Below are 72,089 nucleotides of genomic sequence, written 5' to 3'. Positions count from 1 at the left end.
CAGTGAGCTGTGATTTTTTTTGTTTATATTCTTTTACAGCTTAACTATTTCTTGTCCATTTACATTTCCTACCTAAAGTATCAGTTGAAGTCACCAGCATATTACTTTCTTGTAGATCTTTCTAAAATTTTCTACCATAGTTTTCTGTTTAAGGAAAATAATCAATAATGTGTCTGCTTCCATGGAAGGAAAGGAAGCGAGGGTATTGATATTGGTAAATTGCTCCAGGCAAACCAGTATGGAAATCTGAAGACTGGAAAAATCACATGAAGGAAGACCTTTAGAAAAGGGATTCAACACTTATTACTAATTCCTTGAAGTTTTTAACTCACAGGATAAAACTGAAAACAGATTAATGTAAAAGAAAAAAATATAAAAATAAATTATCTAACAAAACCACTTCAGAAGAAAACTATAGAGTGAGTAAAAAGGTGACAACCCCTTCCAAGTGACAATGAGGATGGGGCGGTGGGAAGTTTGGGGACAGAAAGTGGCAACTATAGAAAGGGAAGAGTGACAGCTATGAAGTCACAATCGCTTGTGCATCCGCCTTCAAGTGTTATTGACTAAACAGGGATAACTGTACAGAATATGCTCTCTGGGAAAAGCAGGAGCTTCACTGATAGCCAGCTTTCTCTTGCCTCTTGTGATGTCCCTGTTAGGTAGATTTCAGAACCAGCACATTCCCCGTGCAGCCCAGGCCCTACTGAAGCTCAGAGGAAAGCCCAAGTTACACTAAGACTCCTGCGGTTCTCAAGTCTAGATGCCAAAGTAGGTCATTCAGCAGCCAGCCGTGCCCAGTGACTAATTTATCAGTGCTCGGAGGATTATTTTTGAAGGTATAAATGAATGTCACTCTTTGAGCCCCAGGAACACAGCTCCCCAAATATGAATCATGGTGCTAATCCAGCACAGGATTCCGTATGGTGTGGGCTCTATTATTTGTCCTGGCCCCAAAGGAGAAAGAAGTGATATATTTAAGGCAGGGTGATTTCAGAGAGAGCATTAACACAGTGAATTATAGGGAGAATGTAAATGAAAGAATGGTGAAAGTGACCTTGAGTTCTGCAGTTCAGACTAGTTCCCTGTTAGCTAATAGCCAAGCTGATTAAGAACATCAGGAGCAGAGGTTACAGATGTTCTGTTTATTAAACAGAAAACATTAACAACTTGGTTGTACATTGAAACACACTAAGACATGAAAATAAGCACAGGGTAAAGGGGAAAAGTTCAGTGAATTTTCCCTGACCATTTTTTTTAGTGCCATCTCAGCCCTGGTATTTTTTTTCAAATACAAGTCAGGAAGAAAATCATAAAAGAATTTTTTTTTTTTTTTTTTTGCAGAGCTGTTTTTGGTCCGACAAGGTTGACAATTTTAATGCAATCCACTCGAGAAACTGCCTATTGAAATACAAAGTTGTAGGGACTTCTCTGGTGGTCCAGTGATAGAGAATGCGCCTTGCAATGCAGGGGACGAGGGTTCGATCCCTGGTCAGGGAACTAAGATCCCACATGCCGCGGGGCAACTAAGCTCGCGCACCACAACTACTGAGCTCCCAGCCCTCAACTAGAGAGCCTGCATGCTGCAAACTACAGAGCCCACGTGCTCTGGAACCCATGCACCACAACTAGAGAGCCCTCATGCCCTGGAGCCTGCATGCCCCAACTAGAGAAGAGAAAACCCACATGCCACAACTAGAGAGAAGCCCACGTGCCACAACGAAAGATCCTCCATGCCTGCCACAACTAAGACCTGACGCAACCAAAAATAAATTAAATAAATAAATAATAAATAAATCTTTTTTAAAAAAAGATACAAAGTTGTAGGTCATATCTTGGAGTAAGACAGTAGCACGTTTCATCCTTTGGGGAATAGCAGAGATGGAGACTATTAGCGCCCCAAGGGACATTTCCATTTTACAGAAAAGGAAATGGAGAACCAAGAAATTCTAATGACTTGTCCAAGACAGTGATGGAGATGAATCTTGAACTTAGACTCCTGTCCATGCACAGCCCACCTGCTTAAAGCCATGAGTCGTCACTCATCAACCTTATAAGTCTTGGGCTAGGGGTAGAGAAAATGGAAGAACACACCTGCAGAGTCAACCCTGAGTACCTGTAAGCATGCTATACTAATTAAATCCCAACTTCTTTACGAAGTCTGTACTGTGTATAGGACTGAAGTGTTATGTATACATGTGACAAAAGCTCCACACGCCACCTGCAATGGTCCACAGCTGCAGGCTGAAGTTGCTCTACCTTCACCCAGACCTCTAAATTCCACCTATGAAGTTTCTTTCTGCTTTGAGAATGGGCTCAGTGAAGTGCCAGCACCAGGTTCAATGTGGTTCCCCAAGATCTTTGTCCTCTGGCGAGAATCCACTTCCCCTCTCTCCATTGGGTGAAGCCCACTGCATCCACGGAGTGCCTCCGGCAGGGTGGCAGCCTGTAGCCAGGCAGAGTCAAAGGATTAAAACATGAACTCGGTCCATAGGAGTCCACACTCAGTTGTTTTGCCTTTCAGTGACAGATACAAATCAGGCTGTCTGGTCAGCTTGGAGTTACGTGTCGGCAGCTGGGGAAGCAAAAGGTATTTTCCTTAATGGTCATACTTCCACCAAAGGGACCGAAGAGATTCAGAGGCACGGATGACATTTTGTGAAATTCACCATTTGACTTAGAAAAGGTCAGCAGAGAAATCTGAGTTTGAGTCCGCGTTTCCGTCTATGTAAAACCCATGCTAGAGTTAAGCCAATGAAGAAATTCTAAAAAATACCCAGCAGCTACCTGGAGAAGGTGAACTGCAGAAATTGATGCCAGGGATGCTAATATCTAGAAAAGGGGCAGTCTCCAGAGCAGCAAGCATTAATGGTCTGGAGGGGGTTTTCAGAGTGTTGTGCGCCTTCCACTTAAGCCCAGCCAGCACTTTGAGAATGCAAACATGTCAGACACTTGGTTGCCATCAGATTGCTCCTAGGAAAGTAAGGCTACTAAACCCAGAATAGGACGGGCCTACGAGCTTGTCTCACACAGGTTTCAAACCGTTATGCCTTTCTGGTCACAGACAAAAGGGATTTTATTCCTGGCACCTTAGGGAAGGAAATTTGATAGCATCCCATATTGGTACCACTGGTTAATAATCCTCCGTAGCCAACAGAGAGAGAAAAATTTAGGAAGGGATCCCCCAACAGACTTAGGCAACTTGCCAGACCTCCAATAGGTAGAAACTAAGAACCAAGGGACTGGATTATACTCCCAGTTCTGCTTCTAAGAAGCAACATGAGTTCAGGCAAGTCCTTAAGCCTCAGTTTTCTCATCTATGAAATGGGACTATTACTTTCCCTACTTACCTGACAGGACTAGAGTGAAGCTCACAAGATACCTTGATATATAAGGATCTTGAAAAGTTCCCTTTAAACATGAGAAAGACTTATTTTAATTAAAGAGAGACAATTTTCCCCTTCCTCTCACAGTAGGTGAGTCTGTGGATTCAGGCAGCTCCTGTTGTCAGCATAGTTATTATTCATCTTTCCAGGACCTGCCAGCTCCCAGAAGTTCAGGGATCTAGGCAAACCAAGCAGCTGCTGAACCACGAAAAAGTAGCTGTAGAAAGGGCATCTCCTTAGGATGTTAACACTCAGAAAGCCCTGGGGCAGAAGTCCTCTCTCTAAGCTGGTGAGGAATTGAGGAGCAGGCAAGCATTTTCTTTAACTAAAAAGGTAAAACTCTTACTCTGACCTGAAAACCTTAACATAGCTCAAAATAGGACCCTGCTGTTTTCCTTTTGTAATTGCTGACTCAGCCTCCAGGTTTACACGTTGATCAGATGGGTCAGATGTTGGAAACAGATCTGTGGTTCATGCAAAAATCAGGTCAACAATTAGCAACTAGAGCCATTCATTAAGGGCTTCACCAAGCCTGCATTGCGCTGTGTAATGAGACTGAGTAAAACCTGATTCCTACCTGGACTTAATCAGACTCACTCTACCCTCTTACAGGGAGTTAGTTCCCAGCTCTGAGTATTTTTCTTCTGTTTATTTATTCTACTGCTGTCCGCTGTAGTGAGAACCTGAGCTGTAGAGTTGGGAGCTGGGTACTGGAAATCTCCCTTTCCCAAAACACTTCTTTGAATTGCTTGGTTAGTGAAAGACTAAAAGAAATTTGGAGAGGAGGAGTTCTTTTGAAAAGGATGAAGAATCCCTGCTTGGATTGGCTAGAGCGACCTAGTGGGACACAAATAGAAGACGTGTCAGGGTCTTTGAATCTTACCCAGCTGCAGCCCAAGTTCCTGAAGGGCATAAACAGAAGAGACATGCCAACAGTTGCACACTATTATTGGCCAAGGTTTTGGCCATAAATCTACAGCTGGCTCCCAATCTGATGAGCTGCTTGGGACCATGAGTGAGAAAGAAGGCTCTTTCCGCTTAGATAATATGAAGGCTTAAGCACCATTCATCCTTCACATATCCTTTTCCTGGACACCTCCATGAGGATTTTTAGGGCAGAAGTCTCCTCCCAAGTAGAGGGAGTCCCAGGCCCAGCATAGAATTAGGAAAAAGAAATGGATAGAGACAGAGATATAACATATTGTGTTCAGTTGTATATATAGAAGGGACATAGAATTACGAAAAATAAGGAAGATACATGTATGTATATATTCCAGAGTTATATATAGATATTCCAAAGAGTCTGATACCCAAAAGATGACATTCCACAATGACGCAAGAGCCTAAACTTCTGCTCTTTTCCTTTGCTGCTTCACATGGTCTAATCGTGTCCTTAGTCAGAGCTTCTCAATGGAGAAATTCAAGGAGGTGGACGGGTGGTACGGTTCACACTGCTTGAGAAACCCTAAGAACTTGGCCTGATTTCTAAGAATAGAGGAGCCCTGAGCAGGGAAAGGAATATGAGAGTGATTAGTAACCAGAGGAGGAAGAAAAAAATGACCAGCTGTCACAGGCAGTACCAGACGAAAGAGACCCGACGGAAGAGGCAGATGAGAACTTCAGCAGAACAGGAACTAGAGTCCTCAAAGAGATCTACTTAGGCAAGAAAAACCTTTGTAAAACCCAAATATATAATATGAATTTAAATTTAAAAACTAAAAAATTTCACTTAATTTTATACTCAGTCATTTAATAGATAATTTGTAAAAGTGAACGGTCCCAATCAAGAATAACTTCAGAGGCCCAGAAGAAATATGTTGTCACACAGATAAAATACAGAAAGATAGAAATCACAGGACAAAAGAAGATCCAGAAGACCCTGCATGTGAAGAAGAGGAGGTCTAGACTGAAAAGAAGGAACAGAGAGACGGGAATTAATAATTAAATAAGTTGTAGAGAAAAAAACTTCCGGTCTGAAGAAAGACTTGAGTCAGCAGATTGAAAGGACTCACTGAGTTCCAGATAATGGAAACATGACACAGCTCCTGGTGAAATTCCTAAATCCCAAGAACAAAGCTAGGGAATGCTCATTTACTTCTCCCAAGGTCATTGTTTTTCAAGGCGCAGTGTGTGAACTTGCTACCTCAGAACCAGGAAACTTGTTAAAAATTCAGATTCCAGATCTTCTGAATCACATCCTTTGGTAGGTTTTGAGGAACTGCAAACAGTTCACTGGGAGGAGCCCAGGGTGGAGGGTATTGAAGTAGCAGGAAGGGTCCTCTTGGGAAATTTCTAAGTATCGAATGATAGGTCACCTTACCCAGCAGAGTCTAAGTGCTCTTCCTCAGTGAAGTGTTGCAAATTCTCAGACATGTACACACACACACACACACACACACACACACACACACACACACAGTAAGACAATTGCACTAAACAGTGTTGTTCTATTTGGGGAAACTAGCGGAACTGATATGAATTACTTCACAGCTCTTTTTTCTTTATTTAAAAAAATGTTCCAACCTTGACTTTGAACTTTGAAAAGTTAAAGAAAAACATAAAACTGAATAATCTAACAAAACCACTTCCCTTTTTTTTCTTTCCTGTCTTTTTTTTTTTTTGGCCGCAACATGCGGCTTGTGGGATCTTAGTTCCCCCCCCACCAGGGATTGAACCCACGCCCCTGCAATGGAAGTGCGGAATCCTAACCACTGGACCCCCAGGGAATTCCCTCAAACCACTTTCCTTACTGTCACTTACTTAACATCCTTACATAATATGAAGCCCAGGCAGCTAGCATGCTGACAGTCTGACTCTCAAACTGGCAATGACACCATTACGTTTCTCTAGGGAGAGGGTTGATCGAGGAAAACTTGAACCCACAGGTAGTCTCACAGCCATCTTCTCTACTTCCAGAGATCATCTGGGTTTAGGAAATAACCACTGCTTTAAAAAAAAGAAAAAAAGAGATATAATTTATGTGCAATAAAATGCACCCATTTTAAAATGTACATTTTGACGTATGGATACCAAGAGGGAAAGGGGGGAGTGGGATGAATTGGGAGATTGGGATTGACATATATACACTATTGATACTATGTATAAAATGATAACTAATGAGAACCTACTGTATAGCACAGGGAATTCTATGTAATGCACTGTGGTGACCTAAATGGGAAGGAAATCCAAAAAAGAGGGGATATATGTATATATATAGCTGATTCACTTTGCTGTATAGTAGAAACTAACACAACATTGTAAAGCAACTATAGTCCAATAAAAATTAATTAAAATAAAGTGTACAATTTGATGAGTGTATTCACCTGTGAAACCATTACCGCAAAGTGAATACAGAACACCTCCATCATCCTGAAAAGTTTCCTTGGCCCCTTTTCAGTCCATCCCTCCCTCCATCCCTAGGCCCAGGCAATCACTGATCTGCTTTCTATCTCTACAGAGTAGTTTGCATTTTCTTTATATAAATGGAATCATATAGCCTATTGGCTTTCTAGGTCTGCAGCAACAAATTCCCACAAACTGGTTGGCTTTAAACAACAGAAATTTCTTCTCTCACAGACCAGAAGTCCGAAATCAAGGTGTCACTGAGACCTCAATCCCTCTGAAGGTTCAAGGGGAAAATCTTCCCTTGCCGTGTCCAGCATCTGGAGGCTCCTAGAATTCCTTGGCTTGTGGGAGCATTACTCCAATTTCTGCCTCCGTCTTCACATGGCCTTCTTCCCTGTGCACCTCTGTCTCTCTGTCTCTTCTGTTATAAGGACACACTAAATCCAGGGTGATGTCATCCTGAGATCCTTAACTTAATTACATCTGCAAAGACCCTGTATCCAAATAAGGTCACTGAAGAGAGGAAGACCCAGTTCTCCTCCTGTTTCTCCTTTCTGACACCAGAAGTATGGGGGCTTTTCCTCACAACAAGCAATCCTCCACAACACCAGCTGAGTGTCCAATTCTGACACTTCTACCTGGATCCCACAGGTTAAGGGTCAGTCCTACAAGACCACGCTCCCCCGCCCACTTCAGATGCCAATCACAGGTCCAGACTACCACCTGTGCTCTGACCAAAGGGCTATAAATCAAAGGCTTCTATGGGGCTTCCCTGGTGGCGCAGTGGATAGGAGTCCGCCTGCCAGTGCAGGGGACATGGGTTCGATCCCTGGTCCAGGAAGATCCCACATGCCACGGAGCAGCTAGGCCCATGTGCCACAACTACTGAGCCTGCGCTCTAGGGTCCGAGTGCCACAACTACTGAAGCCCGTGTGCCTAGAGCCCATGCTCTGCAATAAGACAGGAGAAGCCCCCGCTCGCCGCAACTAGAGAAAGCCCACATGCAGCAACGAAGACCCAACACAGCCAAAAATAAATAAACAAAAAAAGAAGGCTCCTATGGCCGTCTCTTCTGTTTTGATTAAGTTGCTAGAGTGGCTCACAGAACTCAGGGAGACAGTTTACTTACTCTTTATCAGTTTATTATAAAAGGATATGGTAAAGGATACAGATGAACATCCAGATGGAAGAGATGCATAGGGCAAGGTATATGGGAGGGGGTGTGGAGCTTTCATGCCTTCTCCAAGCCCACCACCCTCCCAGCACCTCCACATGTTCACCAACCTGGAAGCTCTGTGAACCTCATACACTGAGGATGTTTACGGAGGCTTCATTGTGTGGGTATGACTGACCATTCACTCCATTTCCAGCCCCTCTCCCCTCTCTGGAGGCTGAGAGGTGGGGCTAAAAATTCCAAGCTTCTGATCATGGCTTGCTTTTTCTGGTGACCAACCCCCAACCAGGAGCCCACCCAGGGTCACCTCATTAGAACAAAAAATATTTCTATCACCCAGGAAATTCCAAGGGATTTCAGAACTCTGTGTCAAGAATAGGGTCAAAGACCAAATATTAGACAAAACATCCTCCTTTTTTTATTTTTATTTTTTTCTTTTCCTTTTTTGTGTAGAGCAAAATGATTCAGGCATATATATATTATATTCTTTTTCAGTTTCTTCCATTATAGGTTATTACAAGACATTGAATATAGTTCCCTGTGCAATACAATAGGTCCTTGTTGCTTATTTTATATATAGTAGTATGTATCTGTTAATCCCAAACTCCGAATTTATCCCTTTCCCCCCCTCACCCCTGTCCCCAGTGCTCTTATCAGTTAGGAAATTATGAAGTTTTTAGGAGCTTTGTGCCAGGAGCCAGGGCAGAGACCAATATATATTTTCTATTATCTCGGTCACATTCACAGGTCCTAGGGTTTAGAACTTGGACAGAATTGCCTGGATATAGCACAATCTAGTATCTACTTACCTGCAGATGGACATCTGGATTCTTTTCAGTTTTTAACTATTTCAAATAAAATAGCTATGATCATTTGTGTACAAGCCTTTATGTACATATGCTTCCATTCTTTTTGGTTAAATGTGCTTTACCCAAGTGTGTATCTAACTTTATACAAAACTGCCAAGAACTTTCCCAAATCGATTGTACTAATTTTACTGCCCATCAACAGGGTATGAGAATTCTACTTGTTCCACATCCTCGCCAAAAGTTGGTGCTTGTATTGTCAGTTTTTTTCAATTTAAACCATTTGAGTGGGTGTGTAGTAATGTCTCATTGTAGTTTTTATTTGCATTTCCCTGATGACTAATGATGATGAATATTTTTTCATGAGCTTGTTAACTATTCACATATTTTGTGCAATGTCTGTCTAAATCTTTTGCCTATTTTTAATCAGGTTGTATTGTCTTCTTAGTATTGTAAACATTACTTTTGAAAGTTTCTTTTCTACAAGTATGAACAAAACTATTTTTAATTTGGGGGCTTAGAAAACTCTGCCAAATGATTAACAACTCAGCAGAGACATTTTCCAAATCAGGACAGAAATTGTCTTGAACAGCATTGGTGGTATAGTGAAGAGAAAAACTGCCCATCTGTGATAGTACCTGAGCTGGTACCCTTTATTCCCTCAATCCAAAACAAGTCACATACATCCTTGGACCTCCATCTCTTCATTTATAAAATAAGGAGTTTGCACTAAAGCAATCAAGCTTTCTTCAAGTTCCAACATGTAAGTGTCAATAGTTCCTTCTGATAAATGGTTAAAACAGCCACAAAGATCCTTCAAAATGTGCTGTATTTGAATGCTAAACCATTTTTTAAAATTCATTGTGGCTCCTGAAGTCTGAGAAAACAAATTCAAAAAGGATGAAAGTGTTATCCGTGTGGAATGGCAGATATCAACACGTTCAGACGATCCTTGTGAAGTTATTCTCTAATGGATAGGTTCCATATCAGTGAAAACATCAAACCAGTGTCTCTTGCAGCCCTGTGATTATAGCAAGCAATGATGCTGATTGCCAAGTCACATTACATATAATATCCCCAAGAGTAGCAGCGGCATCTTCCAACATAAGAATAGATGAATATATACAACACATGAACACAGAAGTTCAACATTTCTATTTGTATAGAGTCTTTCCTCTGGCAATATTTCTGAATTCTTTCAAAAACACTGTCATCTTTTAAAACGTTTTTATTAAAATATTCTCCTTCTAAAAGGAATGATGTTTACCACCCAGATGAGCTCATATAAACCTGGTAGGTTAATCCTATCAAACATCTCCTGTGGCCATAAGTGAACTGTTTTTTCCAAAAGTGGTGATAAGCATGTTTTAGATAGATTTGTTCTCAGCTCCCCTTTGTCACAAAGGGCACAGCTGCAAATGATAACTCTAGGATCAGTGTTGTATTTTTGGCCATTGGATAATGGTTCATATGATGCAACTGATCTGTTTGATGATTGGACCCATAATTCTGATATCAAGTCAGAATTATACCACTTTATGCTAAAGGCCATTTGGCCAACACTCCTTGGATTTCATTAGCAAGGCACTCTAGTCACAGAACTTGCCAACTGAAATTACAAAGTTTGATATTATATGATGATAAAGTGGACAATTTAAAACACATCTTCAGGGACTTCCCTGGTGGCACAGTGGTTAAGAATCTGCCTGCCAATGCAGGGGACACGGGTTTGAGCCCTGGTCCGGGAAGATCCCACATGCTGTGGAGCAACTAAGCCTGTGTGCCACAACTACTGAGCCCACGTGCCACAACTACTGAAGCCAGTGCACCTAGAGCCCGTGCTCTGCAACAAGAGAAGCCACCGCAATGAGAAGCCCGCGCACTGCAACAAAAAGGAGGCTCCACTCGCCGCAATTAGAGAAAGTCCCCGCGCAGCAACAAAGACCCAATGCAGCCAAAAATAAATAAATTAATAAAATTAAAACAAAACAAACAAACAAAAAAACACATCTTCCTTGATCAGCATATCAGGAATTTGACCTTCTACTACAGCAATAAGAATCAATATCACTTCCTCCTTATTGAATGCCCAGGCCATGGTTTGGGAGCATCTAGTTTTTTGTGCATTTAAAAAAAAATGTATTTATTTATTTGGTTGCATTGGGTCGTTCCAAGACCAGGGACGGAACCAGGTCCCCCTGCATTGGGAGCGCAGAGTCTTAACCACTGCGCCACCAGGGAAGTCCCTGGGACCATCTAGTTTTGAGCTGAATTTAGCCCTTGTCTTAATTTTAGGTTTGAAGGGCAAGTGCCAGAAAGAGGCAACACCATGTGTACCCATAGCTGTCAGGATGTAGCATCAACTTCAGAGTCTTTAGCAGTAAAATTCTAAAAGCTCACACAAAGATGTTTCTCCAAGAAAATGTGAGTGACAGTGTCTTCTCTGGGCTTGTTTTGCTGGTCAATTTATGTCTAGAAATATTGTTTTCTTTATCTCTGTCTTTATCACCACAATCTTCATTTTTTCCAACACTGTACTATGAAGAATTTCAACCTCACTGTAAAGTTGAAAGAATTTTAGTGAACACTCACCATCTAGATTATACTATTAATATTTTACTGCACTGGCTTTATCACATCTATCTACCTAAACATTCCTCTATGCGTTCTTCTTATTTTTTGATATATTTCAACATAAACTGCAGACTTAAGTCCATATCCTCATTTTTAAGTCTTCTTTTTCTCTTCCCTGTCAAGTTTTGGTCACTTTTCATTGAAGAGGCTTTTTCCCCCCTCTATGAATAATTTTTAAAATGAATTTACACTGAATTCCAGAAGTAGAAAGTTCTGCCTAAACCAATCCAGGTGCCCCAATTCTGAGTATGTGTTTGTTACTACATATTTTCTCCTCTTTTCCTCCCATCCAAGTGAGTTAGGTTTCCCCCCACATTGACACGATTACTTAGTATCCAAAATCTAGAAAGCTGAATAAACTTCCAAAGGAAAAAAAAAGTCCCCCATCTGTCCCCGCTATTAAAGATCTATTTATACATCTAAGAACATTCCTGGTCAAACAATAGCATTCTGTTTCTGTCTTTATTGTTTTCTCCACTTTTGGATACTCTCCATACCACTTCACTGCCCGCATCAATTTTGACACAGAGTGTTAGAAAGACTTCCAGAGGCTAGTTAAGAATTCTATTTAAAGGTGGTAGACTGAAAAAAATGTATCTCTGTCTCCTCCTGAAACACCATCAATATATAAGAAAAGGTATTAAAGAAAGGGTAAAGTCAGAAGGACAAAATGTGCAGGAGCAGGGATGAAAGCCAATAATACACGTGGCACCAAGTTCGGGAGGATGAAAAATGAACAGAAACTCATTTAGCCAAACAGAGAAAGCATAAATCCGCCTGCCATCAGAGCAGGCAATGATGAGAAACAAAACAGTTTGCTTTGTAAAACTCAGGGAAGATCAGGGCTTGGGTCCACAGGGCATCACAGAAAGCTGGGAAGTGACTTGGGGCTAAGGACCCAGGGGTTAGTGAAAAGACTACACTTGGGTCTCCCCAGCCTATCCCCTCACCACAGAAGATTATAGATTTACTCGCCGAAGAAAGTGAATCAGAGTGTCATCTCTGCAGTGGGGAACACCAAGCACAATGGAGAGAAGGTGTGAGGCATGATTTTGAAAATAGGGACATTCAATATAAGTCTACTTACTGAATATTGAGAGACCATTCCTCTCTTTCCCTGTCTGCTCTCAATGCCTATCGTTAGCGATATTTTAGGATTTGTTCTCTGGAGAAATCAGGAAGCAGAGGAAAAAGGACTTATGGATACTGACATTTGGGGTTGCCTCAAAGAAAAGACCAAGTCTGTCTCAAATCACTTTATGTATAGTCTACCAGTCAACAGAAACAACAACGACAGCACACACACACATGCATGCACACGCGTGCGCATACACACACACACACACACACACACACACACACACACATACTCCAGTCAGCTTTTTATTATTTCTCTTCAATACAAACTGAGTCAAGGATCAGGAGATATTTGGAGAAAGTCTATAACAGGAAACACAAAAACCAAAAGGAACAAAGATAAACACAGAGGAAGCATAAAATACAGGCAACAGAGAAGGCTTCCAAAAAATCCATTATTAATATAATCAGAAAAAGAAGAGAAAATGGTACACTCATAATAAAGGAACAGGAAGCCACAAAAAAAGGAATAGTCAGAGACTGGAGGGACTCTTGATCATTTAAAATATGACAGCTGAAATAATAAATTTAATAGAAGCATTGGAAAATAAAGTCAGGAAAAGATGCAGAAAGTAGAATGAAGACAAGCCACTAGATAACAAGAAAAAAAGATTTTAAAAGTTAAAGGATCAATCCAGAAAGTCCAGTATCCAAATAATGAGTTCTGTAAAACCATGGAAAAAAGAAAGAAGAAAATTATCAAAGCAATAATATAGAAAATTTTCTCTATATTCAGGTACAGAAGGCTGAAGATTAAAAGAGCCCACCAGGTGTACAAGGCAATAAATGAAAAAAAAGATCCAGTCCAAGGCACATCAGCTTAAAATTTCAGTTCGCTGGAAAGAAAGAGAGGCTAGTGCAGAATCAAATGTAATAGAAAGGGAACCAGAATGTTACTTCTCAATCGTAATATTGGAAACAAGAAGAGAGTGGAGCAATGGCAGCAAAATTATGAGGAAAAATTATTTCAATCTTGGTTTCTGTATCTAGCCAACAGGACCCTCAGCACATTTGTGAGACACAGTGAAAAATAAAAATGTGAAGCCTCTTGTTCAAAAATTAAGAATTTCAAAACGGCAGCAACAGAGCATTAAATCAAGTGTGGGGCTTTTCTTAGTGGGAGGTCCTGCATGACCACACAGGTCTTACACCTGTGAAGCCAGCCCTGTGTGATGTACTAATCACACATACGTGTAACAATATGTAAAAATAAAGACACTTGCCATCCATTCACCCTTTTTTTGGAAGATGTGTTCCAGCAGGATAAGGGAATAAATCAAGAAAGAGGAGCACAGGACTCAGGAAACAGGAGAGAATGGCAAAAAGCACTGTCAGAAAACAAACATGTGTAGTCTAAAGAGTAATCGGTCCAGATTAGAATAGGGAGTTGGAGAGGTTTAAACCGAGGTTTTAGGAAGGTGGGAGGGGTGGGTAGTCATGGATTCATATACTAGTTGGGATTGCACTTAAATACTGAAAAATGTTTCAATAGTTGCGTGTTATCTGTTGGAGCATTTGGAAAAAACATGGCAATGTGCACATAGAAAACTTGGCAAATAAAAACAAAAAAGAAAAGTTAACTCCAGGAAAAAACCAAACGTTATACGAGAAAGGAAAGGTACTCATAGTATATAACTTCCAGCAGTAAAAAAAGTCTATGTAGTTTGATAATAAGTTCTTCCTATTGATGTTATCTAAATTTTTGATATAAAATTATATCAAAAGGAAGAGAGAGGAAATGAATAGAACTGTGCAAGAAACAAAATCCTTAATTAATAAAATGTAGATAATATGTACAGCTGATCTCAATAAATGGATTATAAGCATGTTATTTATTAATAAGCATGTTATTTATTCTTGTGAATTGGAACTTGTTGCCTCAGGGGAAAGGATGAGTTTGGGGAGGATAAGGGTGGCAAGAATAAAGCAATGTCCTGATGCATTTCCTTATGTCTTTTAGCGTCATAGTTTTGGGTTTTTTTATCTACATGGATGTACTCAAACATTTTAGAACCATCATCATCACAAAAAAGAAGACCTCAACTAGTTCCTCTTCCCTTCTTTCTCTTCTCATTCTGCTTTAGACTGGGACCCTCTCATTAGCGACAGAACATTTGCTTAAATCATATGACCTTCACAACTGATCAATGTCAGCACCTAACTTTGGCTTCTTTAAATTAAATTAAAAGCACAGTCTGCTCATTGGAGGAAGAGTCGTCTGCAAGACGTGGATACCATTGAAAGACCCTTGACCACCTTGCCTTTCCCTTGGAAGGCTCACAGCAGGACCCTTTAGGAGTTGCCTTTTCAATTAGGAAACTAGATCCCTCCCACCCCCTTACCATAAAGGGTTTCCTCTGTTAAAAGCAAGTACATATTAGATTCCCTTTGTTTTCTTTGAGCAGAAGAACATAAATAACAGGTTTCAAAGGAGGTAGAGGTTTTTTTCTTAAAGGAAAAATCAAAATACTACCCATTCAATTTTGTTTTGTGTTTAGTAAAAGAAACAAAAGCCCTATTACGAACGACTGAAGTTTAAAAACAAAACAAAACAAAAATTCGATTGCTGCTTATGTCAATTAGAAGTACGTGAAATAAGACTTTTTACAAATGAGAAAATAAGCAATCCTTATGACTTCTGTCCGTCCTCTGGATTATGTGTGTCTCCATGTCAGTGAAGAAAAGATAGGCTTAAGCCACTGGAGGTTTATTCCTGGTTTCCACAGGTGTTCACCGCAAGTCAGCTAACAGCTCCCATCTCCTCACTCAGGATGCAGGCTCGTGGAAAAGCCATGAACTCTTCAACTTTGCCAGGTGGAAAGGAAGAGAGCTCTAAAGTGTCTTACAGTAGCAATCCATAAGACAACTCTTCCAGAAGACAAGGAGAGAGGCTGAAGTCCCCCCCCATGGACCACATGGCCAGGGAAATCAAGGTTCTCCCTTAGCATGAATGTTGGAGATATTTCATAACGATGTTTTAAAATTCTGTATGTAAATAATGGCAGTTGGAAATGATGTGTTTTTTGTGTGTAACTAGTGCAATCAAACATATATTGAACATCCACTGAGTGTAAAGGAACATGCCCACCACTGTAGGGGGAGAAGGATAAACAGCTACTACTAAGATGAGCATATGATGCCCTACAAAAGATCAGCTGGTATCTGACATGAATTTTCAAAAATCCACTGTAAGATAATGAAGTGATTAAAATATCAGGAGATAGTTTTATAAAGTTGGGTTAAAAAGCATGTTTTCCTGTTCCCATTCCAGGGTGGAGTTTTTGCCCATAACTCTCTAGAGACATGTCCTACTTACATCTGTGTTCAAGACCACCAAGCTGAATGAACTTAACAAAGTTGGAAAAAGACAGTATGGTCTGTCCTAAATTGATTCTACTTTTTTATTTAGTCATGTCTCTGGATTAACTTTTTAAAAGTAAAACAATACCAACCTAGCAGATGTCCATCTCAATTGACCCATTGTTTTCCCTACTTTGTAATGCATTCCGTTTTAGTTTGCCTGGTGAAGCTTACATCAAAATGTGTGAAAATAACAACGTTGTCCTATTGGGAGAAACAAAGGAAAGAAATAAAAGTAACATTGAAGGGATATAGAAGAAAATGACTTTTCTTTTCTGCTTCAAACTGGGGGGAAAAAAAGTGTGCTCAGACTTGAAATAGTGTTTCCATTTCCAGCCCTGGTGGCTTATTTAACTTGGGTAGATTAATTTACTGGGAGTGGTATCCTGGTTTATCATCCATGGAGAGGTAATTTAAAAAATCTTTGACCTTGTTAGTTTGGGGGTCACTCAATTTGGAAGTGTTGTATCTGCTATGTCACCTCCAGTTTTCAGGATTCTTTCTTGCCTCGAGATGTTGCCCTTGTAGGTTTTCAGTATTTATTGCAGGTAGTTTTCTTCCAGCTACAATTCTTCCATCCCTTTGAATCTTTCATCCATTTCCCCGCTTGTGAAATACATCATATTTTTCAATAAAGGGGCTCTACCATTTAGATAATAGTGTAGAGAGAAGAGGAAGGAAACTAACATCTATTACACTTAGTGTGCATTCAACAATACCTTAGGCACTTCATATAGGATCTCACTTAACACTTACAACAATCAAACATGCAGTATTATTATTCCCTCTTACAAACCAGCTAGGTTAACATATCTAAAGATACACAGAACCGGGATTTAAGCCCAGGTCCAATTTCAAAGACTTTCATTAGAAAAGAAATTTTTAAAAACCTATACCACACTTGACATATGAATATTTCTAAATTTAAAATCCTTGTGAGAATATATAGCTGTACTGAAAATATTTTACATTCACAGCAAGGTATTTTCCCTTTATAGATTATTTTTCCAGCACCATTTGTTAAAAAGCTATCCTTTTCCCATTGACTTGTTTTTGCTCCTTCGTCAAAAATCCGTTGATTATATGTGTGTGTGTATTTCTGGGTTATCTATTGTGTTCCATTGATCTAAATGTTTATTCCCTCACCAATACCACACAATCTTGATGCCTGTCAGTGTATAAGTCTTGAAATTGGATAAAGTGATTCCTCCAACTTTATTCTTCTCTTTCAAAATTGTTTTACATATTCTAGTTCCTTTGCCTTTCCATTTATATTTTAAAATATTCTTGTCTACATATCTGTAAAAAAATCTTGCTGGATTTTTGACAAGAAAAGTATTAAAACTGTATGGCAATTTGGGAAGAATTGACATCTTTGTTATATTGAATCTTCCAATCCATAAACACAGGTATGTCTCTTTAATTGGTGTTTTGTAGTTTTTAGCATACAAGTCCTCCACATATTTTGTTAGAGGTACACCTAAATATTTCATTTATTCTTGCTTTTTAATAATAAATTATTGTTAGTATAACTTTATCATCATTAATTTAGTTGTGGTTTACTTAGTTACCCCTTAAGCAAAAATCATAAATTGGACTCCCGCCAGGAAAATTCAGCCTGCAGAAAATTCTAATGGGGAGAGATATTCCGTTTTAAAAATCCACATTTCTATCTTCTCTTGAGAAATGTGGAAATCTGGTAACACTGGGTCTCATATTCCTACTCAGCAAGAATCAGCTGGAACTGTATCGTGTCCATCCCTTACAGGAAGTATGCTTTCTAGTTAACCACAATCTCCACCATGCTCAATGAATGTATATGCACTTACGTCTGGCCTAATTTCCTCATTTGTTACTGTACTGGCCCTGGTAGGCTACTGAGTTTCCAGTTCTGCCTTAAACTGAGTGGTGATACTTACTGGCATCAACAATACTTTTGGTTTATTAATTCAGTTTTCATAGGTCACTCATAGGGCATATAATGCATGTTAATCATCCCTACTCTTATTTATTTCCTAAGCTACGGTATATAAATTTATTCCCCTTCACTCCCAGATCTCCTTGTCTCATGACACTTCATCGTCACCAACTGTTTCTCCCAACAGGGAAAGCAGAGTAAGTGTGGTCTCAGAACAGATAAAAGACTAGAGAGGATGGACTTCCCTGGTGGTATAGTGGTTAAAAATCCACCTGCCAATGCAAGGGACACGGGTTCGAGCCCTGGTCCAGGAAGATCCCACATGCCAGGGAGCAACAAAGCGCGTGCGCCACAACTACTGAGCTTGCGCGCCTAGAGCCTGCGAGCCACAACTACTGAGCTCGCGTGCTGCAACTACGGAAGCCCAGGCGCTTAGAGCCCACGCTCCACAACAAGAGAAGCCACCGCAATGAGAAGCCCGCGCACAGCAATGAAGAGTAGCCCCTGCTCGCCGCAACTAGAGAAAGATCACGCACAGCAACAAAGACCCAAAGCAGCCAAAAATAAAAGTAAATAAATTTTTTTAAAAAGAGAAAAAACTAGAGAGGAGATGAAGGAACCAGCGCTAGGAGTCTTCTCTATGAGAGCTCTTCCCCATGGGTTGATATTTTGTGAGACAGACTCACTGGGCAGAGCTAGGCCCCCGGTAAACAAACAGAGGCCATTTTTCTCCGAGTGCTTTTTCAGCTCTGAACTTGTACTTGTGAAGGTACTTTCCCAAGAATTTATCTTGAGAGAATGGAGGTTGCACTTCAAAGCACTGCCAATAAGATTCTCATTTTTTCTCCCAGAAGTGAGAAAAGTAGGTTCCCTTGGATTGACTGAGTTCACTCTGCTTACCTCTACTGTTCATTCAAGTAAATGACAGGCTTAACCCAGTCCCCATTTAACGTCTCAGAACCATCCAAATATGGCCAGGGAGGAGAGTTCAGTTTTAATATCCCACTTTTCCTAATCCATTATCCATGATAATCCATTGTGACCCTCGATACTTAATCATCAAAGCAACCATAAACCTCTTTTTGAAGATCAAATGGTTCTTTAATCCATTTACTTACAGTATCCTAAGTTACAGAAAATTAATCAGAAGTATAAGTGGGCCACTATTCCAAGTTTCTTATAGCACCTGTTAACAAGGTAACAAATCGGTAATGACTTTTGTGCCAGTTGGGTCAAAATGTGGAACAAATCACCTTGGTTGGTTGCTTTTCCCTGTGCTCTTCATTCTAACTTAGCTCTTACTGCCTACTTGGGCTGCCTGCCTTCCCAGAATCCCATCAATGAATTAACAAAACTCAGCCAGCCTGAGAGCAAATTGGACTTTAAACCTTCCAGTGAGGGGGACATTAATTCTCATCTTCCCTTCTGTATCAGGTGAGCGGAAACCATTTAGGGAAATCACCCTAGGTCTTTGAACTCTCAAAGAAGTAAGAAAGCAGTAATTTTCATTAAGCAAGAGCACCATGTTCCAGGCTAAGTTTCCACAAGTCCTCTTCCCTCAATACTGAGGGACTGTATCAGATTACCCCAAAATGTCCATAGACACCAGTGGCTACTGGAAAGCCTCTTACCCTCAAGAATACCCCAAGGTCATTACTATAACTCCCTCTACATTTTTCAGTTACTCAGTTAAGAGAAAGGATAAGCATATTTGAACGACTCAATAATAAAAATTGAGATTTCGTATTAACTAGAAATGCTATATTCGTATTATCCTTTATAAGGATTTTCCTTTGCCAGAGGAGCTGGATTAACTTGAACATAGGAACACTCCTGGCGCTGATCACGAGGAGAGGCTTTTTAATTATTCATTATGCAGTAACTAAGTGTTCTTTGGTTACAAAAAAAAAAAAAAGGACTTCTATATAAAAACCCATTCACAGGATGGATGAACACTCACGCATTTTCCCTGCCCTTTCCGAGTGTCTACTCAACATAAGGTTTCTTCATGTGAATTATATGTGAATAAGTACACTTATGATGGTTGAAGCATCAGTCAAGAGACTGGGAGAAAGACAAAGAATAATAAAATAAACCCAGGGACCCAAGAAGAAGGAATAGGAACAAGAGTAAAGCACCCAAAGGGAACAATGCTGCAGGCTGAGCAATTAGTTTGGGTAGGGGGAGGCAGGGGGCGCGGCTTATCAGGATGAACTGACTGCTGTGGATTGAAATCCAGGCAGTTATCATTCAGCGATTCTGCCACATGCCAGAGATGGGTTCAGTCTAGCTCAGGATGCAAGCAGTTCATGGAGAAAGAGGAATGTTGCTTTTTCAGCAATAGAGACAGTTGTTAACCCTCCTTGGAGCTGAGTGGAGAACCAGGAGAAACCAGATGTGCAGAGAAGGACATAAGATAGGATGCAGTATTGTTATGAACTGAATGTTCGTGTCCTTCCAAAATTCACATGTTGAAATCTTTTCCCCCAGTGTGATGGTATTTGGAGATGGGGCCTTTGAGAGGTGATTAGGGTTAGATGGGGTCATAAGGGTGAAGGTCCCATGATGGGATTAGTGCCCTTATAAGAAGAGACATCAGAGAGCTTGCTCCTTCTCTCGGCCACTTGAGGACAAAGTGAGAAGGCAGCCTTCGGCATGCCAGTAAGAGAGTTCTCACCATAAACTGAACCCTGCCAGAACCTTGATCTTGGACTTTCTAACCTTCAGAACTGCAAGAAAATTAATTCCTGCTGTTTAAGCCACCCAGTCTATGGCATTTTGTTATGGTAACCAGAGGTGACTAAGGCAATGAGTTATTTCTGAGAAGGGGTCATGATATAGGGGGCGCTTGTGGGCACAGCCAAGGAAATAATCTGGAGAAACGGGGTTGATGAACACACATTCTGGCTCAGAAGCGAACCTTTGTATAGGGCTTACTCTTCTCATGTTTAAACTCTACTCCAGGGAGTAAGACTCAGTGAGAATTTCCATAAGGGTAAAAATCAAAACGATGATGGACGAGGAGTACGAGCCTACATTTATTTCCTGACGGGGATCACTGTCCTTTGTTTCTAGATGATCCAGCTAATCAGCAGTCACATTGTCATCCTTCACATGAGTCCCTCCTCACTCTTACAGCGTGATTCTAACCACGCTTGCTTTTTTTTTTAGCTCTTGCTACTACAACACTGTTCAAGAGAGAGTGTTTCTTTATCACTCTGTGACTTACAAGGATCTGTTTTGAACCCTACTTTCCACCATTTACTAGCAATATACCCTTGGGTGTGATGCTTAATGACATCAATTTATGAAATGGGTTATAACACCTTCCTCTTAGGCTTGTAGTGAGAATTTAATGAAATAATGTGTAGAAAACATCTGGGCACAATGCTTGGCAAAATGCTTATGTGATGTCCCTAAAAGGAAGGGGAGTGGGAGTGCTAGTGTGTAACTGGAGGTTGGATCTTCCTAGGGGTGGAACACAAGCTCTGGAAGACAGTTTAGAAGAGTGCATGATACCTCCCTCCTTTATGAGTGAGATTTTGGCTCAGTCATCATGGCCGTTCCGTGTGGACCTCTGTAGCATTTCCAGCTGCCTGGAGCACATCTGCTTCTACTTTTGATTAAACAGTCAAGAGAGGATACTCACAACAAGCATTTTCTAGTTTTTGCCTAAAAGCAACAGTTTTTTATTATTGCTACTTCCCTTCCAATCGCTAGTGCTTTTAATGGAATTGCAATAGTAATGTTGTCCCAGGATGACGAGCCACTACAACTGAATAACATACCTGATTCTATTTCTTTTATTAAAAAACAAGTGGGGGACACAGGCTCATCTCATGAATGTTAATGTGATCAAGATCACTGCCCACTGGAAAAATGTGTTCTAATTGAATCGTAAGAAAGCATGCCTTGCTACATCAACCAAAAGGAAATCAACAGCCTTCAAAGGATTAGAGTTCTCAGAGGCTAAGGGGACAAGAGAAGTAATACAATTTTGACAAAACAGTGTTTTCGAAAAGAAATTTTTTCAAAAATCTTTCCTTCCATTTATAAGATGGGTTCAGTTAAGTATTTTATTTTTCTTATCAATGAAGTGTCAAAGTGATTTGACCAAATGTTGAATTACTACTCGGTTTCAGTCTTATTACACACACTCTGCAAGCTTGCTTAATGATCAAGCTAGGTATTTTGCTCAAAGACTTGGTATCTTCCTAAATGGGAATCAGGTCAGGGCATTTATTTAATCTTTACAGACTGAGCTCTCCCTCCCATGCAATCCCTTTTCCTTTCCATCAACACCAAGTGACTTTGACATGCTTGGGTGCACCAGGCCTTTTGTCATGTGCCCCTCCCAAAGGAAAATCACATTCCTGCCTCTTTTCTCTGTCCTTCCACCTTATTATCAAGAAGAGATCCCTGCAATTTACCTTGATTGTGCAAAATGAGAACAGCTATGGTCAAAGCGAGTTAGCAAATGCTCCCCATGTTAAGACAGACAGTTCGGTGATATGCACAAACAAGCAGGCACTTTACCAGGATATGAAGTGAGGCATTTACACTGGATTTATTGACAAGAAATACACTCCTTCCAATGGAAACCAAGCAATAGCATTGCAGCTTGCAGAATTTTAATGTTATATGCAAGTAGATTGCTTTATTAGTCTTTGCCTGTGACCCTGGGAGAGAAGCAAGTCAGAGAGGAGAGGACTGTGCAGTTGCTCAGTCATGTGTTGATTGAGCACTGCCCTGTGCCAGCTGGATGCTGCTGGGTTTTCTAGAAGAATAAAACCAAGCCATGGCTTCCATTCTATGAGGACAGGCTCTTGTGGGCAAGACAATATTTACGTTCATTCCTTTTGACCACTAGGCAGTAAGGCACAAATTACTAAAAGTCATATTGTTCAAATGACTACACCCAGGTTTAGAGGTAGGAATTCTTTTTGTGTCCACTGAGATGGATATGACCAGATATGAAGTTTTTCTTTATTACACATGTTTCAGTTGATTATTAGCATCAAATTACCCAATTCCCTGATACCCTATAAAAACATTTCCAACTGGCTTCCTGCACATAGACAAAGGAAATAGTTTAAAAATTCAGCCAGAGATATGCAAACAAGAGTGACAAGGGGCACGTGGAATTCCAGAAATTACTATGGCAGGCTCTGTGGATTGGAAATCCAAAAACCTTTCACAACTCTTTTTCCATTGCCTTCCTTTACTATAGAGGCTGGAACAATTAAACGTTTTCTTTCCTAGGCTTGCTTGTGGCTAAAAGTGGCTATGTAACAGAGTTCTAGCCAATTAATAAAAGAAAAAGTTACTGGACAGAGCTTGCAGGAAAGTTTTTTAAAAGAACAGACTCAGCACAGCTCCTTAGCCTCTGTCCTTCAGCCCCTCTTCCTCCCTCCTTTTCTTTCCTAAAACAGGTATGATAGCTGGGGGTGCAGCAGCCCTCTGAAGACTGTGAAAATGAAAGCCACTTACTAAAGATAGAGAGGAGGAAGATAAACAGAACTGGGCCCTTGATGACATCTGGAATTGCTTTACTTGTCCAGGATCTTCTATCCCTAGACCTTTTGTTACACGTGACAAATGTGGTAAAGAAACTCCTTACTTGTTTAAGTCCAGTCAGCTTGATGTTCTGTTACTTGCAGCTAAATGCAATACTAATGGATACACTTAGAGCATTCAAGGTATGCTAGCTCAGCTCTGTCCTTCTGCCATTTATCCTAGTGACAGGTGTTCGCTTCTGTCTTGGCTGACACCTCCTGGGCCTGCAGAACTACTGTGGTCTTAGACAAAACCTGTCTTTTGCTGAAGTTCTTGGAAATAGAGAATTGCAATGATTATCCCAAATTAGTTTGCTCTTTAAATTCTGAAATCTTTATTTTTGCCATTTCTTTACTTAGTGAGATTTTTGTGGTTTTATTCGAAACCTCCTTTTCTTCTTAATACTCCACATCACTTTTGGAAACAAAGTTCCTACAATTTCCACCTGGAGACTGCCATAGGGACCAATTCCATCTACTCTTTCAATCACAAAGCTAAAATATCTTTCAAGACCATCTTCTACATAGAACCTTTTCCAAAGGTGATAGTTTTCATTCAGAACTCTTATAATGGATTCCACAGCTAGTTGAAAGACAGCAGCCCCTGCTTAAGGCCCATAAATATTTGATGGTCCAATCTTAACTGTTCCTAAAGATGAAACCACTTTATACAGTATCAAATTGTCCCTAAAGACTCTTCTGTCCGAATAGTTGTCTCTAGCCACTTTACTTGTCATTTGTGGCATCCCACTTTCCCCTTGGCGAACCCAACATAAATCAATAGGAAGCAATTTGTCAAATGTATAACATTTTGCTTATTTGTAATTATCTTAAAACCACTGTGTGTATGTGCTATGTGTGTGGAAATGACTGAGAAGCACCACTGCCATCTCAGAGAGAAGGCAAACATTGCCCTTGTGCCATCCCTACCTCTCTAGAAATAACATCAGCAAAGAGAAAGAGTAATAATAGCTAACAGTTACACAGCACTATTATAAGCCAGGCAGTTCTGAACACTTTAAATATAATAACTCATTTAGTCCTCACAACAACTCTGTAAGGTAGGTACTATTATTATCCTTATTATACAAATGAAGAAACTGAGGCACAGAGAAGCACAGATACTAAATGGGGGAGCATTTAGGAATTTGAAAGCAGGCAGGCAGCTCCAAAGTCCCTGTCTTGACCACTCTATTTTACTGCCTGTGATGGACGGGTTCTGAGATAGGCCCCCATGACCCTTGCCGTCTGGTATTCATGTCCTTGTATAATCCCCTTCTCTTGAATGTCAACTGGACCTATGACTTGCTTTAACCAATAGAGTATGGCAAAGGTGTCAGGATGCTGCTTCCATGATTGCATCACACAAGGAACTAAGAATAGCCTCTGGCCAATGACCAGCAAGGCACTGAGGCCCTCAGTCCAACAACACTTCAGGAACTGAATCCTGCCAACAACACATGAACTTGGAAGTGGATCCTTCCCCAGGCAAGTTTTCAGATGAGACTGAAGCCCTAGTCCACACACCGTGTGAGAGTTCCTGAAGCAGAGAACCCAGCTTATCCAGGCCTGGACTCCTGACCCACAGAAACTGTGAGATAATAGGTATGTTGCTAACATAATAGGTTGTTGCATGTAGCTAAGTTTGTGGTATTACACAGCAATAGATAATGTACATACTGCCTCTCACGGTAGGTAACCCATATTTTGGAATATAAATCTGGCCCATTAGGAGTTGTCACTAAATGAGAAACGATTACCATCGTTTCTCGTTAAAAGCCTGGGGGGAAAATGCAGCAAAGGAAGGGAGCCTAGGTGGAGGCATGGGACCAAATCAATGCTTTGATGTGCGTGTTAAGAAGAGTGTTGACTGCTCTCAACCACAGCACACCCCTTCTGACCTTGTTAATATCAATACCTGACCTTGATTCTGTACAGAAAACCACCAGAAGAGAGCAGACCAGTACAGAGATGTACCTTATACACTTTTGAAACAATCTGCAACATCTCAGTTTCTGAAGTCATTAATTTTAAGAATTATATGATTTTTGCTGTCATGTTGTATTATGTACGATGAGCGAGCACTTGGGATCCAAGAGCTAAGAAAAGGCTGACACAGGATGAGGGAGAAGCACAGGAGTAAGTAACCCAGACCCAGGGAGGTATCAGCTAGGCAGAGGTGAGCATCTGAAAGTAGGACATCAGGGCTGAAGTGCAGGATCCGGGCTGGGCTCAGTGGGTCAGCGGGTATCGAAGGTTGAATTAAGTTATTGATTCAGAATCCAGGGAGAACATCATTGAGTGGGGGACAAGAAGACAAAGAAAGTATGCAACAAAGGAATGAACTGATTGGAAGACTGAATAATAAGCCCAGAGCAGCAGCAGAAGGAAAGGCATTAGTGACGAAAAGCACTCCTTGGCCTCAGCCTAGTCAAGGGTATCTACTTCAGGCCATATTTGGGAGTAGTCTTCTAGAAATGCTGGCTGAGAGTCTGATGCAAAAGAGGAATGAGAGATTCTAAGTGGAGAAGAGGTGAGGGGACAGTGGTATTTTGCCCACTGGCTCTGCCTTATCATTCATTCACATGATGACCTTTCTGGACAGTTCTTCTCCAAGTTCCAGAAGAAAGGCATGGAAGAACCTGTCATAATTCAGAGTGCTGGAATGGATCTTAGGGGTCATCTCACCCCATCAACTCATTTGACAAACTAAGAGAAAACTGAAGCCTGGAGAGGTTAGTAACATGTCCAGGCTCACAAAGCCAGTTAGCGGCAGCCAGAACAGGGCCTGGGCCAGGCACTCTTTCCCCGATGCCACCCTTGCCTTTTCATCAGTGGGGATCTGGGCCCCTGAGCACTCAGCGCTTTGCGGAGAGTGACGCTGTGCATTTAAGGGCTCAGTTGCATGGACAAGCTGTAAGTGCTAGAGAAGTTCAGAAGATAAAAGGGTGCTGGGGTGATTAGAGAAGACTCATGGGGAAGGTTCTATCCAATCCAGGTCGTAAAGAAGGGGGAGAGCTATTTTTCGAAGCCATTCTAAATTCAGTCAGAATCTCTAACCCCTTGCTCCTCAAGATAAGGAACTTCAACACTTGAACATCCCCCCAAACTTTCCCCACTTCCCATCTTCCAAACGTTAATCTAACGTATTGTGTACAGAAAAAAATTAGCTTACTATTATTTTTGACAATCGATCCAACATATATTAACCATTGGTTCACCATCGCCTCTCCATCCCATACCTTCCAACTTCATTTTCTTCTTTCTGAGCGTAGCTATTGTTCAGTGATCCTTTCAGCAAGGGTCTCTGAGAGGCAACACGCTTAGCCCTTGTGTGTCTGCCAATGTCTATTTTACCCTCACTCCTGGACTCTCTTTTACCTGGGCAAAGACTCTGTCTAGCATTTACTCTCAGTGCTGAAAAGGCTGCTGTTCTTTTGTGGCTAGTGGGACTCTTCTTGCTGCTTGCTAGTAAGGTTTTTCTCTTTGTTCTCTATGTTTGCCAGTTTCATTATATCTCCACTTGGCTTGTCCCTCCATTCAGGTATCCACTTAAATGCCAACTCTTCAGAAAGATCTTCCTCAACCCTTGCCTAAAATAGCTCCTCTGAAGGTCCTTTGCTCTGACTTATCTTTCCTTCATAGCACATATCTACAAAGGAATTTGTATTATACATATATAACTTGCATGTATTGTACTATACACGTACATTATACATGCATTCCTCTACCGAGTCCCCTAGAACAGCGCCTGGCAGTAAATGGCTCAATAAATAGCTGCTGGTAAATGAATGGTTATACCTACATGTGGGGGGTTGTGGTGGTTGTTGAATTTATCCTGCCCGGCTCTTTCGACCGTAACATCTTCAGTCTGGAAACACTGGCTATTTCCTACGGTAAGTGGTTTAGCGGCTTCTGCAGAGAAACCGAACCAATAGGTATAGACGTGTTTATAGATATAGATACAGATCCTATAAATAGATAGAGTTTGTATATATGTGTGTGGTAGATAGATAGATTGATAGATGGATAGATAGATAGATAAGTGATAGATAGATAGATAGATGATAGATAGATAGATAGATAGATAGATAGATAGATAGATAGATAGATAGAGATTGATTTTAAGGAATTGGCTCATGCAATTGTGGAGGCATGGTAAGTCCAAAATCAGTGGGATAGTCTGGCAGGCTGGAGAACCAGGAAATAGCTGCCTTTCGAGTCCAAAGACAGACTTCAAGCAGAATTCCCTCCTCTTCCAGGGACCTCAGTCTTTTTCTATCAAGGCCTTCAACTGATTGGATGATGTCCACCCACATTATGGAGGGTAATTTGCTTTACTCAAAGTCTGCTGATTTAAATGTTAATCTCATCTGAAATATATCTTCACAGAAACATATGGAATAATGTTGAGCCAATATCTGGGTACCCGGGGCTAGCCAGGTTGACGCATAACATTGACCATCACAGGCTCCCACCTGAGCAGGAAGCGCTCTGTGTATGCCTGCCTGCCTCGCTCCTATTTTGCATGGCTGCCTCTGTGTGGTCTCGGGTCTGCTCACTTCCAGCTGGCTCCTGCCTCTTGGCTCCCCACTGGAGTTATTTCATACCCAATTCTCTGGCTTCATGCAAGAGTTCCAGTTTCCCACAAGGAGTAGGACAGGCCCTGCAGACTTTCCCAAGCAGCCCCAGAAGTCCTGTGCCTACGGCCCTTATCTGATCATGAGTCCTGTGGGCCCTATGACTTCACTGTCCCCTCTCACCACCGTGAGTTTCCTCTACATTCAGGTTCATAGAGGATTTCTGCTTGTTTTGGAGGGGGGGTTGTAAATTTTTTAAATTTTAAAACAATATTTCATCCTGAGCAGTTGGAGGGGAAGGTGGAAGAGTGTATACACTCACTCTGACATCCGATTGGAAGTCAGTGGGAATCAAATAGGTCTAAGAGAGATGGGAAGGCATCCTGGGCCAGCAAAGCTGGAACACCCATGGGAGTGAGCATGTCACATGCAGAGGAAAGCTAAGCGCCCTTCTTGAACATTCTAATATTCAAGCACCTGCCGTGGGCTGTGCAGAATGCTTGAGGCAGTGACGTACAACACATATGCACGCCTGTTCTCACAGGCCTTGCAGCCAGGCTGGGGTGAGCATGTTGGGCAGAGTGGGAGGTGGGATTTGATAACTCAGGGTCAGATTTAAAAGCACCTCAGAAGTCTGATAAGAGGCTTGACTTGACTTCCTAAAAAAACAGAGCTGCAGGATTGGGGGGGCATGGGGGTTACATGCTGGAAGCTATGTTTAAGAAAGTGAATTTGGTAGTGGAAAACTAGAGGCAGGGCATCAGCTAGGAGTCAATGACGTAATTCTTGGTTTGCCTTGGACAGTACATATTTATGTCTCTTGTCCCAGTATAATTATTTATAGTATCCCTTTTTCATTGTCAAAGTGTCCTATGTGGATGATCAATTACCATGTTACCTAGCTAGAAGCTTGAGAACATGAGCTTCTTGCGGGTAAGGCCTGTGGTCTCTTTGTCTTTGTACCTCAAATGTGCAGTGCCTGACACATAACAAACATTTCACTGTCGAAGAAATGAATGACTGTAACACAGGAATCAGAAAGGGCAGTTATGACGGTAGCAAGAGATTGAAGCTAATGCAGTATTTATGAAACCAGAGTTTCAGGGAGGAAGCTATGGTAAACAAAATCTAGTGTTCCAGGAAAAGCTAGGAGACCACAAGAAATAAAATGAACATGGGCTTCTTGGAGACATGACTAATCCCAGGTCTCGGAAAGTACAAGACCAGCGTGAAATATCTTGGACCAGAAAGCAAGAAAGTGCTGAGAGACTAAGTGGGCCTATGTCAAAGGACACACACAGGCACTCGCTTAAAGGGGCTCCCACTGGCCACATTTGTGTTGATTTGAGCTTCAAAAAGAATAATGACGGCTATGGGTTATGAAACAGAAGAAAGGAAATCTTGAGTCTGTACTGGTACTGAACAAAACAGGATCGGAGGAGGCTCTTTTTAACCTAGGAACACCAGCCAATAAGGAACTAGAAAATTGCCATTTTGCAGCCATCAGTGTAATAACTGGTTGAGGCAAGGGTAATCCATGAATGCTAAAATCAGGGAGAGAAAAGCTGTGGGAAACAGGATATTCACATGCTCTCAAAAGAATGCTTTTAATTACAAACGGGAAAAAGATACTTTTACAATGGAGAAATCTGGCAGAAAAAAACATAGTTACCAAACAAGTGATGGGACAGCATCAACATGTACCTCCTGATGTGATGCAACTGGAAGTACACAACGTCATTTAGGTGGTATTCTTGACAAAACATAAAACAGAACAATGTTTAATCTGGATCTAAACATGAGGAAACAATCCGATAAGCCTAGAATGAGGGACATTCTGCAAGACAATTGGCCTGAACTCTTCAAAAATGTTAACTATCATCAAATTTCATAAAAGAGGATGGAACAATCTAGAATTCTGAATTCTAGATTAAGGGAGCTCGGAGAAACAAAATAAAGACAATATATGAAATTTATCTGGGTCCTGGATTTAAAAACAACGACAACAACAAAACTTCAAAAGACATTTTGGGGGACAACTTAGGGTTTTGACTATAAACTGTCTATTAAATGATCTTATTGAATCAATGTTAAATTCCTTGCAAATAATAGTGTATTGTAGTGAATGCCTTTAAAAAAATTTAGGCAATAATTGCTTAAGTATTCAGGCTGAAATATTCAGGTGAAATGTCATGATAAACACAACCTTCTCTCAATTACTCTGCCAAAACAGACACACACACACACACACACACACAGCAGAAGAGCAAATGTGGCAAAATGTTAGTAATTTGGTGAAGTGGGGTGAAGGATATACAAGTAGTCACTGTATTATTCTTTCAACTTCTGTATGGGTTGGAAATTTCAAAATAAAAAAGGAAAGGGGAGAGTAAAAAAAAAAAAGGAAAAAGAAAGCCTGGAGGCTTTTCAATGAAATAGGGCATCTGACAAGCTTCAAGGGGGCGGGTGATTTGGAGTGAGAGAGAGAAATCAATTGCCACAGGTTAAGGAGGTGACAGAGAGGAAAGACGTAAAAGTGAAGACTGTCAATAAGAATGAGGAGAAAGGAGAAAACAGGATCAAATGAATGTGTTTTGTGGTTTCGTTTTTTTTTTTTTTTTTTTTAAATAGGAGAGTTGTATAATGGTTTGAAGGTAGAGGCACCAAGTGAAAATGAAGTAGCTGATAACAGTGACAGGGCAGGATGAGCCAAGCTGGGGAAATACTATCTTGGATGTGTGTGGAGAAGTCACTTAGGTCACCCGAGACACGCTTCCACCAGGACTGGTGGTTGGAAGCTGTTCCCTCTCCCCAGCTCCCTACCCTTAAAAAATCCACACTGGTGTTTCCTCCACGGCTTTGGAGAGGTCATTTCTCTTCTGCAGCCACCCCAGTCCTCCGTCATCTGAAGACTTCTACAGGAATGGATTAGAGAGACTTCTACAGGATTTCACCTCATGTTTGTTTATTAATAATTCCCTGAAGAGGTCACTTCCACCAGAGATTCACGGAGGGGTCCCTGACACTGTTTCCCTAGACCCCATTTCAGCTCACCTGTTCTTCATCTTCACAAGGCAGACATCACTCCCAGCAGAGCGTCCCCAGCACCAAATCCATAAATCCATTCTTTCTATTCTACAACCGTGAGGCATGATGGAAAGCTGGAAGCATAGTGCATGAAGGCAGGTTGAAAATGGAGGCAACATATCTCTGAGAAGTTAAAGTCCATTGTCATCTCCAGGTTGTGTTTTAGAGGTTTCTGATGCCATGACTGGTCGTATGAGATTTATCTTGAGTAAAGGGAGAAGGTAGGAGCAGGATATTTTTACATTAAATGTTTAATACTTACCCAAAACAATATATGTAATGATACATGTACACAGTTTAAAAAGCCAAGTAGTACTAATAAGCTTGTGATTAAAAAAACCAACACTCCCCTTTCGCTTCCCTTTCCACATCTGGTTTCCATCATTTACCAGCTGCTTCTGATATTTACAGCCATATTTCTAAATGATACGTTTATACTAATACTTCTTGCTTAATTTTACTTATTATCTGTTCATTTTCTTCAATTGAAGATAAGCATTTAATGACCTTATCAGCACCACCGCTTCACCCACATAAACACAAAAACATACCAGAGCCACTCTCTCTCTTCTCACCCTCCCAACAAGAGTTATATCACAGTTTCTGGTTAAATCAATAGTCATAGTTTACATTCTTATTTATTGCATCACTTTAATAAGTTTCCTGGATTCCCTGAGTGTGAGGCCAGACTGCTTGGGGAGCATCTCTAGCCTGTGGGAACTTGACCTGAGGTAGCAGAACCTCCTTAGGCTGGACCACTGGGCTTTCACAACAGTCTTGGTCTGGCAGCCACAATAGGAGCTCCAAGTTACCGAACGAGCAAAATTCCTTGGAAAACCAAGTAAATGTGATTTCTCACCCCTTTCTAAACCAAGGGTCCAGCTTATATACAACTTCAGAAGCTCCAGGTAAACGATAGGAGAAAAACAGTAGCAAATTGACAAACTGAGCAGATGTGCTCAAGAATGTGTGGTGAAGGTCACATTATCACCCACATTACTGGTCAACACACTTTAAATGTCACCAGAAACGTGGGTAAATTGCAATTTTAGACAGAGAGCATCAACAATATAGAATTATTGACCAGATTCTTGGCAACAATTGAGAATTTTCTTTTTCAGCCGCACAGTGCGGCATGCAGGGTATTAGTTCCCCGACCAGGGATCAAACCTATGCCCCCTGCAGTGGAAGGGTAGAGTCCTAACCACTGGACCGCCAGGGAATTCCACAACTGACAATTTAAAATGTTTCCGATTGCTATGGAAACAAAACCAGAATACCAGTAATTATCAATAATTTCTCACGCTGAAACTCAAACCCAGCTCTGATTTCCATAATAAGCTAGATGTGTTTCCAAAAAATGTTCAACATCCAGGGATTTTGTTACACCAAAGGCAAAGTCAAATTTGAATAATCCCTCTTGGTACCTGCTTGCCTATGGTGCCTCAGCTTGTTCTCAGGACTCCCAAACAGGAGAGATAAAAGCGCTCATTGTACTGAAGATGAAGCTGGGAACAGAGGAAGGATCACATCATGTGTCAGAGCCGGGGCTGGGGGTGCCTTACACTCCAAGACAAACCTTGAATTGAGCAAGAGCTGGTTCTTAAATGGTGTGAGTGAAAAGGCGCCTTTCAGAATAAGGGTCCTATGTCTCTCAGCCCTGTGCTCCAACACTTAACACTGGCCTGAAAGACAGAAGGAAAACATGTCTTCAAGACTCTCCTTTCCTCCAGATCCATCAGGTTTGCCTTCAGAGTTCACCATCGCCCTTGATTCCTGCAATAAAGAGAATTCCATATTGTTCTTTGTCAGACACTAAGTGCACGTCCAGGCTTGAAACATTGCCTTGGTCAGAGTATTCACTGTTTTCCCTCACCTATCTATTAAGGCTCTTGGTTTGGCCCTTTCCCCTCTACTGCCATACATCCTCGGATCTTTTCCTCCAATAGTAGCAAGTCTCCTTTGATCCCCACATCCTCTTCTAGTTCTTATCCTCTCTCTTTCTTGTCTTCACAATCAAACACCTGAAAGTGGTGGTCAGGGCTTCCTATCCACCTCCTCACCCTCACTTCACTCCTGGACCACAAGATCATCATTCCTTATCACTGCACTTAAATTACCTGTGATAACATGACCACGACTTAGTCATCAAAAGAAGTACGATGGATTCTTCCCAAGCCTTACTGTTTTTTCACCTTTGTGTAATAATTCAGATTACTGATGACGCCTTGCTTTGAAAATCTCTTTCCAGTTAGTTTTCATATTACTGTTTCTCCTTCTACCTCTGGCCACTCATTCTGTTTCTTCTGCTGATTCTTTTCTTCCACTAGTTTAGTGTTCCCTTGGGTTCCATCCTGGGTCTTCCTCTCCATGTCCGCCATATATATCCTAGGTAATATCATTCGTACTCAATGTTCTGTCTACCAAAAACAGCTTTGCCAACGACGGACAAACCTCTATCTATATAGTCTTCTTTTCCAGCCTCTGTACTCATCTAGTCATCTGCCAATAGGAGCTTTCCACTTAGATATTGTACATACTCAACAAAAGCACCTTGTTCAAGGCTAAATGTTTTCTCTCCTCCAATACCCTCCTTCAAATATCTCCTTTCCTTGTATTTGCTAATACTAGTGAAACCACAACCCTGGACGTCCTTTTTGACTTCACCACCAACTTTATCTACCTCTCACCTTGCCCAAATGAATCTCCAGATTCTACCTCTTAAAGTGGTAAATTCATCCCTCCATAATTGCCTCAGCTCCAGCCTTCCTAATTTCTCACCAATGACTGCAATTCCCTCCTACTGGCTTTCTCTACATACGATCTTGCCTCTTCTAGTCTATATTGCCACTAGAATTTTATTTGCAAAAATGCACGTTGGCTTATATCACTACAGGCTTTAAATCACTCAGGGACTCACCTCTATATTCAATACACAGTTCAAAAACTATCAAGACCTTCATGATTTGACCCTTACTACCTCTCTTATCTCATATCTCAACATTCCCAATGCACACCTGCATTCTAACCAAAGATCTACCGTCCATATCTTTGAATTTTTCAATATGTCCTCTGCCTGGAATACCCATGACCAGTTCATCCTGGCCAATGACTTCCATCTTTCAAGACAGCTTAAGCATCACCTCCTCCAAGAAGCCTTTCCTTTGACCTACCCCCAGGATAAGGTAACAGCCTTTTCTTTTTTCTTTTCCAGCTTTACAGAGATATAATTGATGTATAACATTGCGTATTTTTAAGGTTTACAACATGTTGATTCGATACGCTTATCCATTGCAAAATGATTACTACCATAGAGTTAGCTAAAACCTCAGTCACATCACCTAATTACCATTTCTTTTCTTGTAGTGAGAACATTTAATATCTACTCTCTATAACTTTCAAGTATATAGTATAGTATTATTAACTATAGTCACCATCCTGTACACTAGATCCCTGGAAACTATTCATCTTATAACTGGAAATTTGTACTCTTATTGTACCAACATCTCCCCATTTTCCTCCACCTCCCAGCCCCTGGTAACCACCATTCTAGTCTCTGTTTCTATAAACTCGGCTTTTTTAGATTTCACATATAAGTGAGATCATATAGTAGTTGTCTTTCTGTGTCTGACTTATTTCATCAATAGTGGTCTTTCTTGTGAGCTACCAGGCACCCTGTTCTCACCCATTTTATGGAATATTCGCCCTACATTGTAATCACTGTTTGTCCTGACTTTCTTCTCCCACTAGATTATAAGCAACTTGAGTGCAGGAATCATATTTTGTTTGTCTATCTGTCCACTACTGTCTAGCCTAGCCCTTGACACAGAGGGGTGCTGAATAGATCTTTATTGAATACATGAGCAGAATAAATGAAGTAAGTATGGAGAAGTGTCAAAAGACCATGGTTCTAAAGACTATAAGAAAAACAACTAGAAGTTTCTACAGAAGGCTGTGTTTAGACAGGAGTTTAAAGTTCAAGCTACTAGACCCGGTGATTACGTAAAGTTCACTATGTAAATAGACTGTATAAGATTGCAATAGTAATGATGTTCATTGGCTTTCATTCTACGGAGATTTAAACCTCAATACATATAAAAATCAGGCAGGCACTGTAGTAGTAGAGTGAACAAGACAGAGAATTCTGCCCCTCCTCCCCACCCTCATACCTGTTCATGCAACTTACAGTTGATTATTTCAATACCATCTCCCTATATTCCAGGCACTATCCTTAGTGCTTTATAGGCATTTGCATTTAATCCCCATTAAAAACCTTGTTAAGCTGATGTTATTCCCATTGTACAGAGAAAACCAAGTCTCATGGAGACTAGGTAAATTGCTAAAGGCCACACGGTAAATGGTAGAGCAAGGATTTAATCCCAAGTATATCTGATTACTTTTCCTGCTCTTAATCACTCTAAGAACAATACAAACTTAACTTGAAAATCATTCATCTTCTATTCAGATATTTGGTTATTGTGGTTTCCCTATAATTCTTAAAGTTATGTAGGAAGTTTATTTCAACTCTCTTTGTATAGATAGTACTATTAGCGTGGGGAGAAGGATTTGTTATAAAAATTGATCCAAAAAAATATAGAAATTTTGTAAGCAAGCATTTATGTTCCAAAGCCACGAAACTATGCATAATAGTGTGATTTACCACCCTCTTCTGGTCTTTGGAGCCTGGAGAATGGGGGGAATAGAATAGTTTTGAAAGGTAAGAACCTTACCTTGAGCACGTGCCGTGCTTTGGGTGAGCTCTGCCTCTTCTTTCTCACAAAGGTGATGTCATTCGGAAGCAACAGCGTGTGCATGATTATATGACTGGTGTACAAGAGGCCACTTGCTACTTGGGGCAGCAAAGTTATTCAAGGTGTTCAGAAAAATAAATCTGTATCCCACTGAAGTGTTCTTTAACAAATGAGTTCTGCAGGGAAAAAGGAATTTGACTACAGTAGAGATGGAGCCTGAGAGAGATAGAAAGGCAGCAGCAAAATCTATAACGACAAGGCAGCTACCTTTCCATGTGGTTCCAGGAAGGCTTTCCAGAATCCCTGGGAGGGGAAAGTTTGTGTTTCAGTGGAAAACTAGACATTGTCTATAGCATACTTTTCCCCCACCATCTGAAGCTGAGTCTATGGGAACTATTTTACAACTGTGAAACGTGTAGGTAACTGACAGCAACGCAAGATAATTCTTGTCTATACACATACAAATGAATTCTGCCTGGTTGGAGGATGACCCTCTCTCTTGTGGAAAAACCAATTTTGCCTCTGTTTGCACATTCATTTCAACATTCCTTTACTTTATTTATTTTTTAAAAATATTTATTTAATTATTTTAGTTGTGCTGGGTCTTAGTTGCAGCATGCGAACTGTTAGTTGCGGCATGCATGTGGGATCTAGTTCCCTGACCAGGGATCGAACCCAGGCCCCCTGCATTGGGAGCACGGAGTCTTATCCACTGTGCCACCAGGGAAGTCCTGACATTCCTTTACTTTAAAAAATTTTATTCTTTACCTTATTCCTTACTGCTTATAGCCAGTGATCTGCCTGGTTTTCCCATTACGACTAAAATAAAATCTTTAAATTGAGTTCTTGTTCATATTCTTTTGAGGATATATCCTTTCGAATTTATCTTTATGACTGAGAATTCACCAGGGAGGCCCTGCCTCTGGTTCTGCCCCTTCCGCCTTGACCCAGCTTGCTACTTAGTTCCAAGGTGTGGAAGTTCCCACGTGCCAAGCCTCAGGTTATGGCTCTCGCACTTGGGAGCAGATAATGTCCACCCTCGGCAACCTTGAGGGTCCCCACAGGTTGACAAATGGCTCCCCTTTGATGTCTTATCCAAAAGCTGTCAACCAATGCTCAGAATGGTATAACATTTTGATCAGCTTTATTAATGATGAATAAAATTCATCATTTAAGTGTGCTCTTCGACGAGTTTCAACAGCTGTGCGGAGTTGCCTACCATCACCACAATCAAGATATAGAACATTTCCATCCCCCAGAAGTCCCCTTGTGCCCCTTTCCAATCAATCCCCCCTCCCCACCTGCAGCCCTTGGCAGTCACTGACCTGCTGTCTCACCATTGGGTTTGTCTTTTCTAGAATTTCATATAAATAGGATCACACGACATTTAGTCTTTTTTTCCTTTATTTTTTTAAATTGATGTATAGTTGATTAACAATGTTGTGTTAATTACTGCTGTACAGCAAAGTGATTCAGTTATACATATATATACATTCCTTTTTTTAAAATATTCTTTTCCATTATGGTTTATCACAGGGTATTGAATATAGTTCCCTGTCTTATACAGTAGGACCTTCTTGTTTGTCCATTCTATATACAAACGCTTACATCTGCTGACCCCAATCTCCCACTCCATCCCTCCCCCAACCCCCTCCCGCTTGGCAACCACCAGTCTGTTCTCTATGTCCCTGATGCTGTTTCTATATCATAGTTCATTTGTGTCTTATTTTAGATTCCACATATAAGTGATATCATATGGTATTTGTCTTTCTCTTTCTGACTTACTTCACTTAGTATGATGATCTCTAGTTGCCTCTAAGCAACATTTAGTCTTTTACGTCTGGCTTCTTTCACTTAGCATAGCACTTGTGAGATTTACCTACGTTGTTTTGTGTATGAATAGTTCATGCCTTGTTATTGCTGAGTGATATTCCATTGCATGGATTTACCACAATGTATGTATCCATTCACCAGTTGATGGACATTTGGATTGTTTCCAGTTTGGGGTTGTTATGAATAATAATAATAAGTGGGATTACTGGGTCGTATAGTAAGTATATGTTTAACTTTAAAAGAAACGTTCAAACTTTTCCAACGTGGCTACCATTTTCCATTCCCACCAACAGTACATGAGAGTTCCAGTAACTCCACACCCTCACCAACACTTGGCATTGTCACTCTTTCTAATTTTAGCTTTTCTAGTGGGGCATGTAGTGTTAGCCCAGTGTAGTTTTAATTTGCATTTCCTTAACAATTAATGGTATTGAGCATCTTTTCATGTATTTGTTTGCCATCTGTACATCTTCCAGGGTGAAATTTCTATTTAGATTTTCTGCCCATTCTTTAATCAAGTTGTTTATCTTCTTATCACGGAGTTTTAAAAGTGCTTTATATATTCTGAATACAAGTCCTTTATGAGACATTTATTTTGCAATTATTTTCTCCCAGTCTGTGGCATGAGAAAGCCATTACATTTTGACAAATAAGAATTTTCTCATTCAGAATCCCTGGAAATGCAAACCAGTACACCGTGTCTGTTGACGTCAGCAAAGCAGCAGCCAGCCTACGGAGGAGGGAAGAAAACTAATATGCAGCTCCAGAGTTCAACCTCAAAGGAAGCTGCTCTCTGTTTTCAGCCCCATCTCTTGATTTTCTTGCATTTTATTGATTCCAATTATTTTCTTTCCTATGTCACTTGCTTTCTGTAGCTACTGCAATTTTAGACAGAAACATGTATTTGGAAGAGCCATCTGTTTCTTTCCTGCTGCAAATGAACATCTCGGCTTCCATATTTCATGGTGAGCCCCAAATAGTAAAAACGCAACAAAGCCACTCACATGGAAATTGTTCCTGATTGCTCCCAATTCAACCTCTGGATGATATACTGCTCTCTCTAACTTCTAGGGACAAACTTGTCTGACATCTTCAGTCTTTGGGGGGAGATAAGAAGGAGAAAGTTCCCAGTGAAAGGAAGCCTTGTGGTATCCATTGTTTTATTAAAACACTGACCCCATAGAAAAGAATTTCTGCTGGAAATATAAGGCAAGGTCCAATGTTTAGCAGTGCAAGAAGGACTCACGGACCTCCCCGGTCTCTCCTGAAGTAGCTCATAAGACCCTCACGAGAGAGGTGCCCTCCCCATACCCGGAGGAAAAGAGCGTTCTTATCTCTGAAGACTGAGGAATAGGGAAGAACAGACCTTGCTAACCACCTCCACTCCCATCCCTGTTTACTACTCTTAGCTCATACCCTCTTGTCTTATCCTGTTTTTCCAGAACTTTCCACTGTTCATCATTTCTCTTGGCCTCACCCTGTACTCCAGCCATTGCTATGGAGACCAGGTCCACTCAGCTTTGCCCAGCTTCCCATAGACACAGCTCAAGAATGCCTCGTCCCGAGCCTTCTCCCCTCAGCTCCTGCTTCCAGCCCTGGAGCTTCCCTGATGCGGGTGCTGCTCTACATTCACACAGGCCACCTAGAGTGGACTGGGGAGGAGTGGGATCCTTATGCCCAGTGGTGGCAGGACTCTTGGAGAAGTACGTCCCCCTTTGGCCCCTGGGCAGCCAGTTCTGAGGGTGTCACAGGAGGCTTCTCGGAAGGTTCCAGCAGGACGGAGCACCAGATGCTTGTAGCATGACCGGCTGGATAACGCATCTTTGTTTTGGCTTTCCCCGCTCTGTTCCCTTGCTCTGTCTCTCAAGCCTGCTCCCTGGGATCGGGTACACTCCCAAGTAGATGACTGGCAGGCAAGCCCTTTTTAGGCTCCTCTTTCAGGAAATTCAAGCTAAGACAGAGGAAGTTAAATAACGAAGCAAGGGAGCAAACAAACAAACACATGTGTGTGCATGTGTTTATATGTATATAGGATTTCTTTTTCTACCCTTCCAATTTCCGGTTTGGTCACTGATACGCTGATGCATTCAATCCCAGCCAACCACCTGGTAATTGAACACTGTAACATCCCAGCTTATGCAAGTGCACCCACCCCACCCCCACGCCCAGACAGGTTTGCACAACTCAGATTTTGCAAAAGTGATAATGACTCCTAAATTGACATCCTGAGTTTTAAAGGTACAGAACCTGTAACACAAACTGTATGTGTATAATATACTTTCAAATAGTTTTTACTGTTGAAGTCACCAAAATATTTTCACATGCGATGGAAGAAGGATGCTGGCCCCTTCTTTAGCTTTAGGTTTAGCATTTTATTTCTTACTTTAGGTCAGTGGTCTTAGATTTACAAATGGCCCTCCACTCTTGTTCTCTCCTGGTGGCTTTTGGGATAAGATTGGAAGGAGATGAGGGTAAAGACACAGGCACCCCGGAAATAACATGATTTGGCACCGTTAGAAACCCCACAGGAGCACCATAAACCTGAAAACAAAAAGCCTTTCTCCTGGGACCTGCCGCCTCCCCTGAGCCCTTGCTCCGTGACATTAGCTTAGTGTGTGTTTTCATGCATAATGCAACCTCTTCCACGTCTCTAATATGCTATCAGCAGCTTCTGGAACAATTTGTATGGGTCAGATCTGCGTTAGTCATGGCTTGTGGGACCTGAGGAGCAGCTGTACCTGATCACGAAGGGAGACCAGAAGGCTTGTTTTGAGTCTCTGCTTAGCCTCTCTCTGTGATACCAGAAAGGACTGGAATTTTTTGTTCCTAGTTTTCCGATACTTATGAGCAGCCTTATGAAAAAGTATCCATTCGCCTGTTTATTTTTAACTATCATATTAAACATTCCAGCAGAAAAATACAAGATCAAAACCCCCAAAGGTCAAATGCCTGCTTCCTAGCTGGAGTTTCAAAACTGCTTAGAAACTGCAAGCCGCCTAATCCCAGGGCATTAATATTCTGGGAAAGCGCGGAGGACGCCCGTCCCTATGGGAGCGTCTCCTGGGTTTGGAGGCGGTGAACATTCTGTCAGGCGAAAGGAAACACACATTAGCCAAATCCAAGCAGACTGCTCAGATGCTGTAAAAGATTCCCAGTAGAACTCCTTAAAGCTTTTCTGACTGATCTTCGACTTCAAGGTTATGCCCAAGCAAAGCGCACTGGAAGCTGATGTATTGCATCGAGGCTGGCGACTCACCAGAATCAAACCAGTGCAGACCTTTGACAGATCTGTCCCCTCCGCTGAGAGACGAAGTGGGGCTGGGCTCGAAGCGTCTAAATCCAGCCCATGGATTCCTGGAACTCCCAGCTTGGTCAGAGGCTCGGGATGGGAGGTGAGAAGTACAGGAGACTCATTTTCCCTCTGCTGCCTGTCACACTGCCTTTCCTGATATTATCTAAACACTCCAAGCCACAATGTAAATAAAAATCAGCATTAAGGAAAAGGCTGAGATTTTGTTTGTACATGCCTGGAAAGGTCATTACCAAAGGAGATGAAATGGCCTGACCCTTTGGCTCACCTCTGGGTCCATAGGCTCCTATACCTTATACATGTTCTCGCCTCATAAATCCCTTAAAATTCAGTGGGCTCACAAATTTGCCAGATCTGCTGAGAAAGAGGACCTGGGAACAGACTCTCAGATGGCACATGGAAAGAAGCCCCTGTCTCCCTTCTACACCAGGTTAAGATGGAGAGGTGTCAGCAATTCCTGAAAACCTCTGCCCTGAGGGACTTCAGACAGGAACAGAAAAAATAAGGGGACTTTGGACGATTGCTACCAGCAGAAGTCTGGGAAATGACCAGGTCAGGTATTTGCTGAGCTATTTAATGAGGCTGCACAAGCAATAAGAAGAGGTTGATAGGGTTTTAGTGTCACTGAGGTTTCCAGGGCGAATTAAAGAAAGCAGTGAAGTAAGAGGAGAGTGGATTTAAAAATTAACCTGTGTGTGAATGTACTATGTTCAGAACAGGAATTAAAAAGCAAACAAGGATTAATTGACCCCTTCCTTCCCCAGAAGCAGGGCACTGGCATTTCAGGAGCAAAATTGGTTGGTTGAGAATTCGCTCAGCTAGATAATTAAACCAGGAAGCCGATCAACACTCAGTAGATGGGATTTAGAATCCCACTGACAAGCTACAGAAGAATCCAGAAAGGAAGCTGAGAATGGCTGTTTGGTTCAGACACGATTGGATCCTAAAGGTTTCTGAGTTAAAAAAAAAAAAAAAAATAGTGCTTTGCTCTCCTCTCTTGCTTTAAAAACTCTTTTGATTCAGTATTAACCCAAAATAAGGATTCCCACTCAAAGCAGTTCTCTCGGTGGCAGGTGACAGATGGAAAGGGCCCAATCTGTGATTACGTGGTTCACTTATGCAACTGCAATTAAGCTGCCTGTGAAGTTCACGTAGCTAAATAAAAATTACAACCAAGTTACTTATTAGCTACCTTGAACCTGCCTCCCTGGGAGCTGGAGGGGTGGTGAGAGAACCAATTTCCAAGTGAGCTGGAGTGATCCGCCTCGCTATCTGCTGGGCTCAGATGGGTCCTGAGCATCCTGTGCACGACTGAACAACCAGAGCCGCCCAGAGATGTCTCAAGACCGATCAGATTCGTAGACCCACCAGCAACCTGCCAAAATGCTCAGGTCCTAATCAGAGGAACCTAATCTAACTCTCCTACAAATAAGTGATGGGCCCCAGGCCCTTCTCTTCTGCACACATCAGATGAAAGTGGGAAATATCAGGCAAAGGACAAAGGCAAACGCCAAAAGGGTTTTCTTCAAAGCGCAGGAAGGGGGGAAGCTCTGTTATAGGGGAGGGTTTAGGGCATAGACATCGCCAAGGCTGTTTCACCTGTTACTGCTGCTTGTTGGTCTCGAGATTCTCTGGGGAAGAGGTGGAGTGGAAGGAAAATCTAGGGGTAACAGCTCACAATTGGCCCAGTGACCATGGTCACCTCTCAAGCACTCATTCAGGATTTCCAGGATTCCTGGGACTTCTGGAGGAGCCAGTTTCTCCCACTTCTTGCTTGACAATTCATGGATTTCGCTAGATACATAGCAGTTTGGCTTTCTGGCAGGGAAAAATGAAGGAGATGACCCTGTAGCAAAAGACTCTTGGAGACACAAATGGCTAAAACATAGGAAAACACACAAGAGAAGGCAACTCATTTTATCCAGGGAGAGAGAGATCCTTACAGGGTATGAGCGAGTGAGTTGTATCTTGGAGGATCCATGTTATAAAATTCTGGAGTCATTCATAGAGACAGAAAGTAGAGCGTTGGTTACCAGGGGCTGGAGGGAGGGGAGGTGGGGAGTTAGTGTTTAATGGACACAAAGTTTCAGTACAGGATGATGAAAAATTTCTGGAGATGGATGGTGGTGATGGTTGCACAACTATGTGAATGGATTTAATGCCCTTGAACTGTGCACTTAAAAAGATAAATTTTATGTTAGATGTATTTTACCATAATAAAAATAAATTTGAGAGTCATGCGATGACAATGTAATTTCCTGTGTAATTCATATACGTAGACATATAGTCTACGGCTAAGTCTTCTCCATGTTTTTTAAAAAACATTGCTAAGGCAGGGGGAGGGATAAATTAGGAGTTTCGGATTAGCAGATGCAAACTACTATTTTTATAAAATGGTTAAACAACAAGGTCCTACTATATAGCACAGGGAACTACATTCAATATATTGTAATAAACTATAATGGAAAAGAAAGACAAACAAACAAAAACATTGCTGAGGGACACCCGAAAGATAAAGACCTCAGGGTGTCAGAGATGCTCCTGTATCCATTCAACCTCAAGGCGTTTGTGTGAAACATTTCCCAAAGAACATGTCAGCCCAGGTCCCTGTGTCCTCAGCCTGCTGTGGGTGCATCTGCCCCTGTGCCCTGAACCCTCCCCATGTCCAGGCAGGGTTGCCGAAGAGCCAGAGCTTGTCTTCTTGACACTTAGTCGCCCCTGCCCTTTCTGCTTTTCTTATCCAGTCATCAGTCTCTTTTCTTTCCTGATTTCAGAAAGGGATCTAATACATTCATTCACACAGAGGTATAAGGGTCTAAGAAGATTTATACAGCCCACCCGCAAATATTTACATTTTACCTGGAAGCTAAGCTTTGAGCAAGAAGAGTTAAAATACAGAAATGGGAATAGAGTTTTCAACCTCTCCAACTCTTTCCCACAGGCTGTGTTTTTATGCCTCAAAATCAGATTCTGCCTGCATGTCTCAGATAACCTTAGAAATGTCTCTTCCGTAGTCTCTTTCCCTGGTCAGTTTCTCTGTCAGGCGCTACTTTCAGAAGCCCAGACAATGCTCTCGCCCATCAGCCCTCTTGGCCAGAGCCCTGCACCAAGTTAAGTTGTTCATTGGGCACAGAAATGTCTCCAAGGCACCTTCTAAATCTGCCAAGGCCAATTTAGAAACAGAAGGCTGAAGCCAAATGGAAAAGTTGGGGGAGCACTCGTGGAGAACAGAGCTGGCCTGGGCCTGAAGGCAATTTATTACTAATCCAATGAGTGGCTGCAACCAAACAAGACGCTGGCAAAGAGCACACGGAAAGTTCTATCTTCACTCAAGCCTGTAGCCTGTCCTAGAACAAAGGAGCAAAGGTTCCTTAAACATAAACACAGCTGACTCTCTGGAGGGAAAGACAGTCTCTCTTTTATATCTGCAAAACCAGAACCAGCGGGGGCTGGGCCCAGGAATCTGTATTTTTACAAGGCTCCCCAGGAGAGCTGATGGTCTAAATTAAAGTGATGACAAATAAAAAACCAAAATAGGGTGGTTTTATGTTTGCTTTTGTTCAATGTTGGTGTGCATATCAACAATAAAGAATGTGATATTCATCTTATTTATTGACTTATTTCTTAAAACAGCAGGAAGATGCTGAGATAGGAGACTCTGCTCAACATGGCAGTTCCAAATGATCACAAAGGACCTGTTGTTTCACAGTGAAAGAGTCACCAACTGTCAAGGCCAACAAAAATATGTTCTACGGCTTTGGTTTCCCTTTACTTTGCCCTGATGCATGGAAAACCCTTTTCCCCAAGCCAAGTTATAGGGCAGAAGATATATTTTGTTTCTGATGTGGGAGTGTAGGTTTAGGGGTAAAACAGAAGGCTGCAAATAGAAGGGAGGCCCCAAGGAAGACTGCAACCTGGAGAGTAAGCTATGGAATTCTACACAGAATGGTCCTACACAGATTTAGGGGAGGGGCTGATTCTGAGACAGAGAAGCCATACCGCTCTCATGTGCAGATCAGTGTGAGCACCTGTCTTAGTCTGTTGGTGCTGCCATAACAGAATATCACAGACCGGGTGGCTTGTAAACAACAGGAATGTGTTTCTCACAGCTCTAGAGGCTGCAAGTCTGAGATCAGGATGCCAGCATGGTTGGGTGAGGGCCCTCTTCTAGGTCACAGACTTCTTGTATCCCATGTGTAGAAGGGGAAAAAGAACTCTTTGGGGTCTCTTTTATAAGGGCACTAATCCCATTCATGGAGGCTCCACCCTCATGACCTAACTACCTCCCCAAGGCCCCACCTCCTAATGCCACCACCTTTGGAGTTTAGGATTTCAACATATGAATTTGAGGGGACACAGACATTCAGACTGTAGCAGCACCAATCACATGGGTGAAAGGGCCCCCCTGTGAGGGGCCAATCCATCTCATCTGAGGGCAGCTACCCCACCACCTTTCACAGTCAGCTTCCTCCTCCTGGTTCCTCTTTCCTTTTACATCAACCCGTTTACTCTCTCCCCTAACTTCCCATTTCTCTCAGTCATCCAGCCTCAAAACCTTTGAGTTGATGAGGCATAATGAAAAGAGAAATTGACTTGGGGTCTGGCAACCTGAATCCAGATCCCAACACCATGAATTTTGGGCCATGTGACTTTGGACAAGTCAATGACACTTTTTTGTAGCTCATGCCTCAGTTTCTAATAACTGCCTAGTCCACCCCACTGGGCTATTGTAGGAATCAAAATGAGCTATATGAAATGCACTTTTTATATCTCCATGTACATATGATCTTGTATTTGACATAACCTCTCACTTGCCACCATATCTGATGAGTCACCAAGTCCTGCTGATTCTGCTCTCTTTGGGTCCCTCCCACACATTTTTGCTTTTCCATTTTCATTGCTACCACTGCCTTCCTAACCTACTCGTTCAAGTTGACCTGAACCAATGGTTGTTCACTGTTACAGTATTAGGGTTTTAGCCTCTGTCAGCCTTCAGTGGCTGGAGGAAATGAGGGTCATAATCTCCTCTCCCTCTGCCTCTCGACCAGGTGGCCTGTCACAATAAAAGCAAGTCTAGAGCTGAATTCTGACACATAGAGACGCTTATCAGCCAGCAGGAGCAAACACCAGACTGCCTGGTTTGTAAGCTCTGCGAAGTCCCAGCTCTCCATTCTTTCACTCGAAAAAGCAGATGTGACAAGAAGCTAGCAGCAAGATTCAGTTAATTGGTCAGATGACAGAATTCTCTTTAAGCAGATAGACACAGAATCTAGTGGAATTCTAAGATCCAGAGGCCATTCCAAAGGACACAAGCTGCTTATACACTGCTCATGCGAAGGCAAGGGTGCCTGTACAATTTGTCTACCAATCCAACAAATACGACTCATTCCAACAACAAAAAAATAAAATCTAACGCCCAGTATGCTAATTAATACACCTTCTAATGTCCACTGGAAATACATATAACTGAAGTGTTAGCATCAAGCTCTGGAATATGATAGAACTACTCTTAAATAATCCAAGAGTACTGGGAAACTTCAGATGTTAAATAACTATGCCTAGGGTAGCAATTAAATAAATGCAAATACACACGATCATCACACTGTTTAAACAGAGTTCTTTAAAAAAAAATGTTATAGATAATATATCAATGCCACACAGGAACTTTCATTTCTCTTTGTCAAATTGTCCTTCCTTTTCCTTTGAACATAGCCCACAAGTATTAGTGTCTTTCTCCTCTTCCTCTTACCCCAAGTAAGCCCTGATTATCTGTAACAATCCTTTATCTCTCAAATGATGCAATATTACCTTTCTGTTCATTTATCTAGCAAACACTTGAACCCCTAACACAACCAAAAGCCATGCAAGCCAGGATGGGAGGGGTTAAATAAAACAGTGCCCTGACTTCAGGGAGCTCTCAGTCTGGCCAAGAGGCAGACACTGGAACTGACAATAATAATACAAGGCAGTGAATCCAAAGACAGAAGTGTGCACAGGTTACAATGGAAGCACAAAGGAGGCACTCATGAGGGGGAAAATGTCTGAGGAAGCTTCCTTCCAGAGGAGTGTCATATGGCTGAGCCTTAAAGAGTGGAGGGTTAGGCTGTGCGTTCTAGACAGAGAAGCTAAAAAAAAAAAAAAAATTCCAATAATAATAAATAATAATAGCTAAACTCTATTAAACTCCTGCTCTGTTCTTGGCACTCTTCTAGATACATCACCTCCATTGTTTCATTTACTCCTCATACTGACACTCAGAGATGGATACTATTATTATCTCCATTGTACAGAAGAAAAACCGAGGCTTAGCATATTTAAATCACTTCCCTAAGGTCACACAGCTGGGATGTGGCAGAGCTGGGATTGGAACCCAGGGTTTTCTGACTCCTAAGACATGACCTTATTCTCCATTCAGGAAACACATGCAAGCAGTTGACTGGGCTTGAAACTGAAGCTCCAGACAACACGGTGCAATCAAGTTGACGAGATAAGTCAGCCAGATGATTTTTCTCATCTAGATTGTAAGTACCTGAGTCAGTCCCATTTCTCTGTTTCTACCACAGAGTTAAACACACAATAGGAGCTCAAAGAAGTCAGGGACTGGGTTTAGAGGGAAAGAATTTCTGGAATAGCTTGCTGCACCAAATCCTGCCTGGGTAGTGATTCGTGCCTTCTTTACAAAATGAGCTGGTTTCCCTTTAAAAATAAAGCTTCTAACATGCCCAACATCAACGAAGATTTGTGTGTCTTCCATGAGGCATGCGCTGTTACGGGCAGGAGGATTCAGCAGGGAATAAAGCAGACAAGGTCCCTTTTGTCAGAGAGCTTAAAACAACTGTCTCCTAATTTGACCTCTGGTCCCTGAAAAATGCCAACCACCAGTCACAGCAGCTCTGGACGTGGGCATCCCCAGAGGCAGGCTCTACACTTGCGTGGTTCCAGCATCTTGAGCCCGTGCTCAGGACCCCGTGAGGACCCAGCCCCTCAGCCCCCGTCATCACTGCTGCGTTCCCACCCCCAAGGGGCCCAGGACAGTCACTTGTCTGGCCACCAAGAGTTTGTCCAGGGCACATCCTCCGACTTTCTAAGGTGGCCCCAGCCAGGCAGCACCTGCTGATTCCAGCGCTAGCACCCAGACTGCTGTGTGCTTTGGCCTAAGAGCTCAGCCTTGGGCAAGGCAGTGGGCTTTTTCCCCTAAGAAGAATGTCCCTTTATTCAAACTCCACTCTGCAGGAATGCCTGCAGCGCCAAAAACCAAAACAATCAACCAAACCAAAAGGATTCAAAACAGAGCATTCTGATGTGAAGTCTAGTTGTCAGATTACATTGTCTTTCTTACTCCAGATCCCAGATGTGCTGAATGTGGGGTGGAATAAATGTGCTGAAAGGTGAGGGAAACATCCCCCAGGTTGTGTGTGGACAAAGGTGGGCCCGGGGAAGCCTGGAGGCTGGGTACCCTCTCTGTCCCCAGCAGGGTGGCCGGGCAAAGTGAGGAGAGGCTGGAAACCAAGAGCTCAGACGACAGGCGGGGCAGAAGCAGGCCACTTACCTAGAGCGTGTGTGGCCTGTTGTAGGATCCTGCCGAGGCAGAGCTTAGGTTTCTGCAGGAAGTGGCCTCTCTCTCCCCCGTGGGGAATCAGCTTGCTGAGCTGGCCGAGGCCTCAGCTCCCACATGGGGCTCCCCTCCACGTCCCCTCCCATCCCAGGCCTGCGTCCCATCTCCCGCCTCCCTTACAGACTTGACCATCCCCATGGGCCCCACTCCTGCTCCTCCCATGGCGGAGCCGACGGCCCCTGCCAGAGACCCCCTCCCGGGGTTCCGGGGACAGAGGAGGCTGTGTGCCTGCTGCGCCCGCGTCTCCCAACCTCGGCCCTGAGACCCAGGCTCCTGATCCTCCCTGGACCCTCCCTGTGGGGCCCTGTGAGGAGGACTTGACCCCGAGCCCTTTGCTTGGACCAGACTCACTGGCAGGTTTGGAGCACGAGCTGCATCCCTGGATTTGGAGCTGCTCAAAGTGCTTGTGACGCCCTCCCCTGGGGACCTGCTCCCTCCTCCGGGCTGATGGGGTCTGACGGCCACCACGGCCTTAACCCCCTGCGCCACAGACTTCCTGTAAAAGGTCAAGCAGTCAACATGTTAGGGCTTTGTTGGTCTCAAACGATCTCTGTCCCATATTCCTTGGTTTGGGAGGGTTCTGTTTTTTAATCCTTTAAATCTTATCAGGGCCATGGGCCAGATCTGGCCCGCAGTTGGCCAACGCCTTTGTGAGATTACCTCGGCCTTTGACAAGTCCAGCACAAGTAGGATGACGATCTCCTTGGGAGGTGTCCTGACATCCAGACAAGCTGCTCCCTGGTGGTGCCCCTACCAAGGTTACGACGATGTCCTGATCCAACAAGCAAACATCTAAGATCACGATTAACCAAGAGGGAGTGGGATTTTTGTTTTATAAAAAATAGAATTCCTTATCAAAATAGACAAGCTTGGCAATTTTTAATATAGTATTCAGTAACAACCACCACATTAATCTTGGTTTCCAATCGTTGAGGACCTACTAAGTGTCATGATCTGTGTCCTGTGATTCACATGTGTTTTCTGCTTTGATTCCTGAAGCTGCTGAGGTCCCTGTGTCATTTGGGATTGAAATAAAATTGCTTAATGCCTTGATCTTAAATTCTGTGGGAAGATCAAGATTCTGGCAAGTTCTCAGGCAAGTTCCAGCAACTCCTCAAGGCTCTTTGGGCTCTGTGTTTCCACTGTCTCTCTCTGTCCACTCACACGGCTAATCCTCATGCCCCAAGACCTGGGACACAGCTCTTTTCTGTGATTTTCTTCCAAATACACTCATCCAGTAGCTTTGTATTGAAGCTGACTTCGCTAAAGGTTTAAGACAGTGCAGAGACCCGCCTTGAAGTAGCACAGTCTCAAAATTACCTGTATCCATAAAACCGAACGTGAGTCACCCCGTTTTCCAAGCCTTTTGGCCATCCCATCAAATATCAGGGGTTTCCCACTGACCACATTCCTCCTGGGCCTCCCTCCCTCACAGAATGCTCTACGCTTTGAGGTGATTCCCCTGGTAAGAGAAATCGAATTCTCCAGGTTTTTATCCAGTCACATGACTCTGGATTTTTCTACTTAACTTCCACCCTTTAGAGCAGCTGCTTGGTTGTCCCCTAGCCACGATGGGACATAGTTATTGATGCTGAAATGTCTCCAATAGGTGCTAAGGTGCACTTACTACCTTTTCCTCAGTCAGAAGGTGTCCTGTGTATATACAAGTTTGGGAAGCAGAGCTTTCAGTTTCCTCAGGAAGTTCTTGTACAGACTGAAACCGAATACAACCATTCTCCTGGCAGCTGGAAACCATTAACACAGAGGCTAGTCAGAAACGATTTCCTCAAAGTACCTGTATCTCTTCCTGTACAAAATATTTTAACCTACAAACTCAAACCCACATGCACAAATAGTCAATGTGTCCTAATAGACATTTAGGGTGCCTTTCGGACAGTTCATACCTCTTCATCTGCAGCAGAGCTGAGCACAATTTCCAAACAGAATAGCAAAACTTTCTAGGAAGCTTAGACCAGCTGCAGGAAATATGCAGACTTCATGCTCTTGTAGCTTCTACCCAAGAAAGCGTGTCCACCCATATGTGTCCTCACTGAAGAATATGCTGGGCTCCCCCTAGAAGTCAGAACACTTCTTTGGCCTTCTGGGCATTATCTCATGGTTTTTATTTAGGGCCACATAACAACCAGTGCAAAGGCACAGATCCCAACAGTACCAGTCATTTTTTTCTGAATAGAAGAAAATTTTCTTTACTTGGTAATTATTTTCTAGCTCCCATGTGGAAGTCTTACATTCAGAGAATTGGCACCAGAGAGAGAGAGCTATCTGGCCCCTCTGGGGTCCTTGGCTTGAATTTCTGGAGCCATTGTGACTGTCCTATGGGAGGCCTAACGCAAAGGCATTCCCTAGAGAATGAGAACAAGAAGAGGCAGGTAATAAGTTGGAGCTTGTAATGGGAGGAAACAGGTGAGCATTCAGAATGCTCAGCCCCAGTGCCCGGATATGTGGAGGGTTAGGATGTAGGAAATCTGGTCATTGTCTTGCGATGGGGAACCACAGTGTTTATATAGATTTCTCTGATTGTCGTGCTCTCTTAGTGGATGGTTCTCAGCCCGTGGCAAAGTTTATGTTTAAAGGGGCAATTGTTTTCCCAGTAGGGGAAGAAGAGAATAAATTTCTGTGTGAAAGCAAGGGGCAGAAAGGACAGGTTTAGAATAAAAGCTTTGGAGAAGCTAGATCATCAGGGACAGGTGTCTACAAATAATTGGTTTTGTGCATTGGCAATTAGCCAGTACAGAAAAGCTGCTACAGAGGATGGCGTAGCTTGGCACACATGAGCGGTATTGTTTTCAAGTGACAGTTCCCTGAAAACCCATCGTTTTTCTTGACAGTTAGGGTCCCCGCAGTGTAAAGAGGATGCATCTCCTACCAGTAGGCCCTGGAGTTCTTAGAAACCAGCGTGGACTTGTTTTTAATTTTCTTTGATGAGCTTTGTTTATGTGCTTTCCAGTTGTAGCCAGGGTTGGTTCTGGAGTAGACACGTGGCTATAGGCAAAAGTAATAATAAGCCGATCCCATCTGCTGTGACCCTGGGGTACGAAAGGACCCTCATGATTCAAACACCAGCCAGGGTATCAGGCACCATTATGAAGTGCCACCCCTGCCACCCAGTACAGCAACTTCCCCAATCAAAGAGAAATTGGCAGAGAGAAAATACATTGTTCGAGGGCAAGTTTCTACCAATTCAACACATGTTTGCTTGGCGATCTAGGGGCTACCTTTACTTGTGAAATCCTACCATGTGTGTTTCCCTTCTCCTTGCTCATTAGATTGCACGTGTAAAACAATTGTCCTTACATGGGCATCGTCACCGTGGGGCGGGGCCGGGGGGAGTCTTGCCACCGCTGTAGTAATAGTTCAGGATGGTAAACAGGCTGGAAGAGCAGAGAATGGGAGCAAGTCTTTATGGAGCGTCCAGAACATGCTGGGCTGGCACTTGATGAGCAGGATGTCACTGGGTCCTCAGCACAGCACCCCCAAACCCAGGCACAAGTTCAAGGACACCCAGGAATAAGGACTGCACATACAGAGTTCCAGTTGCTTTTTGGAAAAATTAAAAGGAGGCACCTTTACCAGACTGACTGTAAAAGCAATTATCAGTCCCTGCATCCTCAGAAAGGTTATAGTGGAGCAGGAGGTACTTTGGAGGAAGAAATTTTGCAGACTTTCACGAAAAGAGTTTCCTTAAGCAGTGTTTTGCGAGACAGAAAGTGGGCGCTGCAGAAGTTTGTTACTCTGACAATGATGGCTTCTCCTGAGACTTGCCGAGAGCTGCTTTAAAAGCAGGAAAAGACGGCAAATACTTGAAAAGCATGAACTGAAATAAACCTAACTCACCCGAAGTGCCTATGATGTGCTGCACCATTTTAAGTGCTTTATATTATTAACTCGTTTACCTTCACAAAAACCCTATGAGACAAGTACCGTTAGTAGCCGTTATAGATGAGGAAACTGAGGCACGGGGAGGGTCCACCAGCTGCCAAAATCATAAGACCAGCGAGCAGCAGAGCCAGGGTTCAAAGCCAGGCTGGCTGCAGGGTCCATGCTCTTCGCAACTGCACCGCTTTGCCCCTCTGCGCAACTGACTAAGCAATTCCGCCATAAAGAAATGCAGAGTTCCCTCAACAGGCCAAACCGAATGAGAAAAGGCAGCTTCTGCCTTATTCGCTTTCTCTTGTCACGGCCAAGAAAACCTAGAGTGACTGCTGTCAGCACCAGATGACATGTGAGACATATATCTAATTAAAACAAAGTGGATCTTTTCAACTCAGCATACAATTCTTTTCGCAGGGTCCTGTGACATTAAGGGAGGCCATTGGACTGAAGTGGCCTTAATGCCATGTCAGTGTATATAAGCAAACCCAAACCTAAGCCTGTAAATGCCTCAAGGTTAAGAAGCTGAAACCTAAGGACGACCAGCCTATTGACCACCAACAGCCAACTAGGTTTTGAGCTGTAGCCGCTCAACAATTTCCTTGCTTTGCTTCCAGGCCTTCTCTGCATAAGCCTCTCTCCCCAGCTCCTGTTGGTGGAACACTCCTAACAAGTTCCAGTTTGGTCCTGCCCAATTTGAATCAATTTTACTAAAAAACCCCCCAAAAAACAAACAAAAAAAACTCTTAAAAGTCTTAATATGCCTCAGTTTACCTTTTAACAGTTCTAAACACAGCTGGGCAATGGCTCCGGTTTTAGTGGAAATGGCCAGAGTTGAAGCAACTGTCAAAAGTAACTTGAATTTGCTTTCTGCTTTACATTATATTGGATTTCCTCTTTTAAAAGAATACAGGATACACTCCTGAGGTCACATATTTGAATAAACATGGATGTTTTCTCATCCTCCCTTGTCAAGGGGACAGTGCCCACGTGGAGCGTAGAGGGTCCTTAGCAGTATCCAGCGCCATCCTGTCGAGACTTGTTCCAGAAACGAAGCCTCACTCTCCAGCCTCCACGCTCACTGGGAGTCCGGGTGTGGTGTGAAGAGGTGATGGGTGGCTAGACGCACAGAGGGACTGGCTGAAGTGTGCCCAGGGCAATTCTGGTGCATCCCCATTCCACTACCCTTGAGACACGGAATGAGGTCCCCTCTTTCCTTCTTGAGCAGGGCAGTGGGTTTGCATGGCCAGAGGCAGGTCCTGGAGAAGGTAGGCAGGAGTTGGAGCTTTTCATGCCATCCTCGTTGCTGAATGTTTGTGTCCTTTCCAAATTCATATGCTGAAACCTAATCCCCAATGTGATGGTATGAGGAGATGGGGCCTTTTGGAGGTGAGTAGGTCATAAGAGTAGGGCCTTATTGCTTATAAATGGAATTAGTGATCTTATAAAAGAGGCCACACAGAGCTCCTGTGCCCCTTCCACCGTGTGAGAACACTGCCATCTATGAACCAGGAGGCGTGCCCTCACCGGACACCAAACCTGCACTTTGGCTGGTGTCCCAGCCTCCGAAACTGTGAGAAATAAAGGTTTAAGCCACCGTCTATGGCATTTTTGTTTTAGTAGCCCAAATGGACTTTTTTCTCCCTCTGAAGTAGGTGCGAGCTTTCTGCATAGAAAGCAGATGCATCTTTCCCACAGATGGGAAGGCAGCTGCTCGTAACTGAGGCCAGTGAGCTGTGGATGGCATCGTTGACAGGCCAGCAAGGGTGCGACCCCACACCTCTTCTGCCAGTTCCCTCTTCCTGCCTCTTTCCCTGTCTCTCCTGCGGAGAACTTTCTGCCAGGTCACATCCTGTCATGGTTACAGCACCTCTGTCCCAGTTACAGGGGTTTATAGCCACAGTCCCTGGTGCCTCTGCCTGGATATCTCTGGGAAGTCTTCGAAGGGCCCACAGGCTCTGGGGGCAACGCCCAGCTTTGTCAGATGAGGTCCCCACTGAAGAGAAGGACAGGACCACTGAGCTGTCAAGATAGTCCCTTCCAAGATCAGCTCGGTGCTTTGTGACCACCTAGAGAGGTGGGATAGGGAGGGTGGGAGGGAGACGCAAGAGAGAGGTGATATGGGGGTATAAGTATATGTATAGCTGATTCACTTCGTTATACAGCAGAAACTAACACGCCATTGTAAAGCAATTATACTCCAATAAAGAGGTTAAAAAAACAAAGCTAGTCCCTCCACCAGCTGCCACTGTCCCTAAGATCCCCGGCACTGGAAGGCTCCAGATGGTCCACCGGACAATGATGCCTAATGATGCCTAAGGTCTGAAGACCACCAAGTGAAAACACCTTGAATGCTGCTTCAAACATGCAAAGTCCCGGACCTCCAGAAGCGGACCCCTGGGCATAGGTCTCAGGAATCTGTAAAAAGACCACTGGACTTGGAGAACCACTGCTCTAAATGCCTCCATTCCAACGGGAGCCAGAATAACAGTAATAGAGTGACCTGCTAACAGCGGTGGGAAACGAGGGGATGGGGCCCGAGACTGGGGAAGCCTGATAGAGACAAGAAATCACCTCTGTTTGGGGCTCAGGTAATCCCACCCCTTCCCCATGGGGAGTTGCTGGTCCCTTAGGGGCTTAGGGCCTTCCTCTTGAAGCCCTGGGAATTCCTTCATTGAACTAGTTATTTGGTTTCATATTTTCTTATTATGGCATCAAAGAACATCACCCTCTACCCTCCCATTCTAACCTCCTTAACAAAGGGGCCTTGTCGGTGTCAAGGACAGAATGGAGGCCTCAAAGGAATGTGCACTGTGGGTTCCATGGGTGAAGTGACGGGATCGCCTTTACAAGAGGGTCCTTGCTGAGCTCCCTTCAGATGGGTCCATGGGGCTAGACTTGGGGGGGGGGCAATGTCGGGGGGTAGCAAGGAGCCAGGCAGGGGCTGGGTGGGATCTGAGAGTGACAGGGCTGCCTCAGAGATGGAGGGAAGAAGGGGAAGGAAATCCGTGGACATCAACTTGATCCCCTGCATTTTATCAGGTTAGGAGATCAGGTAGGGGCAGAAGCCCCTATAACATGATTAGGAGTGTTGCCCCCCATGCAGCTCATCCCCCAAGAATCAGGAGGAGCATTGGTCTAGAAGCCCCTTAACACAGGTCCAGAACCTATAAAGGGGGACAATTGCAACACCTGGTCCTGGCTTTCTCTGCCCCGTCCCCCATTCCCCATGTCCCCCGTCACCTCTGCACACTTGCTCAGGCTTTAGAGTTAACCTAGAGCTTGTAGAAGGTGCATCCAGACCCTATGCAAAGCCATCCAATGTTGCCGTGTGCTCGGCTATACGTCTAAGGAAGTTCTGCACTTCACACGTGTGTGGTTTCCTTAGGCTGGTGGAGGGGTTTCCTAGGGCTGCCACAACAAAGTGTCACAAACTGGGTGGCTTAAGCAACAGAAATTCACTGTCTCACAGTTCTGGAGGCCAGAGGTCTGAAATCAAGGTGGCAGCTGGGCTGGCTCCTTCTGGAGGGCCCTGAGGGAGGGTCTATTTTATGCCGCTTTTCCAGCTTCTGGGGGCCGCTCGTAATCCATGGCATTTCGTGGCTTGTAGATGCATCACTTCAGTCCCTGCTTCCATCTTCACATGGCCTTCTTCCCTGTGTGAGAAGGAAGAATCTGCTTTTTGAGTGAAAGAAACATTCAAGTCCTAACCTTTGGTATCTGCAAATGCGACCTTGTTTGGAAATAGGGTATTTGTAGTGTAATCAACACCTGGATAATTAAGGGATCCAGAGTGATTTCTATGCACAGACCCGGCGACCTGCTTCAAGGTTATTTAACCTCCCTGGGCTGCAGCTTTCACTAGTAAAGGAAGGAATTAAATTAGATAATCTCTTCTGGGACTAAAGGTCTCTGAATCTGTTTTCTTTTTTATTTAATTGAGTTATAATTGACATCCAATATTATATTAGTTTCAGGTGTACAACATAGTGACTCAATATTTTTATATATTATGAAATGATCACCAACTTTCTCCTCTGTTATTTCCTCTGCTGCTTCCTTCTCCGATTGGAGATGGAGGGGCTGGAGGGGGATGGGCTGGTGCCCACATGCCTGCCCTCCCTCCCTATCAGTGTGCTTGGAGTCTTAGAGCTGGCAAAGATTTTTTTGTCCAGTATTCCAGGTCTGACCCTCAATTCCTGGTGTAACAACAGAATAAGTGGTCCCCGTGTGCACCCAAACCCCCTCAGCTCCCTCCTGGCCCGGCGGCCACCTACCAGCTCGCTCATCCACACCTTCGCACAGGCTCCTGCCCTGAGCAGCCTGTCTCCCTGCTCCCTTGATTTATTTCTTGCCCTTTCTCTTGTCTCACCTACACACCAGGTTTCCGGTCTTTCTTTCCATCCATTGTTTAGCTGCCAGTTGGCCTAACCACTCTATTTTCCAGTTTTCTCCCCACCAACACCTTTGTTTATATAGGACACGCAGGGTTTGGCATCTTGTCTACAGACAAACGGTCCACAGGATCCAGGCTGAGACAGGAGGCCCGTGTTTGCACCAGGTTGGGCTGAGCTGCCCTGGTGGGACTGCCCCATCCCCGGGCCTCGCTTTCTCCTGTGGATGATGAAGGTGCGGAACTCAACGGGGGTAACAGGCTCCAAACAAGCCGACAAGGGTGAGCAGGGGACGTTAGATACACCCTCTGCCGACCTCGTGTTTCCCACTCACTCCAAAGTAGCCAGAGCAACTCCACCAAATCTGTGGCTCCTCGGGGCTGTGAGGATGAGGCCAGGGCTTGCTTTTATTAATACAGCGTGCTCCCCAAGCATTCAGATAAAAGCAACTCGGAGGGACACTCCCACCCCCAAATAAGGGCTTTCAGAGTTCTAGGGATCAAACCCAAGGCTGCAGGGGCTCTGAGGAAGCACAGATTCCTGCACTGCAAGCAGGGCACTGGTCACCTGTTTTGACTCTAAATTTGAGAAGGAATTCTGTGAGCTGCTGTGTAAACTGCACGAGACTCTGCTGCGTCACGGAAACCGGCACAGGCAAGATTCCTAGGCAGAGGCGGTGTTTATCCTTGTTACATGGGCAGAAGGTCAACAGAAACGGAAGTCCCTCCAGAGCCTGAGCAGCAAGGTGGGCGTAAGGGAGGGGAATCGGTGGGTTCCAACCACGTTTCCACACATCTGGCCATGAGAGGAGGAAACCTGGGTCACCTGCGTGTCCCAGGTATTTTGCTGGGCACCTAAATGCAAGATCTCACTTCAGCCTCGTTAACTCTTGCCGGCATTATTATCACTGTCTTGCGTTGCTGTTTTAGCTGAGGGGAGTGAGGGTAAATCGCCTTCTCAAATACACACATAGAAAGAGAAAGGCAAGACTTGAACCTGACTCCAGCCTGTGCTTTTCCTGCCATGCCTTCCCCTCTGTGCTGTGTGAGGGAAAGGACGGCAGCACAGTTGTCTGGAAAGGGTAAAAGGTTTTATGAAGTGATTGTGCTTTTATGTTAAGGGAGAGCCATGCATATTTGTCAGGGAGGGAAAGGAGTCCATAGCAAGAGGAAGAGGAGACTTCAAGACCAAGAAGAGGGCTCTTCTTTCTATGGGTTGTGGGGATGGGGGGGAGGATGGGAGACCAAGGAACAGAGATCTTTCTCCATTTAGAATGGTTTGCAAATAGCCTCACACTTGGATCTTTCCACTGCCTCAAACTGGCCTCTTCTCTAACAGGTATAAAGCAGTGAGGTTTCTCTATGGCTTCCTTGCTGAGTCATGGCCAAGTTTGCCTAGAAAGTCTCAGCTATCACTGATTCAGTGTTCTTTCTTTTCTCCCTTTTACCACCAACCTCTGATACCCCAAATGAAGTGTTCCGTGAGAACAGAGGGAGATCAGTGGTGTGGAAACAGACAAAGGGCGTAACCTTGACCAATTCTGGTATGAAAAACTTGCCAAAATGTCAAGTGTGATTTGTCTGCCATCAGAATGAGTCTTGGTCGTCGTTACAAAGCTTTAGAGCCCCAATATGGCACCTCTTATTCCTAAGTCTCCTGTACACACTGCTAGAACCTGGCGGATATTGCTAGCTCCACTTCAGAGATGGGAAAACTGAGTCAGGGAGCGAGAGCACCAGACCTATCTGAGCTCCGCAGAGATAAGCAGGCAGAAAAAGACTGAAGTTCAGTCTTCCAGCAATGGGCTAAGGTGTCTTCTTTTGTCTAGAGTAATAGAAATCAGGATTTTAAAGTTTATTCCCTTACTTACCCCAGAGAGCTCAAGAAGCCTTTCTTCTTGCTTTTTAATAACTCTGGTTTTGCCTGGAGAAGTAAGTAGCACTATAAATCCCAAATAGCTTCCTACCTGCTGTTCTTCCCTAGTGAGATTAGAAGTGATTACTAGATATGGTTCCCGGCTCTGCAGAATGATAGGAAACTTAGAGAGTTTGCTTTCTGCTCAGATTTACCAGGGAGAGAGGGTAATGTAAATGGCATTTCATTATCTCAAAAGAGGTGGCAGTAAATATGTTCTGTTACTGAGAACAGACACTTAACTAATTTCTATTACTGGAGATCTTTCTGTTGGAATTAGAGTAAAACTCCCTAGTTCAAACACTTTGCCTTTCCTGATTAGACAATCTTGTACTGAATTGTCCCTCTTTAAGACCAGTTGCTGTGGGAAATTGTCATCCCTTTGAACAATGAGTAAAGGTAGAGAAGAAAAACATTCAGTACTTTATCTGCCGCAATTCCCATGTGGCCCTACTCATGCTGGACCCAGGAGGGCCCCCTCCTCCTTTCCAGATGGGAAGAAATTGATTGACAGTCTGAAAGCTGTCTTTGCCAGAGGACAACACCTGCCCCGGGGCCCAAGTTATTGAGAAATACACATAAGCCAGAATCTTACTACAGCTGTCAGAATCACAATGATTGACAGCTGGGAAATCTCACTATGCATTTCCGCAGGATTACAGCAAAGCTTTGATTAGTATTTAGACATTCACATTTGCAGGAGCAGCATTTTTCTTTGCTCTTGAAGAATATTTGATAGCGCTCACGCCCAGCATTGAAACTCTGTAATGTGCTGAGGATGAAGCCGGTGCCTTACAAAACTAAGGTGTGTTTTGGTTTGTTTCTCCTTAATTTCATCTTGGCTAGATCAACTCTGCTCTTTCTTCTCTTGGACAAAGAAGGAGCTGAACAGAAGTTATTCAGCCCACAATTTGTTTCCAGGATATGACACAGATTTGCTCTTGACCTCTGAAGCACATTTCCAAATTCTTATATGTAGTAGGAATGAACAGCAGCACAGGAGGTTTAAGATAAATAAATCAAAGTGCCACCTTTATTTGCAACCAAGAAGGGTCACATGTATACATTTGGTTAAATAAAACTCCATGGTTATAAGAAAGCTTGCATGTGGTCAGTAAGGATATTTCCACAGAATCTTGACTTGTTTAAAGTCATAGGTGACTAATGGTAAAAAATGAGATTTTTTTTTTCAAAACAACTCCTTGTGGCACAGCATATGGTGCCTTTGTATCACAAGGACCATGGGTTCCACTCATTGGAATAGTTTTTGGAAATAGTGATTGTGTTGGGTTTTTGTTTTGTTCTTTTTTTTAATACATTTATTTATTTATTTGTTTGTTTATTTTTGGCTGCGTTGGGTCTTTGTTGCTGCGCACGGGCTTTCTCTAGTTGCGGTGAGCGGGAGCTACTCTTCGCTGCGGTGCGCGGGCTTCTCATTGCAGTAGCTTCTCTTGTTGCAGAGCATGGGCTCTAGGCGCGCGGGCTTCAGTAGCTGTGGCACGTGGGCTCAGTAGCTGTGGCTCGCGGGCTCTGGAGCACAGGCTCAGTAGCTGTGGCGCACGGGCTTAGTTGCTCCATGGCATGTGGGATCTTCCCGGACCAGGGCTCGAACCCATGTCCCCTGCCTTGACAGACAGATTCTCAACCACTGCGCCACCAGGGAAGCCCGATTGTGCTGGTTTTTAAGCTGTTGCTTCTCTGCTCCACATCCACTATTCTGTACTCTGCTTTGTGATTCTAGGGTTGGGTTGCTGTAAATTCCATTTTCCTTTTTTTCTACTCTTCTAAAATAGCCTTTAACTGATACAGAGAGTTTCATTTTACTAATAACTGTTCCAAATAAAAAGAGGATTTTGAAATCCATTATTTAGAGCATTTTATTCCCTTCAAAATTCTCCCAAATGGGGCATTTTATGGAAATAAAATGTTTAATGAAGACTCTAGGATCAGAGATTGTACTCTCATTGGACTCCTATCAGCAGTATGGAGCACACAGTAGATGCGAATGTAGCAGATCTATCTGAGAAAGACTTCCACTGCTCATTCTACTAATTTCATGGTAGACAGATAAGTACAGAAAATTGTTGCAAATCTGCAAGGCCGCATAAAACTGTCTATTCCCTGAGGTATCCACCTGTTATGGTCTGAATATTTGTGTCCTCCAAAATTCATATGTTGACACCTAACGCCCAAATATAATGGAGTTAGGGAGTAGGCCTTTGGGAGGTCATGAAGAGAGGGCAGAGCCCTCAGGAATGGAATTAGTACCCTTATAAAAGAGGCTCCAGGGAGATTTCTAGCCCCTGAACACAGGGAGAATTTGCCAGCTATGAACCACGAAGAGGGTTGTCACCAGAACCCTGTCACCAGAACCCAACCATGCTGGCACCTTGATCTTGGACTTCCAGGTTCCAGAATTGAATGGACACTACTCCAGCTAACCATTCTGAGTAAGGAAGAAGTAACCACTGGGAGCTGTGGAAGCCTGCAGGGTCCAGAGGAACCTCTTTGAAGGTTTTGCACAAAGAGCACAACTGCTCAAGTTTCCATAAAAAGCAACCCAAGCCAGAGCCCTGTGCCCCATTCCTAAAGAGAGGGAAGAGGGCAGTAAAAGAGGATCTGGTGAGTCAAATGGCTGAGAAGACATGAACCACTGGGAGATCAAATTCCAACTCCAAATCCCCAAATGGAAGTTGTTCATTTTCATGGGTTTTTTTTTGTTTGTTTTGTTTTAATTTTTAATTTTTTAATTTTTTTTATACAGCAGGTTCTTATTAGTCATCCATTTTATACACATCAGTGTATACATGTCAATCCCAATCTCCCAATTCATCCCACCACCAACCCCACCCCCCACTGCTTTCCCCCCTTGGTGTCCATACGTTTGTTCTCTACATCTGTGTCTCTATTTCTGCCCTGCAAACCAGTTTATCTGTACCATTTTTCTAGTTCCACATATATGCGTTAATATATGATATTTGTTTTTCTCTTTCTGGCTTACTTCACTCTGTATGACAGTCTCTAGATTCATCCACGTCTCTACAAATGACCCAATTTTGTTCCTTTTTATGGCTGAGTAATATTCCATTGCATATATGTACCACATCTTCTTTATCCATTCGTCTGTCGATGGGCATTTAGGTTGCTTCCACGACCGAGTAATGGAAATAAAAACAAAAATAAACAAATGGGACCTAATGAAACTTAAAAGCTTTTGCAAAGCAAAGGAAACTACAAACAAGACGAAAAGACAACCCTCAGAATGGGAGAAAATATTTGCAAACGAATCAATGGACAAAGGATTAATCTCCAAAATATATAAACAGCTCATGCAGCTCAATATTAAAAAAACAAACAACCCAATCAAAAAATGGGCAGAAGACCTAAATAGACATTTCTCCAAAGAGGACATACAGATGGCCAAGAAGCACATGAAAAGCTGCTCAACATCACTAATTATTAGAGAAATGCAAATCAAAACTACAATGAGGTATCACCTCACACCAGTTAGAATGGGCATCATCAGAAAATCTACAGACAACAAATGCTGGAGAGGGTGTGGAGAAAAGGGAACCCTCTTGCACTGTTGGTTGGAATGTAAATTGATACAGCCACTATGGAGAACAGTGTGGAGGTTCCTTAAAAAACTAAAAATAGAATTACCATACAACCCAGCAATCCCTCTACTGGGCATATACCCAGAGAAAACCATAATTCAAAAAGACACATGCACCCCAATGTTCATGGCTGTGCTATTTACATTTCCATGTTAATAAATTTTATTATATTGACATTTGTGATGGACAACACCAGAGATTTTTTCTTGAGTTCCGATATTCATAAATACTATTGATAATGGGCAGGCCACTGTAACATTTTCCCTATAAAATACATAAATGAAAACATAAAAAAACAGAGCCACATTGAGATGCAGATGCTTGGTAAGACACTCTGAACATGAGGAACTGGCCCCATAGCCTGGTGTCCTAGGGAGGAGATGCAGATCATGTGACAGCAACTTAAATCCCTAAATCATGGCTCTTCCATGTTATTTGCTAATGGTGCCCAAGAATAGTCTAGCAAATAGTCAAAGCCAAGAAAGTTAAATCCTCCAGTGCCAAAGGTCTAGTCTTTATATTGACTTCGGTTGGTCTCGTTTGATTAAAATCTAGTAACTAAAGTTCATTCAGAGTGAGAATACAACATGACGTATTGGAAGTAGAATGAAGTTTGAAGGGGGTAGGTTTTATGCAGAGGTCCTTGGGCACAGCATTTGGACTCCCTGAGCCTCAGTTTCCTCATCAGTAAAATAGAGCTAGTAATGATATTTACTTTCCCACATTGTTATAAGGATAAATGCAACATTTCATGTCAGAACATTCAACCACACGGACAACTTTGATCCCAGGAAACACTTTAGAGCTCTTAATAACCCTTATGCCCAACACAGCGCCTGGCATATAATGTTCAAGAAATGTTCACTGACGACTGAATAAATGAATGCATTCCATGATTTATTGAAATATCCTGACAGTACCTTCATGCTACGTAAGAGTTTATATAGCTCTTAAAAGAGCCCATATCAGGGAGAAGCTACACAGACATTGGAAGGATCTGGACCATTTGTAGTAATTCATTTAAATGTGATCCTTCTCCTGAGAAACTTTAAGAACTCTCCAGCAATCATATCATTAATCATGAATTCTGGGAAGCTGAGTAAAGGGTATGCAGGAAATCTCTGTACTACTTTTGCAACTTCTTAGGAGTCTAAGATTATTTAAAAATTTAAAAAAAAATTTTTTAAACGGACCAAAAAAAGAAATCATGAATCCTTCTGATAAAAAAGAGTGCAAGAAAAAAAGCATGCCATCTACAGCAGCTGTATGACAGCCATAGAAACTGAGGCAAAACCTGCTTCCCTGATCAGCTGCCCTGGGCCTTGGGCTTTCTGGTACTCAGAGATTGGCTGTTTCCAGAAATCAGTAATAAAGAATGGCAAAAATCTGTTGCAGATATGTAACCCAACCGCACTTCTGCTGGCTGACCATATTTTTGTTTCTTCTTCCCTCTTCTGGAAAGGAGAAAATAAATTGATGTTCTCTACTGATTCCTGGTATGCATAGCCTAGCTGTGAAATTTGCTCAGCAAATACAGTTGCAGGTTCTGGCTTTTCTAGAAAACAGCCTCAATATTTAGATAGAATAGGGCATAGAGATCACTTGACCAATAGCCACTGAATTCTCTTGACAGCCATTCATTAGAAGCGCTGTGCTTCTAATGAAAGCAAGACCCCACAGCTTAGAACACTACAGAGGAAAGAGAAAGATTTTCTTGTGGCTGATTTCCTCCCACCACACCCTGTGCTCTGTTTCATTATCTGACACAAATACATTACATGCCAGATGAATTTCCCAAATTCTATCAGTGAAAAAAATGTCCAGGAATCCAAAGATACTTATTATATTGCTTGATGCACTGGGGATTACAATTAAATGTTAGGCAAAGCCTGTTTATATGTGGCATTATTCTAAAACACCAAAAATGACAGTACCACGAGGCCCCTCACAGCACCAGGAAAGGATAATTCAGTCCTATTGCCACCAGAGGCTATTCAGGAACATGAGATGCCATATCAAGATGATTCATTGTTGGCAATAGAAAGCAGGAAATAAACTGTGATAGCAGAATTTCAGAAAAAGATTTTTCCCGACCACCCAGGATGCAATTGAGGATGCTAAAAATAACAGTTTGGGGGTTGTGTCCTATAATCACTAGAGATTCCACCAATGTTCAATGGTTCTTAATAGTGTACTAAATCTGTGACTGAATCTACCTTTGTGAGGCACATTACAGTGAATTGTCTAGATGCCTGTCATTCCCCTTGACCTTGAGTTTCTTGAGGACCTAACATATAGCAGATGCAGGGAGAATGAAAGGAACATTTAAGTAACTGCCAGAAGGGTCACACTAAGGAAGGGAAATCTCCATGGGAGCACCTCCTCTGAGGATGCAAAGGGCCTTCTGAAAGTCCTCTGAAGAGAGGACTCTAGGAGGGGCCTAGGGAAGCAACAGTGGGGACACATAATCATGTCAAAGGTGACCAGCCCCTTTGGAAAAGGAGCTCAGCGGTCTGCTCAGGATGGGGCAATAAATTACAGAAAAATATGTTTACATTAAACTAACATTTATCACTAACTCCAACATTGTGTTAGTACGTTCAGCCTGGGTGGCTTAAATATTTATTTGTCACAGTCCTGGAGGCTGGGAAATCCAAGATCAAAGAGCCAGCACATTGGGTGTCTGGTGAGGGCACGCTTCCTGGTTCATAGACAGCCATTTCTCACTGTGTCCTCACATGACAGAGATCGAGAAAGCCCTCCAGGGTCTCTTTCATTAGGACACTAATGCCATTCATGAGGATTTCACCCTCATGACCTAATCACCTCCTAAAGGCCTCACCCCCTAAAATCCATCACATTGGGGGTTAGGATTTCAACATATAAATTTGGGGGAGACATGTTCAGTCCACAGCAACCATCCTTTTCAGGACTTGCCCATTGATAACCAATTCCCCCGGGCCTTCTAGACCTCGATGTTTCTTTTGCCTCCTCTTAGGCAGAGCAGTGAGTGAATCCCTGCAGGGTGGCATGGAATCCCAGATCTGCCATTTGCTAACTGTGAGAATGTGGCGAAGTTTCTACATCTGCTTGAACGTCATTTCCTCACTTGACAATTGGGATAATAAAAACTACCTGGGGATTTTGTAAAGGTTAAGTGTCCATTGCAGTCACTATCATACTGTGGCATTCAGGCACTCAACCAAAAAAAAAAAAAAGCTATTGATTATGTGCTGTATTCTAGCAACTTCCTACTGCTGCAGGGCTGACAGCTGTCAGATTCTGTTACACACTTGGGATGAATGGGAAGAAGGGTGGCCCAGAAGTGTTAAAAAACAGGGATCATTGCGGTAGAGTATATATCATCTAAATACCCATACAGAGCCACAGTTATCCCTCAGCGAGTATTTGTTTTTTCCTTTCTCAATGACAATAAATGATTATTGTCAACTATGACTTTTTAGGGTCACAGAGTGGTGATTCATCAAAGACTCATGGGCACACAACAGCCCCATCTCAGCCTGCAATAATTCAGATCAAAATCTGGCCAGTCTCATAGAAATATTCATGAGAAGCTTCTCTAATCTATACGCTCATCACTTATTTAAATAATCTCAACAGTCTGTTAGAAGCAGTGGGGAAGTACAGCAAGGATCGGATGAGATCATGGGAGAATCCTTCTGTCAGAAGCAGGAAGACCAGCGTGGTACAGTGGGAAATGCATGGACCCTGGAGACCAGAGACAAAGGTTCCTCATCCAGCCCAGTTGTTACTGGTGTGGTTGACTATAGGCAAGTTCCTTAATTTTGCCTCAGCGTCTATCTCTGTAAAATGGGGCCATTAATGTATACTTTGCAAGGCTGCAGGGAGAATTAAATGAAATGAGGCTCATCAAGCCCCTGACCCATAAACATTTGTTTTTCTTCCTCTTGAATTCCTGTTATAATGGTATATCAGGTTTATGCCATATCATCAACAATTAGTGTATTCCATTCATTATAATATAGGCTGACAATATGTATTCTTACTTACAGACAGTGTAGACCATTATACAGTAAGTAATTTGTCCAAAAGAATTAATGAGATCTTCAATGGTCTCAACTGCCCTTCTATGACATAAGCTTCTGAAGGGCATGGTAAATGTCTTACTTATCTTCAGATCCCCTAGAGTGTCAGACCCAGTGCTGGTCACGTAGCAGTGCTCAGTAATTATTTGTGGAAACTGGTCAGTTTGTCTCAAAACGTTAAGATGTTCCATTTTACTAGCTCTACATGGCATCCCCCAAATAAATCAATATTTATAAGACACACATTCTTCAGTGGTTCCCACCTTGAGTTTTTCAGCTCTTGGGTTTCTGAAGGGATCTATGGAAGCAAGAAATTTGGGAACCATGATGTCATTTGTTCGTTCCTTTTATGCATTCTTTTCTCCCCCATTGGGCAAGTCAGTGAGTAGACTCACCAGACGGTATCATGGGATCCCAGATCTGCCATTTTCTATCTGTAGAACCGAGTGCATGCCTCATCATCTCCTCAAACCTAGATTACTATCCTGCTCGTAACCAAACTTATTGAATTAAAACAAAATGGCTGGATCTATTATTCAGGGATAATTGCAGTTTCTGCTTCTGGTTGTACTCTGCCTGGCAGAACATTTTTTTTTTTTTTTTTTTTAATTTTTGGCTGAGTTGGGTCTTCGTTGCTGCGTGAGGGCTTTCTCTGGTTGCAGCAGGGGTTACTCTTCATTGCAGTGCGTGGGTTTCTCAGGCTCTAGGTGCATAGGCTTCAGTAGTTGTGGCACACGAGCTCTAGAACGCAGGCTCAGTAGTTGTGGCGCACGGGCTTAGTTGCTCTGTGGCATGTGGGATCTTCCCAGACCAGGGCTCGAACCCGTGTCCCCTGAATTGGCAGACGGATTCTTAACCACTGTCTGGCAGAACTATTTTTAAGCGTAGGTTAAAAAGGCAATGACTACAGCTCTTTGAAGTGTTCCCTCCAACCCACCTCACAAAAGAATATTTCCTTATTCTCACCAGCTAGCCTGGGATTCTAAATTTCCCTGCACAAAAGAGAGACTCATTCGCTGAGGTTAAGGCATCTTCCATCTACCATCCTCTCAGTCAATGTCAACAGTCAGTCTCTTGGCTTTTAGTTTCCACAACCAAGCCATAGAGATCTTCCTTCCTTTAGACCTGAAGGAAGGTACCAGGCACTTTGTGGTCTACCAGACTTTGAACTTCTTTCTCTCTACCTGGAAAACTATGTCCTGCCCATCCTAACTCCTGTCATCACTCCCTTTTCACTTGCTAAATGACTCCTACTTCTTATCTTACAGGTCCCCTCAGCTCCAGAAATCCCTCCCTTCTTATGTGTTCTTATAGCGTGTTTGTTTCCCCATCGTAGTCAATTAACATGCGATGAAACAAGGGCTATTTATGACCGTGCATGCTCCAATACACTACAAGCCTCATGTGACCAGGGACATATCTGTCTTATTAATCACTGTTTCTCCAGTGCCTGCCCCAATCCCACTTACCGTCTATAGTACTCACCCCCATTCATGTTCCATTTTGAAAGGCAAACTGCAAATATTAAATGAAAACTTATTTTGTTTTTTGTATGTATTAATCACTGACATAAATAAATGTATACCAACCTCTAATAAGTACAAATTAGGTTCCTTTGGTTATAAGTAATAGAAATTATGACTCTGGCCATGTATTGGCAGGATATCTGGTGGCTCAGATACTAGAGAACCAAGTCTAGAAATTTGGATCTGGTGGGGATGGTGGGTCAGAGAGTTTAGATCACTATTTACAGTATTATCAGAGTGCTACCTCTGTTAACAATGTCTTTTTTTCATTCTGCTCAAAATTTAAACTCCAGGGTGGCTTGGGCCACCATCCCATCCCTCGACTTGGGGAAAACTGGACAACTTGAGTAACAGTCCCGCCAAACTATATTCGATGGAGGAGAAATAATTTCCCACAAGGCACGTGAAGGCATATTACTAAAATAGGTACTGAATTCGAGAGTCAAAAGTATTCTTACTTCAATAAAATATGCAGTGTTACCACATCCAGTCAATTAAGTTATAATCAGAAGCAAATAAATTTAACATTTTGGTTAGCCTGGATAAGCTTATGATGGATAATTTTCTCAAAACAAAAATCTATTTTAACACACTTTAAATTTAGCTTTGAGAAGGAGAAACTCAATAAGATGGAAGCAGAAAACAGCTCTATTCTTCTTCCTCACTGTCTGTTTGAGCTCTTTCTGCCCGCACTCTCTTGGATGAACTCTTGGCTAGATCCCATGTCTTTGTCAGGCACCCTTTGATAAGAAAAAGTTCTCCGGTCACTTTTAGAACCAAGGACAGCCTCCATTCAGTAACTAAAATTCTCTCTTCAGTTTAACAAATAAAACTACAAACTTGATTAAAAGTTACCGCCTTTGCAGATGAGCTTTGTTTCTGGCTGGGAGTCTGCAGGGGGAAGCGGTGGCAGGGTTGACTACTTACTGGTTTCTCTGCCTTTTCCTTCTTCTCCCCTAGCTGGGCAGCCTAGATTGCTGAATCCTTCAGGACTGTAGCTTGAAGGTGGGATTCAGGGGCCAGATACTGGGGGGCGGGGGTGGGGAAAGACTGGAAAGAACTTACTTGGCAGCTACTGTCAAGATCTACTCACGTGTTCTGTGGGCAATTCCTTTGTTGACCCTCTCATGGGGCTCCTACTAGAAACATCCATTTGCAGCTCTCTTGACTGAAAATGTGAAGTCTCTCCTCCAGCTGTCTTCTTACGACATTCCGATCAGCTTCTGCGTCCAAAAGTGCACCTGGCAGGATGCCATTTCTCTGTGACCTATATTTAGCCTACAGTGTACCCCTGCCTTGCCACCAGCAGAAGCTCAGTTTTCTCCCAGTAGTGCCACTTTGGTGAAGGGAAAAATGCCAAAACATGTCAACAACCACATCAAGGAAATTCTCTTGGCATCTTCGACCTCAATCTTTTTCTCTGCTTAAGGTCACAAGATAGGCTTATAGAAACCTCATTTGCAAGTCCAGTGTTAAGTGGTCTAGCACCCCACTTAGGAACATGAGGGTACTTATCTCATTTTGCTCTGAGTCTTTGAAAGAGTCCCATTTCAAAATGTTGATGTGTAAAACCTAATATATTTTCCGAAAGTTGATCATGCACCAGGCACTGCTAATCGCTGGAAATCCAAACATGAATTAAGCCTCCTGCCCTCTAAAAGGCCATAAGAAACATTTTAAGATAGGAAAAAGTATATTTTTAAAATGTATAGTAATCAAACATTCTTAGTAAGTATGATCTTGAAAAACAATTGGTCCTTTTTCATCCTTAGCTTCCTTACCTTTAAAAATAAGAGGCTGGTTCCACAAAAGTTTAAACACAGAATCACCATATGATCCAGCAATTCTAATCCTAAGTATATACTTAAAAGAATTGAAAGCAGGGACTCAGATATCTGTGCACCAACATTCATAACAGCATTTACAAGAGCCAAAGAATGGATCTTTTGGCTCTTGTAAATAATGTGTCCCTCAACAGATAAACAAAATGTGGTGTATATGCACAATGGAATATTATTTATCCATAAAAAGAAATGAAGTTCTGATGCATGCTACAACATGGATAAACCTTGAAAATGTGCTAAATAAAATAAGTTAGGCACAGAAGGATTAAATTTCCTATGATTACACTTGATATGGTGTACCTGGAATAGTCAAGATCATAGAGACAGAAAGTAGAATGGTAGTTACCAGGGACTGAGTGGGCCTGAAAATGGAGAGCTATTGCTTAGTGGATACAGAGTTAATGTATGGTATGATGAAAAAGTTCTAGAACTAGTTACTGGTGATGGTTGCAAAACATTGTAAATATACCTAATGCCACAGAATTTACACTTAAAATGGTCGAAATGGTAAATTTTATGTATAGTTTATCACAATAAAAAAAAATGAGCTGGGCCTGAGAAACCCTCACAGTTCCATTGGGTCCTAACTCTCTAATTTCTCTGAGTATGGAAATTGCTGCTATGATGAAATTATTTTTGCTTGATTAGCTATAAATATTAATTTGCAAATTCTAATAGGAAAAAAAGGAAACTGCATCCACCCACCAAGTTGACCTCAGCCTTAAAGGGAAGAGTGTGAAAAGAGTCAGCTGACTGAGGCAAAATGATTCTTATTCTCAGAAGCCACAGCTGGCAGGGAGCTCTTAATTTATTCATTTATTGACTGTGAAAACTATGGCTAAACGTCTGAGGTGCAACTTCTCATCCAGGAAGTCCAATTATATGCTGTGAAGCAATGAATAAAGTGAAGCAATGCTTTTTGTTGGTGGGGGGAGGCGGCGGGGAATGATAGTGAGGGAACCGAGTTTTAAATGGCTTTTGGGAAGTCAGCAGATCTTGGAGAATGAGACTTACAGACTGAAAAACTAAGAATGCCACCAAACTGCCACCTCGGATCTAGGGAATGAAGTGGCTGTTTTATTTTGAAGGAAATTTTAGGAGACAGTAGAAATGAGGGCCCAGGAACCATAGAACCTGAGGATTTTACCACCCAGATAATGTAGGCGACTAGCTCCTTGGAAGATTTATTGGACACTGAATATTTCACAAGTCTCATTTCAAAACCTAAGTGTGTTAAGGCCACGATTTTGGGAAATATTACACCTCCCCTCCTCCGTGCAAAGCAAGTTTAGGAGAGGCGGTTATTGGAAGTAAAATCGGCCCCAGAGGGAGAGGAAAGTGGAAAATGCAAACTACTGACAACATTCCATACAGAGTAAGCCCTGCCCAAAGGGAAAAGCATTTGCAAAAGTTATAGTAAACACACCACATCAGAAATCTCTGCTTCTTGCTGAATGCTTATGCCCTAAATCACTTCTGCTAAATTGTTTTTATTCCAGCTCACTATTGAAAGATTAAATTCTGAGAAGAGGTTTTCTCCTAAATGAGTCATGTTAATTGGCCTGGTCTGAAAGTAAGGGGGACGCCTGCATTGACTAACAGCCTTATCTGTGGAGAGCAGCCTCTCAGGACAGCAGGCAGATTTGTCGTCTGTCTGATTGCAGTGTCAGCTGGGTACACCTTTAATCGAGGTGTAAATTTATTTCCAACTCATCATTACCCTCAGGACATAGCCCTTTGAGTCTCAGCTTTATGTATGGACCTCTATTCAAACACCCAGTGGGTGGGACCCGGCTTTTGTCAAATGTTTTGTCAAATGTCCCCACAAGGCTTTGAAAACCAAGTTCAAGTTCACTCAACAGGAAATGTTGAATCAGTGCTCCACCTACTTCTATAGGTTAAAGTTTCTACTTAGATTTTGAGTATTCCTTTTTCTTGCTAGCTCATTGATGCATCTGAAAATAATTTTTTAATAGTTTCAGAGGCAGAGTCATTACGGTACCAAGTCCAGCATACTGCCAGAAATGGAAAGGTTCCTTTAATTTTTACAGGTTTCCAAAGAAGTGGAATTAACTTGACAATGTTCACCCATGTATCTCATAAAATAATTCATAAGACTTTGCCTTAGTAACTTCAGGCTGCTATAGCAGAATACCACAGGCTTGGTAGCTTAAACAACAGAAACTTATTTCTCACAATTCGGAAGGCTGGGAAGTCCAAGATCAAGGCAACAGCAGGTTCTGTGTCTGGTGAGGGCCTGCTTCCTGGTCTGCAGATGGCCACTTCTTGCTCTGTCCTCCCTCGCATGGCAGAAAGCAGAGAAAGATAACCTCTCCTAAGTCTCT

At 42.7% G+C, this 72,089-nt stretch overlaps 1 long non-coding RNA gene across 1 annotated transcript; it reads right to left on the bottom strand.

Moving 5' to 3' along the window:
- Positions 1–26,943: 26,943 nt before the first annotated feature.
- On the bottom strand, positions 26,944–47,145 carry LOC309639994. The gene is made up of 2 exons (XR_014251971.1): positions 32,410–47,145; positions 26,944–31,185 (listed from the first exon to the last, which is right to left on the bottom strand). It is a non-coding gene; the product is annotated as an uncharacterized lncRNA (long non-coding RNA).
- Between the last annotated feature and the right edge of the window lie 24,944 nt (positions 47,146–72,089).

The sequence above is a fragment of the Balaenoptera physalus genome (assembly GCF_965194825.1).
Source record: "Balaenoptera physalus genome assembly, chromosome: 12".
In the NCBI taxonomy this organism is placed as follows: Eukaryota; Metazoa; Chordata; class Mammalia; order Artiodactyla; family Balaenopteridae; genus Balaenoptera; species Balaenoptera physalus.
This window is presented reverse-complemented; position numbering and strand designations above follow the sequence as displayed.